General features: G+C 40.1%; 3 protein-coding genes across 3 annotated transcripts in view; all 3 read left to right on the top strand.

Annotated features, from left to right (window-relative positions):
• Positions 1-2,546, top strand: part of LOC148754827 (spermatogenesis-associated protein 31D1-like) — a 5,376-nt gene extending 2,830 nt beyond the window's left edge. Inside the window, exons 3-5 of the mRNA XM_088794361.1 lie at positions 1-1,225; positions 1,661-1,764; positions 2,270-2,546. The exon at positions 1-1,225 is cut by the window's left edge and continues 1,202 nt beyond it. Coding sequence (XP_088650487.1) covers positions 1-1,225; positions 1,661-1,764; positions 2,270-2,546 — 1,606 coding nt within the window. The remainder of the gene's footprint in view (positions 1,226-1,660; positions 1,765-2,269) is intronic.
• A 14,285-nt stretch (positions 2,547-16,831) lies between these two features.
• On the top strand, positions 16,832-20,934 carry LOC148754826 (spermatogenesis-associated protein 31D1-like). The gene is made up of 3 exons (XM_088794360.1): positions 16,832-16,896; positions 17,464-17,524; positions 18,460-20,934. Exons 1-3 carry the CDS (start codon positions 16,832-16,834, stop codon positions 20,932-20,934), a joined length of 2,601 nt encoding a protein of 866 aa, XP_088650486.1.
• Positions 20,935-36,493: 15,559 nt separating this feature from the next.
• Positions 36,494-41,871, top strand: LOC148754825 (spermatogenesis-associated protein 31D1-like). Its single transcript, XM_088794359.1, has 4 exons — positions 36,494-36,558; positions 37,126-37,186; positions 38,122-40,570; positions 41,594-41,871. The coding sequence occupies exons 1-4, from the start codon at positions 36,494-36,496 to the stop codon at positions 41,869-41,871; spliced, it is 2,853 nt and encodes a 950-aa protein (XP_088650485.1).
• Positions 41,872-72,089: the final 30,218 nt, after the last annotated feature.

Raw genomic sequence — 72,089 nt, 5'->3', positions numbered from 1 at the left:
GCCGGAGAGCAATTATGGATGGTCATACATCTCTGTTTATAAAGGTCAGAGCAGGAAAACCCTAAATCTAGGATTGAGCCCACCCAGAAGCTTTTGTGAGCGGGGCTCAGAAATGCAACATCTAGCAGAAGATACGGGGAAGGATAAGGGAAACAGCCTAGAGAGTGGCCCCGAAGATCCTGTTCTGGGTGACTCAGACAGCTCTTCAGATGAAGCTCTCATGTATGGCTCTGAGGAGGAACTGGATGGTCCCAGGGTGAGTCTATCAGACAGCTTGACAGACGAAGCCCTCCTGACTCATACTGAGGGTGTCTCCAGTGTGGATGGGGGAGCTTCCCAGGGGCTGCCTGTCCATGTGGAGGACCGAGGAGTCAGGATGGAGCAGCGGCAGGAGCCTCGCGGACTTAGGCGGGTCTTCAGGTGGTATAGGAAGATTTTACAAGCTCAAAAGAGACTGAGTCCTCAAGGCCCCCCATCAGAAGTGCTCGGTGGAGGCGATCCAGGGTTGGGAACGTCCCAAATTCGATGTTTGGGGCGTAATAAGAAGGTTCAGGACGTGGCATTAGAGGAGGTGCTGGGAAGCAAATCATCCCAGACCACGTCACAGAAGGGGCAGTCTGCTCCTGAAATCCCATTCAGGAAGCAAATAAAATGCTTGTTTCCTTGTCTACAACCTAACAGAGAAGGCAAAATGCAAGAAAATCCCCAGGCCACGGGCAGCCCCATATCATGTGCCCAGAGCAGAGGCCCAGATCAAGGTAGATATGTCTTGCCTGGGATGACCAGAGATAAGAAAGTCAGGAGAGGCATCGGGTGGTACCTACGGGAGAAGCTGGGGTGTTGCCATGCAGCAGACATGCCCTGCCCCCAAGAGCCCCTTCCCTCCCCAGCGAAATTTGGGAAAGCTCAGCAGGCGGCAGAGGTAGGGTCCCCGGCATGGTCCCCCCAGGGGCCTCCTCTCAACTCCAGGGCTCCCTGCTGTAAAATGGCAAATAGGAATTCATGCCAGGAAGAAGCTGTCTGTTCAGGCCAGACTTCTCCAAGTATTCAACAGAAAAGACACAAGAACAGACAACCCCAGACATTTGCAGCATTTATGCAGCGGCTATTCCATCAGAAGCACCCCCAATCCGGGCCTCACAGGGAGACTGCATCCCATCCAAACCCCACTTACAGGCGTCAAGCTGGCCTGGAGCCTCCAGCTTCTGTCTCATCACTGCCGAAGGCACAGATTTCGGGGATATGTCCATCATTTTCACACAAAACCAGTTTCTGAATTTCCAGGGGAAACATTTTCCCACCCCCAAGTAATTCCTCCCTTGGGATGAGAGTTGATTCTTCGTAATAAATATCTGTCTAGTAACAGTGATGTTTTTGATGTGTGCTGTGTGGAGGACATGGGTTTTGAGTCACTCAGGGCTTGTGCTTAGGGAAAGGAAGGACTTAGTCCAGCCCTTATCGTTTGCTTCCTTTGGCTTCTGAAAGGTGACCAGTCCCCTGCAGCTCTAGTCTAGAAATAGATAACAAGTCCCCATAAGGCCCTTTCGTCCCTGGTGAAGTGTGAGGAGATGGGCTGTGTCTCCTGCCTCTTAGCTTAGTCTTAGTGACCATGGATAGCAGCCCACACCTTCCCCCTCCTGGAATGCTTTAAATCCTTTAGGGCGGTGGGGAAGGCAGGCCTTCTACATCTGAAGAAGGTCAGGGACAGTTACATTTTCAGAAAGCATCAGTGAAGAAGAAACAGTGGCTTCATCACTATGGAGAGTCAGTGGTGAGGATCCCATGGAGGGTGAATCCTCAGTGGGTGTGTTTGGGGCAGACGTTGTCCAGTAGTTCCTGGGCTGGTTGGGGTCGGGTCCAGGAACAGCGCTGATGCAGCTTACAAGTCTGTCTCATGGCTCTTGTTAATGTGTTGGGGAAACATCCTTTAAATTTGATACTGAAGTTTCCCTCCTATAAAGTCATCTTGGCAATGTGGTTTCCATCCCTGGGTATTTCTTTGGGCTGTCGGATTGATGACATTTTTATTTTTTTTATTTTTTTCTTTTTGCAAACAATAGCATCACTTAACTCTCAGTGGTAGGAATGTTGACCAGGGAGCCACCTACCTTCCAGGGTAAAATAAAGCTGAAAGTAAGGAAAACCTGCCCCAGAGTGAGTGGGAGAATCAGAAGAAAGAGAGAGGGGAAAGAGTGACCTCACGGTGGAACAAAGGTTTATGCCCCATCATCCCCGCACTGTGAGCCTGCCTGGCTCCCCGCTTCCTCAGTCTGCTCCAAGCTCCCCTGCTTGAGGCTGCTCAGCGCACCACACAGCATGCCGATGCCTTAGACCAAACAGGCACGGGGATATTGTTTGAGTGGGAAAACAATATTTGTGGGGAAGTCATCAGTTTTGGCGTCCCTGTGTTTGGGGAAGGTGATCACGGTGCCTTCCCTTCAGCCATGCTACAGGGAAATACACAAGATCTTGTCCTTACCAAGTGCCATTCAGCTCTCAGGGTGGACGTGTCCCCTTTGATCCTCATGGCCCTGGTGGAGCCCTAATCCATCTCTCCAAAAACCCCTATAGCTCATGAACCAGAGGTGAGAGCCAGGGTTACAGATATTTGGGGGCTGACCATGGACCTCCATGGAATGCTTTCATTAGCCAAGACTGCACACATACCCACCTTTAGACCATGGTCTGAAGGGAAGGAAGCTCCAGTTGTACAGACCAGGACTCAAACATGGTATGCGTTGCCAGAGCGCATTTGAGGTCATTTTCCTGTCAAGATATATGAATCCTGTAAGGACAACAGCAAAAACAAACAAACAAAAAAGACTAAACAACAACAACAAAAACCGATGTTCACCACATCCCTCTCTCAATACCACATTGAATCTTCGTGTCCCAAGTTATGCCATTGAGCATGCAATATCCGAAGCGAGGGGGAACAGAAAACAAGTGTCGATTTTGTGGAGGCCCTGGGAAGGCCAAGGTGGGTTGGGGCCCATGGCAGGAGCATGAAGGGTTGAAAGTCAGTGGAGGCTCTGACATCCATGTGGGTGGAGCAGCAATAACTCAGCCTCCCAGACCTTACATCATCCCTTCTTAGGGTCCTTTACTTTCATTCCAGTGCAGTTGCTTCCACACAATAGAGCTTATTACCAGGCAGACCTGTGCCATCTTGACTAATACAGAATACATTCCCTGCTTTGGTCTCAGACCCTATCCTTCCAGCGTATCTGCCCCTTGTTAATTTTTAAACCCCACTTCTTTCATTTTCCCACTTATGCCCTGTCAATACTTGTCAATCTAAGCTCTTGTTTTCCTCCCTGTCTCAGGTAGATTTGATAGTGTCTTGGATAACCAACACTTAAAAAGCGACACTACAAATGGACCCCTTCCATTCCCACATAATCGTCCTGTTTGGCAATATTTCAGCTCTTTCTCCCGAAATGCCTTCCTAAAAGTAACTGATCAATACTGGATTAAATCCCACATTCATATCTAATTATAGCTAAATCAGTTCAGCTTAGAACTATCTGGAGATCATTCATTCCACAAATAATCATCCCATGCTTACTAGCATGTGAAGAAAACAAATGGAGCTTACGTCACATTTTCCTGAGTCCGTTCTCTCTCCATGCTACTCAAACTGTTTTCAAATCTCATTCACTTTACTAAAACTTAGGCCATCTCCACTTGCTCAACAGATGTGCTGGACCACTGTTCACAAGTGAGCTAGAAGCCATGAGATATGAAATTTTCATCAAAACACTTCAAATAAAAAGCACCTTCACATTCTTCCTTCCCTTTTCCCTTCTTTTTATGTGGAAAGAGATTTCCTTCCTAAGCTAAAAAACAAAAACAAGAAGAATACTCTTTCTGAAATCACCTTCCTGAGAAATAGATAAACTCTAGCCTTGATGGATTCATGTACCTGCACAGGAATCCTTTTGCACCCCAGTCCTCAGGAGGTACCCAACATCATTTCTTTTTAATATCTTGTTATTACAGAAATGTATAAACATGCACGAGAGCAGATAGATCAATATATTGTCCCACGTACCCTCACCCAACTTTCCTAATTATCAACTACATGTGTGATACGTCCCCTTTTTCACTAGAATAAAGAGAAAAAAGTCCATCGAAGCATTTTGCCATTCCCTCAATCAAATGCTCGGTGCCCATGTCAAAGTTCTTACATTTCTTTGATACTTGTCACCTGTGGTATACACTATACACCACAGATGTAAACTGGTGACGAAAAAGCATGGAGCTCCTAGATGCTTTGGCAATCGGTCCTGTTCTGCCTTATATTGAACCCCAAGTAATCATTTGAGTGAATTTTCCCTCAAGGTCCCCCAATAAGTAGTCTCATGGAGCAAACCCAGTGCACAATATTGCTGTCCGTTAATCACACAGTAACTACACTAACATGAAAAAGTATAGAAGAAGAAATCTATACAAGTTGATAGGACTTGCTATTTCTATATGTGTTTCCAAATATTTAGAAGAAAAGTTTTTTCCTGTCACACATTGCAACTATTGTATTAAACAGAGTAGATCGGACACACTTATCTCTTCTACTTCCAAAAATGCCACAAAGTAATAGATTAGATGAGAGATGCTCAACATCATTAGCCATCAGGGGAATGCAAGTCAAAATCACTATGAGATAGCACTACGCACACACACACGCACGCAAATGGCTAGAATCAAAAAGTCCAATCATAAGCGTCACTGAGAAAGTGGAACGCTCAGACACTGCTGGTGGAATGACAAATGGTGCAGCCAGTCGGCAAAAACGTGTGGTGCTTCCTCACAATGTTCGACATAGACTTGTTATATGACCCAGCAATTGCACTTCTAAGTACATGTTCAAGAGAAATGAAAAGATGTCCACATAAAACTTACAAACCGATATTCTTAGCCGTGCTATTCCTAGAGTCAAAAGGTGGAAATAGCCCAAATGTGCATCAACTCATGAATGGGTAAATAAGTATGGTGTATCCACACGATGTAACATGTTTTGGCAAAAAAAAGTACTAGTACATGCTACACAATGGATGAAACTGGAAAACGTTATGCTGGGGGAATGCAGCCAGTCACACATGAGCACGCATGATCCCATTCATATGAAATGTCCACATAAGGAAATCTACAGAGACAAAGTAGGTTAGTAATTGCTTAGGCCAGGGGAGAGGAGGGAAGAGGTGGATGGTAGCTAAGGGTCATGAGGTTTCTTTTTGAAGCCATGGATATTTTAACATGGACTGTGATGATTCCCATGTCTGTGAATGTAAAACATACATAGAATTTACACTTTAGATGGGTGAATTGTGTGGTATGTGTAGTATAATTTCATTCAAGCTGTTAAAACAAGTAAAGGATTTAAAAAGAGTAAGTGCCTGAGAATGATAAGAAAGGGTGAGGACAAAAGACATCAACGTGTTTTGGAAAGATGGAAATCCCTGGAGGAGTGGTAAGTGACCCGCAGAGCGGAGGAAGTGCTGACAAAGCAATTCACACCGCAGAACCCCAGAAGATGGACAACCTTCTTGCACCAGGTAAGAAAGAAATCAGGGGTTCCATGCTATATACATCTTCGATTTAGGGTTTCTTTTATATTGTGCACAATTAAAAGAAAAAAAAAAAAAAAAACACAAACAGTTTTGGAGGTGAGGACTGCTCTCCAGTATTTTGTAAACTCCTGTGGCGATGTCAGAATGCTTCAGTTTGCAGAGGTCCTAGGTTTCGTGCTGGGACAGAATCCGAGACAACTGTTTTCTAGTTGCATTGCACACTTCTGGCGTCTGTGTGTGGTGGAGAGGGAAGCTGTGAATTTCAAAGGCAGAAATCTCAAAGATCAGGTAAAATTCAAAACAAAGAAAGTGAATGATATATTTATAAAATGTATTCATTTCACAATAAGTAAACTTGTGGAAAACTTGTGGATGGTAAAACCATAAACTGTATATCCAGGTTTGTCTGCTAATATTTTGACTCATTTGCCATCTCTCAGCTGTCTCTTTTTGCCTTCTTCCCTCCCTCCCATGACTCTCTGTATATAAACACACACATACGTGTACGAAAACTAAGCATACATTCCTGAATATTTGAGAATATGTTTCATGCATCATGCAGTTTCTCTTGGAATAGTTTTTGTATATTTCTTAGGACAAGGCACAGTGTCCTGTATACAGGACACTTATTCCCTTTAGTCAATTTAAAGTTTAGCATAAACTTTTAACTAATCTCCTTTTCATACACAATTTTTGGCACTTTATTCAGTAATGTCCATTGTAACCTTTTTATAAACCTCTATTACAAGAGTCTGTCTAGAATCACAAATTGCATTTAGCAGTTCTGGGTTTTTTAGTCTCCTTTAAACAAGATCAGTTTCTCAGCCTTTCCTTTTCATAACAAGCCCGTTTTTGGAAAATACATTCACTGTGCCATTTTTACACCCATCTCACCGGGAAATGTCTTGGTGGAGCTTATCATACTTAGACTTTCAATGATGTTTTCACCGTTATGAGTCCTAGGGACCTTAGGGACAGTGAGGACCAGACTTGGCTGAAAAATGACCAGAGATGCAGAGCTATGTGGAGGGATTGTTCTGAGCAGACACACCTCTGGCTGTCCCAGGATGGCACGGAGAGGGGCTGGCCTTGAGGTGCACCTTCCTACTGAGGGGACAACAGTGTAGCTGGGGAGGCCGCAGGAGAAGGCAAAGGAGGAGCTGTCATTATGGAAAACCTTCCTCATAGGGGAGGGAAAGGAGTAGGTGTCTGGGGCCAAGACTGAGTCATCAGACTCAGAGAGGGAACGCAGGCAAAGACAGGAGAAAATGACCCAGGGCTTCACCTAGGCAGTGTCTAATCTAAATAATGAAGCTGCAGGGGTTGTAAGTGTTAAGTGACCAGCTGGCACAGGGAGAAAAAACAAATACATATTCAATCCACAAATTACAAAAAGGTATGCAGGTCCAATAGAAATTTTGGTGAAATGTTAGAAAGTGAATAGGAAAAAAAACAAAACAAAAAACTTTTCATGGCAGAGTAACCAAAAGTGTGATACAAAATGCCAAAATGTATTGCTAAATATAATTACAATTGTGCTCATTAGAATTTATGCTAAAGAGAAGCCCCCTGCATGAAACACCACGATGAGTTTGGTCCTGTGGGGTGTGGGCCAGCACAGCTATAATGGAACTATTTTCATGGAAAGACATGTTTCCTGACAGAGAAGAAAGGGCAAATAGCAGGGCGGGACACTGAATGTGTAGAAGGGGCTGAAGTGCCTGAAAGGGATGTTGGGAGAGAAAAGATGACTAAAGATTTCAAAGTTATTGGCCGTGGGTCCATGGGGTTGCCAGGTCCCCATCTCCCTCCGTGTCATGCTTTCTGTTCCTCACTGCAGGCCACTCTGCTCTCACGCTCTTTGGTGAATGTGGATTCTTTGTGGGGGATGTGGGGATGGGGCTGTTGCTGAGTATATTCCTGGGTTCATACAGGTAAACACCCATCATGGAGAAGTGGAAGCTATTGTTGAGGACAGAGTAGAATTTGGGAGTACAAATCCACGGGCACAGCAGCCTTTCAAAGAGGATGTGGGGTCCAAATGGAGCTCACCAGGCAGTAAAAGGGTCTCAGGTATTATCTGGGTAACAGGCTGAATAAATAGAAAACTCCACTGAGATAAATACAATATGTGGCATGGCGAATGGGTGGAGATGGACTTTGGCTGGAGCGAGCTAAAGAGACCTGGAGGGATGGACCGATCTGCTGGGCTGGAGGATGGGCGGAAGGGATGGGGGTTCATATCCCTTGAGGCGTCCCCTTCCCAACCCTCAAGAACCTTTGGTGTCTGTGCCACAGCTCTGTGATGTGGGCCTGGGACTCTAGTCCAGAATGTGCAGTCAGTGCACAGCTGCCTGAGGCAGCAATCCCTTCCCATGATGCACACCACGTCCTCTGTCTGAGGAGCCTCACTGCACCGTGGCCGAGCTCCAGCTCACTTCCCAGGTGTCCCCATCCTTGTCTTCCTGTGAGGGTGGGGCTCCTCCTTCTGTCTCTGAGCTGCCTAAACAGAAATCCACGTTTGCCAGGACTTTGGAAACACAGATATCAATCAGGTAAGTAAACCAGAGTCCCTAGAGATCATAAATCTTTCTTTCCCAATAGATGAATTCAGTGCTATCAGTTTTTCTCTAAGTACTGCTTTGACTACATGTCACAAATTTTACGTTGTATTTTTGTTTTAATGATGACATCTTAGAACTGGTAGAATATTACATTTTACTTTTTTTGACATTTGGGTAGTTTCTAATTTTTTTTAAACTTCAATATTTTGCTTACCATATTTGCCAAACACCATAAAGCTTTTCCTAGATGTCTACTGAAGTCAGGATTTTGTCGTGGGCTGAATATACTCCTCTCTCTCCAGTCCTCCTTAGACAAGTTATCCACCCTGTGTTTAGCTATTTAAGGCCTAGTCCTGAGTTTCAAGCCAACAAAACCAAATACTTTCTAAACATTCTCAACACACAATCTCCCAAATGTAACCAATTATCTGTTCTGCCCTCAACCGTCTCTTCCTCTTATCTCCCCAGTATCAGTAGCAGCTCCTGGACACAAGAGCCATTCTGTGCTCCTCCCTCTTCACTTCCCACGTAGCCTGTCATCTTCTCCATAATGAGATGGACAGATATGCTGGGCAGAGCAATCGTAAAGTTCTCACCATCCACTACACCCCACAAAATGGATTGTGAGACCTTTAAGATCAGGAGGTGTATCTCTGGGTGATGAACACACAATGGGATTTATAGATGATGTAATACAGAATTGTACACCTGAAATCTATGTAATTTTACTAACAATTGTCACCCCAATAAATTTAATAAAAAAAAAAAAAAGATCAGGAGGTGTAGTTTTAAATGTAATTTTTAATTATATTAAATCATATAAGTTCACATGATCTAAGTCAAAATTCAAACATCCCCATTAAGATTAAATATCCCAGACATACTGATAACTAACAGACATATGAAAAGACGTTCAATGTTACTAATCATCAGGGAAATGCAAGTCGAAACAACAATGAGATATGACCTCACACCTGTGAGAATGGCTATTATCAAAAAGTCAACAAATAAGTGTTGGCAACCATGTGGAGAAGAGGGAACCCTTGTGAAATGTTGGTGGAATGTAGATTGGGGCTTTCACTACAGACCACAGTGTGGAGATTCCACTAAAAGTTAGAAATAAAACTACCATATGACCCAGCCATTCTAATTCTGGGTATTTATCCATGGAAAATACAAACATTAATTCAAAAATAAATACGCAGCACTATGTTCATTGCAGCATTATTTACAATAGCTAAGATATAAAAGTAACCCACGCATCGATGGCTAGATGAATGGATAAGGGAAAAGTGGTGCAGATATATAATGGAATATTCCTCACCCCTAAAATAGAATGAAATCTTTCCATTTGTGACAACATGGATGGACCTAGAGAGTATTACGCTAAGTGAAATAAGTCAGACAGTGAAAGACAAATGCCATACGATTTCATATAGATGTGAAATCTAAACCAAATAAATGGACAAACAAAACAGAGACAAACTCAGATACAGAGAACAAATTTTTGGTTGCCAGATGGGAGGGGATTGGGGATGGGGTTGGTGAAACAGCTGAAAGGGATTAAGAAGAATGAATTGTCCTTTATAAAACTAGTCGTGGGGATGTAAGGCACAGCGTAGCGAATATAGTCACTAATATTGTAATAACTATGAACGGTGTCAGATGGGTACTAGCCTTATCAGGGTGATCACTTCCTAAGGTATCTAGATGTCTAATCACTATGTTATACACCTGAAGCTTATATAATACTCTATGTCAACTGTAATTGAAACATTAAAACAATTACAAAATAAAGGTAAAAATAAAGACTCCCACTGATCACGCCTTCCTAGGAAGTAAACACTATGATCACTATACCTGTTTGGGATACATCCTGTGCTGTGCATTGACCTGGACTATGTATGGTTCATTTATTGATGTTACATAAAAAGGTATGTTGTACACATTGTCTGCAGCATTCTTCTCGTGTTCCACAGGTATCCTGTCCACCTACATATAGCAGCACATATAGATGCCTCTGATGCCTTTTAACCGCTGTATGGTATTTCTGTAAATGGATAGTCAGCCCGCTCAGATTGCTGCATGTCTCTGTCCTACTTTTCATCATTACAGACAGTGCTGCTGTGAACATCTTTCTACCTGCCTCCCTGTGCTTACGTTCAAGTGCTTCTCTAGAGTATGTACTGAGAAATGGAACACACTTTTCTGGGTCAGACTGTCCACATTTTTAAAAGCATGTATTTACTTATGTAAAATATTCAATGAATGCATTGTTTGAATAGGAAATATATGCACGTGTTGAAAAAAACCATTAAAATGTTGAGTAGCAAAAGGTAGTGTCTTTTAGTCTGGACCAGTTCCTCAGTTGATACTTGATTTTCATAAGTGTTAAATAGTATAAGCTAGCTATTTGTGGTATGTCTTTAAATTTGGGTTTGTTTGTTGTTTCCTCATGCTTAGTTTTAGGTTATATGTCTTTGGTAGGATTAGCACACAAGTGAGCTGACTTTTTATTTTATCCTTCATGATTTTCATTCACCCCATTATTAACGATGTTCAATTTAAGCATTTGATTAAAGTGTTGTCTGCCAGAACTTTATACTGTAAAGTTGTCTTGTTTTCTTTGTTATTACTATTTGTGGAACTTTGAGAGAACACACACACACACACACACACACACACACACACACACACGAGGTCACACAATTAAGCTCACGATCTCATCATAGAAAATGTGCCACAGCCCTCATTGCTGAATATCGTCATTATGATGACCTTCGAAGTACTCCCCTTAGGAAGCTATGCACTGATGCCAGTGTCTAGTCCACCCTTCAAAGCAATTTTGGAACTCTTTTTCTGGAATCGCCATCAGAGCTGTCATCGTATTATCCATGATATCCTGAATGTCATCAAAATGTCTTCCTTTCAACATTTTCTTTATCTTTGGGTAAAGAAAACAGTCATTGGGGGCCAGACCAGGTGAGTAGGGAGCTCTTCCAATACACTTATTTGTTTACTGGCTAAAACCTCCCTCACAGACAGTGCCGTGTGAGCTGGTGAATTATCGTGATGCAAGAGGCATGGATTGTTGGAAAAAAGTTCAGGTCATCTAAATTTTCCAGGCAGCCTTTTCAGCATTTCCAAACAGTATAGTTGGTTAACTGTTTGTCTAGTGTGTATAAATTCTTAATAAATAATCCCTCTGATATCCAAAAAGGTTAGCAACACTGTTGCAACAAGTTCGCGAACTTAATTGTCACACCATGTGTGCGTGTCTGTGTGTGTGTGTGTGTGTGTGTGTGTGTGTGTTTTTATTCATGAAAGCTTTCAATCATTCATTCATTTTTATTCCGGTCAGCACATGGTATTATATTTTATTTTGTTAATTATAGTCTGTAATCAATATTTATTTTTATGTTCATATTGTCACAGGTCTAGACAGTGGGAGTCTGTTTAAACTTCTTTCTGGGTCCTTTTAGATGTCTCCATCATTTTTTATTTTTTTTTTTATAAAAATGTCTTTCATTAAAATTTATTGGGTTGACAATGATTAGTAACATTACATACGTTTCAGGTGTACAACTCTGTAACACATAATCTATATATCATATTGTGTATTTACCACCCAGAGTCAGTTCTCTTTCCATCACCCTATATTTTATCCCCTTTATCCTCATCTACCACCCCTGCCCACCTTACCCTCTGGTAACCACTAAACTATTGCCTGTGTCTATGAGTTCTTGTTTCTTCATTTGTTTGTCTTCTTCTTTTTTTGTTTTCAGTTTTATATTCCACATATCAGTGAAGTCATATGGTTCTCGACTATTTCTGTCTGACTTTTTTCACTTAGCATAATAATCTCAAGATCCATCCATGTTGTCGGAAATGGTCCTATTTCATCTTTTCTAACTGCCGAATAGTATTCCATTGTGTATATATACCACATCTTCTTTATCCAATCATCTATCAAAGGACACTTTGATTGTTTCCATGTGTTGGCCATTGTAAATAAAGCTGCAATGAACATTGGAGCACATAAATCTTTACTGATAAATGTTTTGAGATTTTTTGTGTAGATACCCAGGAGAGGGATGGCTGGGTCACACGGTAATTGTAGTCTTAATTTTTTGAGGAACCTCCACACTGCCTTCCATAGCAGCTGCACCAATCTGCATTCCCACCAACAGTGTGTGAGGGTTCCTTTTTCTCCACAGCCTCTCCAACACTTGTTACTATTTGTCTTGTTGAAGATCGCCATTCTGACTGGGGTGAGGTGATATCTCATTGTGGTTTTTATTTGCATATCTCTGATGAATAGTGATGTTGAGCAATTTTTCATATGTCTATTGGCCATTTGCATGTCCTCTTTGGTGAATGTCTATTCAGGTCCTCTGCCCATTTTTTAATTGGATTGTTTTTTACTTGTTGCATTGTATGAGTTCCTTATATGTTTTGGATATTAGTCACTTATCGGAGGCGTTGTTTGCAATATCCTCTCCCATTCGGTTGGTTGCCTCCATATTTTGTCGATGGTTTCTTTTGCTGTGCAGAGCTTTTTAGTTTGATATAGTCCCATTCATTCATTTTAGCTTTTACTTCCCTTGCCTTTGCCGTCAAATGCATAAAATCCTCTTTGAACCCAAGGTCTGTAAGTTTAGTACCTGTTTTCTTCTATGCAGTTTCTTGTTTCAGGTCTTATGTTTAGGTGTTTGATTTATTTTGAGTTAATTTTGGTGCCTGGTGACTGATAGTAGTCTATTTTATTCTTTTGCACGTGGCTATCCAATTCTCCCAGCATTGTTTATTGAAGAGGCTGTCTTTTCTCCATTGTATGCTTTTGTGTCCTAGTCAAAAATTATCTGCTCATATTCATGTGGGTTTATCTCTGCACACTCAGTTTTATTCCATTTGTCTGTGTGTCTGTTTTTCTGCCAATACCATACTGTTTTGATTATTGTTACCCTTTAGCATACGCTGAAGTCAGGGAGTGTGATACCGCCAGCATCGTTCTTTTTTCTTAGCATTGTTTTGGCTATTCAGGGTCTTTTGTGGAGGAATGTATACTTTTGAAGGAGTGATTCTCAAACTCAGATTCTGACCCATTAGTGAATTATGAAATAATTGTGGTGCTTGCAGCAAACACCTGTAAGAAAATGAAACAAAATGGAATAGATAACATTAGAGTGTATTGTAGGTAATACAGGTTTGTAATATTCCATAAAACTTTTATACTACTTTTGTGCATGTGGGCGTATTCTGGTCTATGATAAAATTATTGTTATTTTTAAATTAAAAAATGCTAAGGATTCTGGACAAAGCATACGGTTTCCCTAAGAATTGAGATAATTTCATCATGATTTTAGACGGCAAATGTCAGAAAATGTAGCAACGAGGACCTGTCTTCACAAAGATGTCAGAGGAGATGGTACTTTAACGGTCTATGCAGACGGGTCAGTGTGGGCGGCGTGAGCCTGAGGCTCGGGGCTCCATTTGTGATCTGACATAGGATCACTGCTTCTTTAGCTTTTATTTTCAGCATTTTTATTTCCAGATTTGTTTGGGTGAATCATTTTTATCATATGTTATTCTAAGTTCTATACACTTACGGCTGATTTCATTGGCCTGAGGTTAATATTTTTCTCCTTGAGGAACATAACTCCGTTTTCATCAAGAGACTCTGGGGAAATTTTACTTTATGGCCAGTTTTAAGTAATTTCAGGATTCTATATTTCAATTATAGTTATATCTGCCAGAATTTAGAAACTGAAATATACAATACGCATGGGCTGAATACTTTCCATTGGCCAATCCCAAAGAGCGTCTCAGCTGTCTCTGTCCTGCTCAGTTCCAGCTGTGTACCAGGTGCACCAGCTGGGCACCCTGCTTGGACACCCTGCCTGCTGATGTCCAAGGCACCAGCAGGTCCACAAGAAGCTCAGCTCTGTCTCTCTGGACTTGGGCGATCCCTCCCTCCCATTCCCCGTTCAGGCCTAGGGATGCTGAGGTCTCCCTATTGTTGCTGGTTCTGCTGCTTTGCGTCTTTGATCAGTTGGGTACATCTCACCCCAGCCCACATCTGAGTAAACTCTTCCTTTGCTCTCTGAACATTGAGGTTTTCCTTCAGGAATCAACTGATGCTTATTTAGGTACGTTCACTGAAAGCATATTAAAGATACGTATATGATGCTTTGCATTCACACAGTATATTTATTACATGAACTGATCAGTGAGGGTACAACCAGAAAACGGCCACATATTGTATGATTCCATTGTATGAAATGTTCAGAATTCACCAAAGTACAGAGAAAGTAGGTGAGTGGTCACCTAGGGCGGGTGGGAAATAAGAAGTTTGAAGGGCGAAGGCTAAAGGGAACAGAGTGTCTTTCTGATCTGAAACGTGTTCTAAAATTGATTGTGGTGATGGATGCACACCATTGTGATTATACTAAAAGCCATTGAATTGTATAGTTTTAAAATGTAAATTGTATAATATGTGAATTATATCTCACTAAGTATTTTTATGTTTTTTTAATAAATAAAATTTATAAGAGATTCATTCATAGTTGCCCAAACTGGGAAGCAACCAAAATGTCCAGGGTGAATGGATAAAGCAACTGTGATACAACCAGATAATGGAATATTATTCAGCAATAAAAAGAAATGAGCTATTAAGCCATGAAAAGATATGGAGGAAACTGAAATGTGTATCACTAAGAGAAAAAAGCCAATTTGAAAAGGCTATGATCTGTGTGAAAACAGCTACATGGCATTCTAGAAAACCAAAACTCTAGAGACTGTAAAGACATCACTGTTTTCCCTAGAATAAGGAGGGTGGGGGTATGAATAGGCATAAAACAGAAAATTTTCTGGGCAGTGAACTTTCTCTGTTTGAGATTATAAGGGGAAACACGTGTCATTATACATTTGTCTAAACCCATAAATGTGCAACACCAAGAGCGAACCCTCATGTGACCTATGGACTATGAATGATACCGATGTGTCCATGTAGGTCCTCGCATTCTAAACCTGTCCTGTGTGGTCCTGTATGGTGATAGTGGGGAGTGTGTGTGTGTGTGTGTGTGTGTGTGTGTGTGTGTGTATGTGTGTAGCATGTCCAGAAAGTGTTTGGGCAGTTTAACCTTCATTAATTACCCCCAAGATCATTGGAAGGTCTAATTCTTTACATTTATCTTGTACTGAGTCAGTTTTGTGAATGTTGAACAATGAATGATACATTTTAATTATTTGAGGCAGCCCCTCTGATTGAAAAGGCTAACTGAAATAAACTAAAATTTGCTATTGAACATTCAGAGAACTAAGTATAACAAAATTTGAAGTTATATACCTGGGTTCACGAACGGCAAAACATTGTATAGGAAAGATGGATTTGAGGACATACATGTGACCCTGAGTGTAAATGTCTGGGTACAAGCATACATTCCAGGCAGTATTTCAGACTTCCACGGTAGTGGACATGGTTAGGCCCACGTCAAGCTCTCCACACGGTAAAGGGGGACCCAGGTCATATCTGGGTTACAGGTGAAACAAGGAGAACGTTTCTGTAGGGTAAATATATGATGAAAGATGGATTGGAGAATAGGATGGCAGCTGCGGGCAGAGGGACCTAGAGGCCCAATATGGGTGGAGGGATCTGCTGGTGGGTGGGAGATGGGTTATGTCACAAGCCTTTGTGACTCTTCAATGGTCTGGGAGGCAGGCCTGGCAATAAAGTCAAGAGTCTGCACTGTCACAGCTCAGTTGCCTCAGGCAGCTTGGCGATTCAGATAATGGATTTCCTACAATGGAAAGTGTTTGCATTTCTGAATAGCCTTCTTGAAATTTGTGTGAGCTTCTGCTCTATCCCATTACAGGTTCTCCTCACTTGTCTGTGGGGTTTGTGTTCGCTCCTTCTGTTCCTGTGCTACCTGGTGGAGATTCCACCTTTACCACCCGTCCAGGAAAACAAAAACATCCCAAAGGTAAGGAACCCCGAGGAGGCCCAACAGGTTTTGTTTAGTGTTTTGCCCATTTCTACTCCCACCCTTGAAAATGAGCAGGGCTGGCTGAGAGTAACACCTGCAGTGGGGAGTCTGAGAGAATAGAAGATCCTTCTAGGAAAATAGGCAGGACCGGGCTTAGATTCAGCTGGGACTGTTTCCTTGGTAGCTCACAGACCATGTGCGTGTGGTAGAGGACTGATTCCAGGATCAAACCCCAAACATTGATGTCCTGGCCCTGGCTTGGGTTATTCAGAGGGTTTGGGATCTCTGCAGGAGAAGCGCGTTCACCGGCACTTCATCAGGAGTGATATTCCCATGTCAGGCATCACTCCACAGAGCCTTCCTCTGTGTTGGGCTGATCAGGAGGGCAGCGCTGAGCCTCTGAGAGCCTCTGAGCAGAGGCTGGAGCCTGAGCTCTGCCCACGTTACAGAGTCCTATCTGAGGCAGCAGCGATGCGACTGTTGGCCTCAGATTCTCTGCCCTCCTTGAGCAGAGGACTTCTGACTGAGAATACCAAGTGTGGACCTCATAGACAAAACCTTCCTTGAGTTTTCAAAGAAGGGAAAATTGAAAACATTTTGAACCCATAAAAATGGATCAAAGGAAGGAACGCAAAGTACTAGTAATTAAAATAGAATCATGTGATTCTGGGATCATGAAAGTCTAAGTTTCCTATGGAGAAAGGTGACAGAAATGATTCTCTTCTTCTCAGCACCGGGGCAGAGCCAAGAGAAGAAGGAAAGGTGGGACACGGAAAGGTAAGGTTCTGCCTCTTTCACCTGCGCTCTCCAAGGGTGGCCCTTTCTGTCCTTTCCATGAGGTCCCTGGTTCATGACCTCTGAGGCCATTAGTTGCTAGATACAGTCCCTGTCTGAAAACAGAGCCATCAGAGGAGAGGCTCCTGGGAAGGCAGTGAGACCTAGTCACTTCTCTGATCCCCTGTTCTGCCCTCCCTGGGCATGCGCAGTGATGGACCTGAGCAGGGGACATTGTGCAATAGATATGGACACTCAGAACTTCTGTCTCTGGGCTTTAAGTGCTTTGACCTCTGGGGTGATGAGATTCCTCTTTGATGTAACCACTGACCACTGTGCTTCACAGACTGGTTTTGAGCATCAAATGAGATAATGTTTTTGAATGTAATTTACAAATGAAGCAACAGACACATGGAAAGCTTGTTCATATTGACACGGACCATTTCACTTCATCAGCTGATTCTTGGGGCATCACAGTCTAATATCACAATGGTTTCCCATAGAGGGACTCCTGTATATTACCTGTGCTTCTACCTTCATCCCACATAACTCACTCTCCTGTCTTCCCAGGTTGGAGACTTTACCAGTGGACAGGAGAGGAGAAAACACGGCTGATTTCAACCCACAAAAGGTGAGTAGTCTTCCCTCCCCTTCGGTGATCCCTCTTTAGCATGTTCTGTGCAATTCCAGGGACTCAGTGCAGCCTTCCATAGTCTTGGGATGGAGTAGCCATAGGAACGGGGGTGGGCATAAAGGCCCGGGGTGAGTGCTATTGGGTGTATTGTGAAGTCAGGGATGTGGAGCAATGTGAAGGGCAGCAGGCTTCTTTCAGGTGGCCCCACCCCCACAGGGCCATTAGGGCCTCCTCTCTGTTCTGGTCCTGGCTGTAGCTCTGTACCTCCTGTCTCTTGCAGCCCCCTGCACCGGCGTCATGATACCACCTGCTTTCATCAGTGTTTACGTCCATACCCATTCTGTCAGGTGAGCAATAATGCAACCACTGAGGTCAATTGTCTACCATTCCCTGAGGCCCAGGACGATGCTATTGCCTCAGTGTCCACTTTGGCTTCCACAGATTATGTGATTGAGTCATCCTTCCCTTTGTCCGCCGCCTTCTCAGGAGTCCTGCCAGGAAAATAATACCAGCCCCTCTGCCTGAGCCTTTTCCCACCGTCACCCCCAAATCTGTCTCCTAATCCAACGACCCCCTTGTCTGACATTCCTTCACCTTCAACACTGAGTCACTCTTTTCCACCACAGCCTTTTCCTCCTTGGAATCTGCATTCCCAGTGTCCCATTCCCCACCCCAACCCCTTGTCGCCCCACCACATGGCACTCTAAGAGCTGCTCCTCTTCTCCAACCAGATGCCCCTCTGACTCTGAACACCACCTTTCTGAATGACCCCCGCACCCCAAGATACCAACCCCTTACCAGATTTGTCCCAGACAAGGAATCCCACTGGTTCATTGGCTTGTCATCAGGTACTACGAGGGCTGTGTACTTCACCACCAACAGGCTACAATTTCACTGTGATTCACTCTAAGTGAATTTCCATCCCATGGAAGCCTGATGCAGAGACCGCATCTCCAGATAGCCCTGGTGCATTGTGCACTTTTGTCCCAACATTCACAGGCATTGACCATTCCAGCCTGTCTCTTGCAAATTTCTCCTGGTGTAGACTAGTTCATGCCAGGGACCCATTCCCTTCCCGCTTGGCACAATGTGATTGCAAGCAAGAGTTTCTTGCCCTCTATTCTTTACAGGCCTCTTTTGCGGGAGATCCCGCATCCAACCTCATGGGATGTGGTCAACTGATGTTTCTCAGCCCAGAAACCATGGCTTTATCTGAGAGACAAGTCCAAAAGAGGAGTCCTTTCCTGAGGTGGAAGGGAAAGGGGAAGCAAAGTATATCGTTCCTCAAACAACATAGGCCAGACTACCACCTAAATACTTCACGCAAAGTGTCACACTTAGTTTCTGCTAAGCGTGACTCATTAGTTGCCCTTCTGTTTTGGAGAAACAAAGTCACAGCAGTGGAATGGCATGTCTATCAGCAGACCTCACGTCCTAGGACCTGGCAGGATCATTGGGTGGAGAAACGTATCCGTTTTTTCTGGGTTTTTCCATCTTTGCCCAGTGAGATCTTGCATTTTTCTGTGCATGTCTTGGGTGACTATTCATCAAACTTTACCTTCAGAAGAATCACAAATGTTCCCACATGCCAGCTATACCCAGGACTTTCCAATGCCTTCCTTCCATCCTTGCCTGGGGTGCAGCCTCACCCCTTCCCTCAATCCCTGCCCCAATCCCAGCTCCTACATCTCAGTCAGATCCGACATCTCGTCCATCTTCAATGCACAATCCCAAATGTACCATCTGGTCCTATACCCCAGATTGGCATCTGTGGAGGGTACTTCCATCACCTCAACAACGAATCAGATGATCCCACGTCATCTATAATGCAACACCTGGGATGGCGTCTGTTGTGCCACCAACTAGAGCATCTGTGGGGTTTACCCTCTGTGGCCCAAGGTTCTCAGGAGGACTTTTGTTCTTTCATTCCCAACTCTGCTTACCACCGGCCCTCCCAGGCCCAGGTTTCAAACTCCATTCTTCATGGAGCGTTTCCTCTGAGCAATGAGCTTTCCCAAACTGTAGAACATCACCATAGACTGGAGCTCATCCAACACCAGTGGGGCCTGCCCCGCAGAATCCATGAGTCTCGGGCGCTCATGAGGCCTCTGAGTGATTTGTCAGAGTTATCTGAGCCGGAGAGCAATTATGGATGGTCATACATCTCTGTTTATAAAGGTCAGAGCAGGAAAACCCTAAATCTAGGATGGAGCCCACCCAGAAGCTTTTGTGAGAGGGGCTCAAAAATGCAACATCTAGCAGAAGATACGGGGAAGGATAAGGGAAACAGCCTAGAGAATGGCCCCGAAGATCCTGTTCTGGGTGACTCAGACAGCTCTTCAGATGAAGATCTCATGTATGGCTCTGAGGAGGAACTGGATGGTCCCGGGGTGAGTCTATCAGACAGCTTGACAGACGAAGCCCTCCTGACTCATTCTGAGGGTGTCTCCAGTGTGGATGGGGGAGCTTCCCAGGGGCTGCCTGTCCATGTGGAGGACCGAGGAGTCAGGATGGAGCAGCGGCAGGAGCCTCGCGGACTTAGGCGGGTCTTCAGGTGGTATAGGAAGATTTTACAAGCTCAAAAGAGACTGAGTCCTCAAGGCCCCCCATCAGAAGTGCTCGGTGGAGGCGATCCAGGGTTGGGAACGTCCCAAATTCGATGTTTGGGGCGTAGTAAGAAGGTTCAGGACGTGGCATTAGAGGAGGTGCTGGGAAGCAAATCATCCCAGACCACGTCACAGAAGGGGCAGTCTGCTCCTGAAATCCCATTCAGGAAGCAAATAAAATGCTTGTTTCCTTGTCTACAACCTAACAGAGAAGGCAAAATGCAAGAAAATCCCCAGGCCACGGGCAGCCCCATATGTGCACAGAGCAGAGGCCCAGATCAAGGTAGATATGTCTTGCCTGGGATGACCAGAGATAAGAAAGTCAGGAGAGGCATCGGGTGGTACCTACGGGAGAAGCTGGGGTGTTGCCATGCAGCAGACATGCCCTGCCCCCAAGAGCCCCTTCCCTCCCCAGCGAAATTTGGGAAAGCTCAGCAGGCGGCAGAAGTAGGGGCCCCGGCATGGTCCCCCCAGGGGCCTCCTCTCAACTCCAGGGCTCCCTGCTGTAAAGTGGCAAATAAGAATTCATGCCAGGAAGAAGCTGTCTGTTCGGGCCAGACTTCTCCAAGTATTCAACAGAAAAGACACAAGAACAGACAACCCCAGACATTTGCAGCATTTATGCAGCGGCTATTCCATCAGAAGCACCCCCAATCCGGGCCTCACAGGGAGACTGCATCCCATCCAAACCCCACTTACAGGCGTCAAGCTGGCCTGGAGCCTCCAGCTTCTGTCTCATCACTGCCGAAGGCACAGATTTCGGGGATATGTCCATCATTTTCACACAAAACCAGTTTCTGAATTTCCAGGGGAAACATTTTCCCACCCCCAAGTAATTCCTCCCTTGGGATGAGAGTTGATTCTTCGTAATAAATATCTGTCTAGTAACAGTGATGTTTTTGATGTGTGCTGTGTGGAGGACATGGGTTTTGGGTCACTCAGGGCTTGTGCTTAGGGAAAGGAAGGACTTAGTTCAGCCCTTATCGTTTGCTTCCTTTGGCTTCTGAAAGGTGACCAGTCCCCTGCAGCTCTAGTCTAGAAATAGATAACAAGTCCCCATAAGCCCCTTTCGTCCCTGGTGAAGTGTGAGGAGATGGGCTGTGTCTCCTGCCTCTTAGCTTAGTGTTAGTGACCATGGATAGCAGCCCACACCTTCCCCTTCCTGGAATGCTTTATATCCTTTAGAACGGTGGGGAAGACAGGCCTTCTATATCTGAAGAAGGTCAGGGACAGTTACATTTTCAGAAAGCATCAGTGAAGAAGAAACAGTGGCTTCATCACTATGGAGAGTCAGTGGTGAGGATCCCATGGAGGGTGAATCCTCAGTGGGTGTGTTTGGGGCGGACGTTGTCCAGTGGTTCCTGGGCTGGTTGGGGTCGGGTCCAGGAACAGCATCGATGCTGCTTACAAGTCTGTCTCGTGGCTCGTGTTAATGTGTTGGGGAAACATCCTTTAAATTTGATACTGAAGTTTCCCTCCTATAAAGTCATCTTGGCAATGTGGTTTCCATCCCTGGGTATTTCTTTGGGCTGTCGGATTGATGACATTTTTATTTTTTTTATTTTTTTCTTTTTGCAAACAATAGCATCACTTAACTCTCAGTGGTAGGAATGTTGACCAGGGAGCCACCTACCTTCCAGGGTAAAATAAAGCTGAAAGTAAGGAAAACCTGCCCCAGAGTGAGTGGGAGAATCAGAAGAAAGAAAGAGGGGAAAGAGTGACCTCACGGTGGAACAAAGGTTTATGCCCCATCATCCCCGCACTGTGAGCCTGCCTGGCTCCCCGCTTCCTCAGTCTGCTCCAAGCTCCCCTGCTTGAGGCTGCTCAGAGCACCACACAGCATGCCGATGCCTTAGACCAAACAGGCACGGGGATATTGTTTGAGTGGGAAAACAATATTTGTGGGGAAGTCATCAGTTTTGGCGTCCCTGTGTTTGGGGAAGGTGATCACGGTGCCTTCCCTTCAGCCATGCTTCAGGGAAATACACAAGATCTTGTCCTTACCAAGTGCCATTCAGCTCTCAGGGTGGACGTGTCCCCTTTGATCCTCATGGCCCTGGTGGAGCCCTAATCCATCTCTCCAAAAACTTCTATACCTCATGAACCAGAGGTGAGAGCCAGGGTTACAGATATTTGGGGGCTGACCATGGACCTCCATGGAATGCTTTCATTAGCCAAGACTGCACACATACCCACCCTTAGACCATGGTCTGAAGGGAAGGAAGCTCCAGTTGTACAGACCAGGATTCAAACATGGTATGCGTTGCCAGAGTGCATTTGAGGTCATTTTCCTGTCAAGATATATGAATCCTATAAGGACAACAGCAAAAACAAACAAACAAAAAAGACAAAACAACAACAACAAAAACCGATGTTCACCACATCCCTCTCTCATTACCACATTTGAATCTTCGTATCTCAAGTTATGCCATTGAGCATGCAATATCCGAAGCGAGGGGAACAGAAAACAAGTGCCAATTTTGTGGAGGCCCTGGGAAGGCCAAGGTGGGTTGGGGCCCATGGCAGGAGCATGAAGGGTTGAAAATCAGTGGAGGCTCTGACATCCATGTGGGTGGAGCAGCAATAACTCAGCCTCCCAGACCTTACATCATCCCTTCTTAGGGTCCTTTACTTTCATTCCAGTGCAGTTGCTTCCACACAATAGAGCTTATTACCAGGCAGACCTCTGCCATCTTGCATAATACAGAATACATTCCCTGCTTTGGTCTCAGACCCTATCCTTCCAGCGTATCTGCCCCTTGTTAATTTTTAAACTCCACTTCTTTCATTTTCCCACTTACGCCCTGTCAATACTTGTCAATCTAAGCTCTTGTTTTCCTCCCTGTCTCAGGTAGATTTGATAGTCTCTTGGATAACCAACACTTAAAAAGCGACACTACAAATGGACCCCTTCCATTCCCACATAATCGTCCTGTTTGGCAATATTTCAGCTCTTTCTCCCGAAATGCCTTCCTAAAAGTAACTGATCAATACTGGATTAAATCCCACATTCATATCTAATTATAGCTAAATCAGTTCAGCTTAGAACTATCTGGAGATCATTCATTCCACAAATAATCATCCCATGCTTACTAGCATGTGAAGAAAACAAATGGAGCTTACGTCACATTTTCCTGAGTCCGTTCTCTCTCCATGCTACTCAAACTGTTTTCAAATCTCATTCACTTTACTAAAACTTAGGCCATCTCCACTTGCTCAACAGATGTGCTGGACCACTGTTCACAAGTAAGCTAGAAGCCATGAGATATGAAATTTTCATCAAAACACTTCAAATAAAAAGCACCTTCACATTCTTCCTTCCCTTTTCCCTTATTTTATGTGGAAAGAGATTTCCTTCCTAAGCTAAAAAACAAAAACAAGAAGAATACTCTTTCTGAAATCACCTTCCTGAGAAATAGATAAACTCTAGCCTTGATGGATTCATGTACCTGCACAGGAATCCTTTTGCACCCCAGTCCTCAGGAGGTACCCAACATCATTTCTTTTTAATATCTTGTTATTACAGAAATGTATAAACATGCACGAGAGCAGATAGATCAATATATTGTCCCACGTACCCTCATCCAACTTTCCTAATTATCAACTACATGTGTGATACGTCCCCTTTTTCACTAGAATAAAGAGAAAAAAGTCCATCGAAGCATTTTGCCATTCCCTCAATCAAATGCTCGGTGCCCATGTCAAAGTTCTTACATTTCTTTGATACTTGTCACCTGTGGTATACACTATACACCACAGATGTAAACCGCACTGGTGACGAAAAAGCATGGAGCTCCTAGATGCTTTGGCAATCGGTCCTGTTCTGCCTTATATTGAACCCCAAGTAATCATTTGAGTGAATTTTCCCTCAAGGTCCCCCAATAAGTAGTCTCATGGAGCAAACCCAGTGCACAATATTGCTGTCCGTTAATCACACAGTAACTACACTAACATGAAAAAGTATAGAAGAAGAAATCTATACAAGTTGATAGGACTTGCTATTTCTATATGTGTTTCCAAATATTTAGAAGAAAAGTTTTTTCCTGTCACACATTGCAACTATTGTATTAAACAGAGTAGATCGGACACACTTATCTCTTCTACTTCCAAAAATGCCACAAAGTAATAGATTAGATGAGAGATGCTCAACATCATTAGCCATCAGGGAAATGCAAGTCAAAATCACTATGAGATAGCACTACGCACACACACACGCACACAAATGGCTAGAATCAAAAAGTCCAATCATAAGCGTCACTGAGAAAGTGGAACGCTCAGACACTGCTGGTGGAATGACAAATGGTGCAGCCAGTCGGCAAAAACGTGTGGTGCTTCCTCACAATGTTCGACATAGACTTGTTATATGACCCAGCAATTGCACTTCTAAGTACATGTTCAAGAGAAATGAAAAGATGTCCACATAAAACTTACAAACCGATATTCTTAGCCGTGCTATTCCTAGAGTCAAAAGGTGGAAATAGCCCAAATGTGCATCAACTCATGAACGGGTAAATAAATATGGTGTATCCACACGATGTAACATGTTTTGGCAAAAAAAGAGTACTAGTACATGCTACACAATGGATGAAACTGGAAAACGTTATGCTGAGGGAATGCAGCCAGTCACACATGAGCACGCATGATCCCATTCATATGAAATGTCCACATAAGGAAATCTACAGAGACAAAGTAGGTTAGTAATTGCTTAGGCCAGGGGAGAGGAGGGAAGAGGTGGATGGTAGCTAAGGGTCATGAGGTTTCTTTTTGAAGCCATGAATATTTTAACATGGACTGTGATGATTCCCATGTCTGTGAATGTAAAGCATACATAGAATTATACACTTTAGATGGGTGAATTGTGTGGTATGTGTAGTATAATTTCATTCAAGCTGTTAAAACAAGTAAAGGATTTAAAAAGAGTAAGTGCCTGAGAATGATAAGAAAGGGTGAGGACAAAAGACATCAACGTGTTTTGGAAAGATGGAAATCCCTGGAGGAGTGGTAAGTGACCCGCAGAGCGGAGGAAGTGCTGACAAAGCAATTCACACCGCAGAACCCCAGAAGATGGACAACCTTCTTGCACCAGGTAAGAAAGAAATCAGGGGTTCCATGCTATATACATCTTCGATTTAGGGTTTCTTTTATATTGTGCACAATTAAAAGAAAAAAAAAAAACACAAACAGTTTTGGAGGTGAGGACTGCTCTCCAGCATTTTGTAAACTCCTGTGGCGATGTCAGAATGCTTCAGTTTGCAGAGGTCCTAGGTTTCGTGCTGGGACAGAAGCCGAGACAACTGTTTTCTAGTTGCATTGCACACTTCTGGCGTCTGTGTGTGGTGGAGAGGGAAGCTGTGAATTTCAAAGGCAGAAATCTCAAAGATCAGGTAAAATTCAAAACAAAGAAAGTGAATGATATATTTATAAAATGTATTCATTTCACAATAAGTAAACTTGTGGAAAACTTGGATGGATGGTAAAACCATAAACTGTATATCCAGGTTTGTCTGCTAATATTTTGACTCATTTGCCATCTCTCAGCTGTCTCTTTTTGCCTTCTTCCCTCCCTCCCATGACTCTCTGTATATAAACACACACATACATGTACAAAAACTAAGCATACATTCCTGAATATTTGAGAATATGTTTCATGCATCATGCAGTTTCTCTTGGAATAGTTTTTGTATATTTCTTAGGACAAGGCACAGTGTCCTGTATACAGGACACTTATTCCCTTTAGTCAATTTAATGTTTAGCATAAACTTTTAACTAATCTCCTTTTCATACACAATTTTTGGCACTTTATTCAGTAAGGTCCATTGTAACCTTTTTATAAACCTCTATTACAAGAGTCTGTCTAGAATCACAAATTGCATTTAGCAGTTCTGGGTTTTTTAGTCTCCTTTAAACAAGATCAGTTTCTCAGCCTTTCCTTTTCATAACAAGCCCGTTTTTGGAAAATACATTCACTGTGCCATTTTTACACCCATCTCACCGGGAAATGTCTTGGTGGAGCTTATCATACTTAGACTTTCAATGATGTTTTCACCGTTATGAGTCCTAGGGACCTTAGGGACAGTGAGGACCAGACTTGGCTGAAAAAAGACCAGAGATGCAGAGCTATGTGGAGGGATTGTTCTGAGCAGACACACCTCTGACTGTCCCAGGATGGCACGGAGAGGGGCTGGCCTTGAGGTGCACCTTCCTACTGAGGGGACAACAGTGTAGCTGGGGAGGCCGCAGGAGAAGGCAAAGGAGGAGCTGTCATTATGGAAAACCTTCCTCATAGGGGAGGGAAAGGAGTAGGTGTCTGGGGCCAAGACTGAGTCATCAGACTCAGAGAGGGAACGCAGGCAAAGACAGGAGAAAATGACCCAGGGCTTCACCTAGGCAGTGTCTTATCTAAATAACGAAGCTGCAGGGGTTGTAAGTGTTAAGTGACCAGCTGGCACAGGGAGATGAAACAAATACATACACAATCCACAAATTACAAAAAGGTATGCAGGTCCAATAGAAATTTTGGTGAAATGTTAGAAAGTGAATAGGAAAAAAAAACAAAACAAAAAACTTTTCATGGCAGAGTAACCAAAAGTGTGATACAAAATGCCAAAATGTATTGTTAAATATAATTACAATTGTGCTCATTTGAATTTATGCTAAAGAGAAACCCACTGCATAAAACACCAAGATGAGTTTGGTCCTGTGGAGTGAGGGCCAGCACAGCTATAATGGAACTATTTTCATGGAAAGACATGTTTCCTGACAGAGAATTAAAGGCGAATAGCAGGGCGGGACACTGAACGTGTGGAAGGGGCTGAAGTGCCTGAAAGGGATGTTGGGAGAGAAAAGATGACTAAAGATTTCAAAGTTATTGGCCGTGGGACCATGGGGTTGCCAGGTCCCCATCTCCCTCCTTGTCATGCTTTCTGTTCCTCACTGCAGGCCACTCTGCTCTCACGCTCTTTGGTGAATATGGATTTTTTGGGGGGGATGTGGGGATGGGGCTGTTGCTGAGTATATTCCTGGGTTCATACAGGTAAACACCCATCATGGAGAAGTGGAAGCTATTGTTGAGGACAGAGTAGAATTTGGGAGTACAAATCCACGGGCACAGCAGCCTTTCAAAGAGGATGTGGGGTCCAAATGGAGCTCACCAGGCAGTAAAAGGGTCTCAGGTATTATCTGGGTAACAGGCTGAATAAATAGAAAACTCCACTGAGATAAATACAATATGTGGCATGGCGAATGGGCGGATATGGACATTGGCTGGAGCGAGCTAAAGAGACCTGGAGGGATGGACCGATCTGCTGGGCTGGAGGATGGGCAGAAGGGACACAGGTTCATATCCCTTAAGGCGTCCCCTTCCCAACCCTCAAGAACCTTTGGTGTCTGTGCCTCAGGTCTGTGATGTGGGCCTGGGACTCTAGTCCAGAATGTGCAGTCAGTGCACAGCTGCCTGAGGCAGCAATCCCTTCCCATGGTGCACACCACGTCCTCTGTCTGAGGAGCCTCACTGCACCGTGGCCGAGCTCCAGCTCACTTCCCAGGTGTCCCCATCCTTGTCTTCCTGTGGGGGTGGGGCTCCTCCTTCTGTCTCTGAGCTGCCTAAACAGAAATCCATGTTTGCCAGGACTTTGGAAACACAGATATCAATCAGGTAAGTAAACCAGAGTCCCTAGAGATCATAAATCTTTCTTTCCCAATAGATGAATTCAGTGCTATCAGTTTTTCTCTAAGTACTGCTTTGACTACATGTCACAAATTTTACGTTGTATTTTTGTTTTAATGATGACATCTTAGAACTGGTAGAATATTACATTTTACTTTTTTTGACATTTGGGTAGTTTCTAATTTTTTTTAAACTTCAATATTTTGCTTACCATATTTGCCAAACACCATAAAGCTTTTCCTAGATGTCTACTGAAGTCAGGATTTTGTCGTGGGCTGAATATACTCCTCTCTCTCCAGTCCTCCTTAGACAAGTTATCCACCCTGTGTTTAGCTATTTAAGGCCTAGTCCTGAGTTTCAAGCCAACAAAACCAAATACTTTCTAAACATTCTCAACACACAATCTCCCAAATGTAACCAATTATCTGTTCTGCCCTCAACCGTCTCTTCCTCTTATCTCCCCAGTATCAGTAGCAGCTCCTGGACACAAGAGCCATTCTGTGCTCCTCCCTCTTCACTTCCCACGTAGCCTGTCATCTTCTCCATAATGAGATGGACAGATATGCTGGGCAGAGCAATTGTAAAGTTCTCACCGTCCACTACACCCCACAAAATGGATTGTGAGACCTTTAAGATCAGGAGGTGTATCTCTGGGTGATGAACACACAATGGGATTTATAGATGATGTAATACAGAATTGTACACCTGAAATCTATGTAATTTTACTAACAATTGTCACCCCAATAAATTTAATAAAAAAAAAAAGATCAGGAGGTGTAGTTTTAAATGTAATTTTTAATTATATTAAATCATATAAGTTCACATGATCTAAGTCAAAATTCAAACATCCCCATTAAGATTAAATATCCCAGACATACTGATAACTAACAGACATATGAAAAGACGTTCAATGTTACTAATCATCAGGGAAATGCAAGTCGAAACAACAATGAGATATGACCTCACACCTGTGAGAATGGCTATTATCAAAAAGTCAACAAGTAAGTGTTGGCAACCATGTGGAGAAGAGGGAACCCTTGTGAAATGTTGGTGGAATGTAGATTGGGGCTTTCACTACAGACCACAGTGTGGAGATTCCACTAAAAGTTAGAAATAAAACTACCATATGACCCAGCCATTCTAATTCTGGGTATTTATCCATGGAAAATACAAACATTAATTCAAAAATAAATACGCAGCACTATGTTCATTGCAGCATTATTTACAATAGCTAAGATATAAAAGTAACCCACGCATCGATGGCTAGATGAATGGATAAGGGAAAAGTGGTGCAGATATATAATGGAATATTCCTCACCCCTAAAATAGAATGAAATCTTTCCATTTGTGACAACATGGATGGACCTAGAGGGTATTACGCTAAGTGAAATAAGTCAGACAGTGAAAGACAAATGCCATACGATTTCACATAGATGTGAAATCTAAACCAAATAAATGGACAAACAAAACAGAGACAAACTCAGATACAGAGAACAAATTTTTGGTTGCCAGATGGGAGGGGATTGGGGATGGGGTTGGTGAAAAAGCTGAAAGGGATTAAGAAGAATGAATTGTCCTTTATAAAACTAGTCGTGGGGATGTAAGGCACAGCGTAGCGAATATAGTCACTAATATTGTAATAACTATGAACGGTGTCAGATGGGTACTAGCCCTATCAGGGTGATCACTTCCTAAGGTATCTAGATGTCTAATCACTATGTTATACACCTGAAGCTTATATAATACTCTATGTCAACTGTAATTGAAACATTAAAACAATTACAAAATAAAGGTAAAAATAAAGACTCCCACTGATCACGCCTTCCTAGGAAGTAAACACTATGATCACTATACCTGTTTGGGATACATCCTGTGCTGTGCATTGACCTGGACTATGTATGGTTCATTTATTGATGTTACATAAAACGGTATGTTGTACACATTGTCTGCAGCATTCTTCTCGTGTTCCACAGATATCCTGTCCACCTACATATAGCAGCACATATAGATGCCTCTGATGCCTTTTAACCGCTGTATGGTATTTCTGTAAATGGATAGTCAGCCCGCTCAGATTGCTGCATGTCTCTGTCCTACTTCTCATTATTACAGACAGTGCTGCTGTGAACATCTTTCTACCTGCCTCCCTGTGCTTACGTTCAAGTGCTTCTCTAGAGTATGTACTGAGAAATGGAACACACTTTTCTGGGTCAGACAGTCCACATTTTTAAAAGCATGTATTTACTTATGTAAAATATCAATGAATACATTGTTTGAATAGGAAATATATGCACGTGGTGAAAAAAACCATTAAAAAGTTGAGTAGCAAAAGGTAGTGTCTTTTAGTCTGGACCAGTTCCTCAGTTGATACTTGATTTTCATAAGTGTTAAATAGTATAAGCTAGCTATTTGTGGTATGTCTTTAAATTTGGGTTTGTTTGTTGTTTCCTCATGCTTAGTTTTAGGTTATATGTCTTTGGTAGGATTAGCACACAAGTGAGCTGACTTTTTATTTTATCCTTCATGATTTTCATTCACCCCATTATTAACGATGTTCAATTTAAGCATTTGATTAAAGTGTTGTCTGCCAGAACTTTATACTGTAAAGTTGTCTTGTTTTCTTTGTTATTACTATTTGTGGAACTTTGAGAGAACACACACACACACACACACACACACACACACACACACACGAGGTCACACAATTAAGCTCACGATCTCATCATAGAAAATGTGCCACAGCCCTCATTGCTGAATATCGTCATTATGATGACCTTCGAAGTACTCCCCTTAGGAAGCTATGCACTGATGCCAGTGTCTAGTCCACCCTTCAAAGCAATTTTGGAACTCTTTTTCTGGAATCGCCATCAGAGCTGTCATCGTATTATCCATGATATCCTGAATGTCATCAAAATGTCTTCCTTTCAACATTTTCTTTATCTTTGGGTAAAGAAAACAGTCATTGGGGGCCAGACCAGGTGAGTAGGGAGCTCTTCCAATACACTTATTTGTTTACTGGCTAAAACCTCCCTCACAGACAGTGCCGTGTGAGCTGGTGAATTATCGTGATGCAAGAGGCATGGATTGTTGGAAAAAAGTTCAGGTCATCTAAATTTTCCAGGCAGCCTTTTCAGCATTTCCAAACAGTATAGTTGGTTAACTGTTTGTCTAGTGTGTATAAATTCTTAATAAATAATCCCTCTGATATCCAAAAAGGTTAGCAACACTGTTGCAACAAGTTCGCGAACTTAATTGTCACACCATGTGTGCGTCTCTGTGTGTGTGTGTGTGTGTGTGTGTGTGTGTGTGTGTTTTTATTCATGAAAGCTTTCAATCATTCATTCATTTTTATTCCGGTCAGCACATGGTATTATATTTTATTTTGTTAATTATAGTCTGTAATCAATATTTATTTTTATGTTCATATTGTCACAGGTCTAGACAGTGGGAGTCTGTTTAAACTTCTTTCTGGGTCCTTTTAGATGTCTCCATCATTTTTTATTTTTATTTTTATAAAAATGTCTTTCATTAAAATTTATTGGGTTGACAATGATTAGTAACATTACATACGTTTCAGGTGTACAACTCTGTAACACATAATCTATATATCATATTGTGTATTTACCACCCAGAGTCAGTTCTCTTTCCATCACCCTATATTTTATCCCCTTTATCCTCATCTACCACCCCTGCCCACCTTACCCTCTGGTAACCACTAAACTATTGCCTGTGTCTATGAGTTCTTGTTTCTTCATTTGTTTGTCTTCTTCTTTTTTTGTTTTCAGTTTTATATTCCACATATCAGTGAAGTCATATGGTTCTCGACTATTTCTGGCTGACTTTCTTCACTTAGCATAATAATCTCAAGATCCATCCATGTTGTCGGAAATGGTCCTATTTCATCTTTTCTAACTGCCGAATAATATTCCATTGTGTATATATACCACATCTTCTTTATCCAATCATCTATCAAAGGACACTTTGATTGTTTCCATGTGTTGGCCATTGTAAATAAAGCTGCAATGAACATTGGAGCACATAAATCTTTACTGATAAATGTTTTGAGATTTTTTGTGTAGATACCCAGGAGAGGGATGGCTGGGTCACATGGTAATTGTAGTCTTAATTTTTTGAGGAACCTCCACACTGCCTTCCATAGCAGCTGCACCAATCTGCATTCCCACCAACAGTGTGTGAGGGTTCCTTTTTCTCCACAGCCTCTCCAACACTTGTTACTATTTGTCTTGTTGAAGATCGCCATTCTTACTGGGGTGAGGTGATATCTCATTGTGGTTTTTATTTGCATATCTCTGATGAATAGTGATGTTGAGCAATTTTTCATATGTCTATTGGCCATTTGTATGTCCTCTTTGGTGAATGTCTATTCAGGTCCTCTGCCCATTTTTTAATTGGATTGTTTTTTACTTGTTGCATTGTATGAATTCCTTATATGTTTTGGATATTAGTCACTTATCGGAGGCGTTGTTTGCAACATCCTCTCCCATTCGGTTGGTTGCCTCTTTATTCTGTGGATGGTTTCTTTTGCTGTGCAGAGCTTTTCAGTTTGATATAGTCCCATTCATTCATTTTAGCTTTCACTTCCTTTGCCTTTGCCGTCAAATGCATAAAATACTCTTTGAACCCAAGGTCCGTAAGTTTAGTACCTGTTTTCTTCTATGCAGTTTCTTGTTTCAGGTCTTCTGTTTAGGTCTTTGATTTATTTTGAGTTAATTTTGGTGCATGGTGACTGATAGTAGTCTATTTTATTCTTTTGCACGTGGCTATCCAATTCTCCCAGCATTGTTTATTGAAGAGGCTGTCTTTTCTCCATTGTATGCTTTTGTGTCCTAGTCAAAAATTATCTGCTCATATTCATGTGGGTTTATCTCTACATACTCAGTTTTATTCCATTTGTCTGTGTGTCTGATTTTCTGCCAATACCGTACTGTTTTTATTATTGTTACCCTTTAGCATACGCTGAAGTCAGGGAGTGTGATACCGCCAGCATCGTTCTTTTTTCTTAGCATTGTTTTGGCTATTCAGGGTCTTTTGTGGAGGAATGTATACTTTTGAAAGAGTGATTCTCAAACTCAGATTCTGACCCATTAGTGAATTATGAAATAATTGTGGTGCTTGCAGCAAACACCTGTAAGAAAATGAAACAAAATGGAATAGATAACATTAGAGTGTATTGTAGGTAATACAGGCTTGTAATATTCCATAAAACTTTTATACTACTTTTGTGCATGTGGGCGTATTCTGGTCTCTGATAAAATTATTGTTATTTTTAAATTAAAAAATGCTAAGGATTCTGGACAAAGCATACGGTTTCCCTAAGAATTGAGATAATTTCATCATGATTTTAGACGGCAAATGTCAGAAAATGTAGCAACGAGGACCTGTCTCCACAAAGATGTCAGAGGAGATGGTACTTTAACGGTCTATGCAGACGGGTCAGTGTGGGCGGCGTGAGCCTGAGGCTCGGGGCTCCATTTGTGATCTGACATAGGATCACTGCTTCTTTAGCTTTTATTTTCAGCACTTTTATTTCCAGATTTGTTTGGGTGAATCATTTTTATCAAATGTTATTCTATGTTCTATACACTTACGGCTGATTTCATTGGCCTGAGGTTAATATTTTCTCCTTGAGGAACATAATTCCGTTTTCATCAAGAGACTCTGGGGAAATTTTACTTTATTGCCAGTTTTAAGTAATTTCAGGATTCTATATTTCAATTATACTTACATCTGCCAGAATTTAGAAACTGAAATATACAATACGCATGGGCTGAATACTTTCCGTTGGCCTATCCCAGGGAGCATCTCAGCTGTCTCTGTCCTGCTCAGTTCCAGCTGTGTACCAGGTGCACCAGCTGGGCACCCTGCTTGGACACCCTGCCTGCTGATGTCCAAGGCACCAGCAGGTCCACAAGAAGCTCAGCTCCATCTCTCTCTGGACTTGGGCGATCCCTCCCTCCCATTCCCCGTTCAGGCCTAGGGATGCTGAGGTCTCCCTATTGTTGCTGGTTCTGCTGCTTTGCATCTTTGATCAGTTGGGTACATCTCACCCCAGCCCACATCTGAGTAAACTCTTCCTTTCCTCTCTGAACATTGAGGTTTTCCTGCAAAAATCAACTGATGCTTATTTAGGTACGTTCACCGAAAGCATATTAAACATACGTATATGATGCTCTGCCTTCACACAGTATGTTTATTACATGAACTGATCAGTGAGGGTACAACTAGCAAACGGCCACATATTGTATGATTCCATTGTATGAAATGTTCAGAATTCACCAAAGTACAGAGAAAGTAGGTGAGTGGTCATTAGGGTGGGGGGGAAGTAAGAAGTTTGAAGGGCGAAGGCTAAAGGGAGCAGAGTGTCTTTCTGAGTCTGGAACGTGTTCTAAAATTGATTGTGGTGATGGATGCACACCATTGTGATTATACTAAAAGCCATTGAATTGTATAGTTTTAAAATGTAAATTGTATAATATGTGAATTATATCTCACTAAGTTTTTTTTATGTTTTTTTAATAAATAAAATTTATAAGATATTCATTCATAGTTGCCCAAACTGGGAAGCAACCAAAATGTCCAGGGTGAATGGATAAAGCAACTGTGATACAACCAGATAATGGAATATTATTCAGCAATAAAAAGAAATGAGCTATTAAGCCATGAAAAGATATGGAGGAAACTGAAATGTGTATCACTAAGAGAAAAAAGCCAATTTGAAAAGGCTATGATCTGTGTGAAAACAGCTACATGGCATTCTAGAAAACCAAAACTCTAGAGACTGTAAAGACATCACTGTTTTCCCTAGAATAAGGAGGGTGGGGGTATGAATAGGCATAAAACAGAAAATTTTCTGGGCAGTGAACTTTCTCTGTTTGAGATTATAAGGGGAAACACGTGTCATTATACATTTGTCTAAACCCATAAATGTGCAACACCAAGAGCGAACCCTCATGTGACCTATGGACTATGAATGATACCGATGTGTCCATGTAGGTCCTCGCATTCTAAACCTGTCCTGTGTGGTCCTGTATGGTGATAGTGGGGAGTGTGTGTGTGTGTGTGTGTGTGTGTGTGTGTGTGTGTGTGTGTAGCATGTCCAGAAAGTGTTTGGGCAGTTTAACCTTCATTAATTACCCCCAAGATCATTGGAAGGTCTAATTCTTTACATTTATCTTGTACTGAGTCAGTTTTGTGAATGTTGAACAATGAATGATACATTTTAATTATTTGAGGCAGCCCCTCTGATTGAAAAGGCTAACTGAAATAAACTAAAATTTGCTATTGAACATTCAGAGAACTAAGTATAACAAAATTTGAAGTTATATACCTGGGTTCACGAACGGCAAAACATTGTATAGGAAAGATGGATTTGAGGACATACATGTGACCCTGAGTGTAAATGTCTGGGTACAAGCAAACATTCCAGGCAGTATTTCAGACTTCCACGGTAGTGGACATGGTTAGGCCCACGTCAAGCTCTCCACACGGTAAAGGGGGACCCAGGTCATATCTGGGTTACAGGTGAAACAAGGAGAACGTTTCTGTAGGGTAAATATATGATGAAAGATGGATTGGAGAATAGGATGGCAGCTGCGGGCAGAGGGACCTAGAGGCCCAATATGGGTGGAGGGATCTGCTGGTGGGTGGGAGATGGGTTATGTCACAAGCCTTTGTGACTCTTCAATGGTCTGGGAGGCAGGCTTGGCAATAAAGTCAAGAGTCTGCACTGTCACAGCTCAGTTGCCTCAGGCAGCTTGGCGATTCAGATAATGGATTTCCTACAATGGAAAGTGTTTGCATTTCTGAATAGCCTTCTTGAAATTTGTGTGAGCTTCTGCTCTATCCCATTACAGGTTCTCCTCACTTGTCTGTGGGGTTTGTGTTCCCTCCTTCTGTTCCTGTGCTACCTGGTGGAGATTCCACCTTTACCACCCGTCCAGGAAAACAAAAACATCCCAAAGGTAAGGAACCCCGAGGAGGCCCAACAGGTTTTGTTTAGTGTTTTGCCCATTTCTACTCCCACCCTTGAAAATGAGCAGGGCTGGCTGAGAGTAACACCTGCAGTGGGGAGTCTGAGAGAATAGAAGATCCTTCTAGGAAAATAGGCAGGACCGGGCTTAGATTCAGCTGGGACTGTTTCCTTGGTAGCTCACAGACCATGTGCGTGTGGTAGAGGACTGATTCCAGGATCAAACCCCAAACATCGATGTCCTGGCCCTGGCTTGGGTTATTCAGAGGGTTTGGGATCTCTGCAGGAGAAGCGCGTTCACCGGCACTTCATCAGGAGTGATATTCCCATGTCAGGCATTACTCCACAGAGCCTTCCTCTGTGTTGGGCTGATCAGGAGGGCAGCGCTGAGCCTCTGAGAGCCTCTGAGCAGAGGCTGGAGCCTGAGCTCTGCCCACGTTACAGAGTCCTATCTGAGGCAGCAGCGATGCGACTGTTGGCCTCAGATTCTCTGCCCTCCTTGAGCAGAGGACTTCTGACTGAGAATACCAAGTGTGGACCTCATAGACAAAACCTTCCTTGAGTTTTCAAAGAAGGGAAAATTGAAAACATTTTGAACCCATAAAAATGGATCAAAGGAAGGAACGCAAAGTACTAGTAATTAAAATAGAATCATGTGATTCTGGGATCATGAAAGTCTAAGTTTCCTATGGAGAAAGGTGACAGAAATGATTCTCTTCTTCTCAGCACCGGGGCAGAGCCAAGAGAAGAAGGAAAGGTGGGACACGGAAAGGTAAGGTTCTGCCTCTTTCACCTGCGCTCTCCAAGGGTGGCCCTTTCTGTCCTTTCCATGAGGTCCCTGGTTCATGACCTCTGAGGCCATTAGTTGCTAGATACAGTCCCTGTCTGAAAACAGAGCCATCAGAGGAGAGGCTCCTGGGAAGGCAGTGAGACCTAGTCACTTCTCTGATCCCCTGTTCTGCCCTCTCTGGGCATGCGCAGTGATGGACCTGAGCAGGGGACATTGTGCAATAGATATGGACACTCAGAACTTCTGTCTCTGGGCTTTAAGTGCTTTGACCTCTGGGGTGATGAGATTCCTCTTTGATGTAACCACTGACCACTGTGCTTCACAGACTGGTTTTGAGCATCAAATGAGATAATGTTTTTGAATGTAATTTACAAATGAAGCAACAGACACATGGAAAGCTTGTTCATATTGACACGGACCATTTCACTTCATCAGCTGATTCTTGGGGCATCACAGTCTAATATCACAATGGTTTCCCATAGAGGGACTCCTGTATATTACCTGTGCTTCTACCTTCATCCCACATAACTCACTCTCCTGTCTTCCCAGGTTGGAGACTTTACCAGCGGACAGGAGAGGAGAAAACACGGCTGATTTCAACCCACAAAAGGTGAGTAGTCTTCCCTCCCCTTCGGTGATCCCTCTTTAGCATGTTCTGTGCAATTCCAGGGACTCAGTGCAGCCTTCCATAGTCTTGGGATGGAGTAGCCATAGGAACGGGGGTGGGCATAAAGGCCTGGGGTGAGTGCTATTGGGTGTATTGTGAAGTCAGGGATGTGGAGCAATGTGAAGGGCAGCAGGCTTCTTTCAGGTGGCCCCACCCCCACAGGGCCATTAGGGCCTCCTCTCTGTTCTGGTCCTGGCTGTAGCTCTGTACCTCCTGTCTCTTGCAGCCCCCTGCACCGGCGTCATGATACCACCTGCTTTCATCAGTGTTTACGTCCATACCCATTCTGTCAGGTGAGCAATAATGCAACCACTGAGGTCAATTGTCTACCATTCCCTGAGGCCCAGGACGATGCTATTGCCTCAGTGTCCACTTTGGCTTCCACAGATTATGTGATTGAGTCATCCTTTCCTTTGTCCGCCGCCTTCTCAGGAGTCCTGCCAGGAAAATAATACCAGCCCCTCTGCCTGAGCCTTTTCCCACCGTCACCCCCAAATCTGTCTCCTAATCCAACGACCCCCTTGTCTGACATTCCTTCACCTTCAACACTGAGTCACTCTTTTCCACCACAGCCTTTTCCTCCTTGGAATCTGCATTCCCAGTGTCCCATTCCCCACCCCAACCCCTTGTCGCCCCACCACATGGCACTCTAAGAGCTGCTCCTCTTCTCCAACCAGATGCCCCTCTGACTCTGAACACCACCTTTCTGAATGACCCCCGCACCCCAAGATACCAACCCCTTACCAGATTTGTCCCAGACAAGGAATCCCACTGGTTCATTGGCTTGTCATCAGGTACTACAAGGGCTGTGTACTTCACCACCAACAGGCTACAATTTCACTGTGATTCACTCTAAGTGAATTTCCATCCCATGGAAGCCTGATGCAGAGACCGCATCTCCAGATAGCCCTGGTGCATTGTGCACTTTTGTCCCAACATTCACAGGCATTGACCATTCCAGCCTGTCTCTTGCAAATTTCTCCTGGTGTAGACTAGTTCATGCCAGGGACCCATTCCCTTCCCGCTTGGCACAATGTGATTGCAAGCAAGAGTTTCTTGCCCTCTATTCTTTACAGGCCTCTTTTGCGGGAGATCCCGCAGCCAACCTCATGGGATGTGGTCAACTGATGTTTCTCAGCCCAGAAACCATGGCTTTATCTGAGAGACAAGTCCAAAAGAGGAGTCCTTTCCTGAGGTGGAAGGGAAAGGGGAAGCAAAGTATATCGTTCCTCAAACAACATAGGCCAGACTACCACCTAAATTATTCACGCAAAGTGTCACACTTAGTTTCTGCTAAGCATGACTCATTAGTTGCCCTTCTGTTTTGGAGAAACAAAGGCACAGCAGTGGAATGGCATGTCTATCAGCAGACCTCACGTCCTAGGACCTGGCAGGATCATTGGGTGGAGAAACGTATCCGTTTTTTCTGGGTTTTTCCATCTTTGCCCAGTGAGATCTTGCATTTTTCTGTGCATGTCTTGGGTGACTATTCATCAAACTTTACCTTCAGAAGAATCACAAATGTTCCCACATGCCAGCTATACCCAGGACTTTCCAATGCCTTCCTTCCATCCTTGCCTGGGGTGCAACCTCACCCCTTCCCTCAATCCCTGCCCCAATCCCAGCTCCTACATCTCAGTCAGATCCGACATCTCGTCCATCTTCAATGCACAATCCCAAATGTACCATCTGGTCCTATACCCCAGATTGGCATCTGTGGAGGCTACTTCCATCACCTCAACAACGAATCAGATGATCCCACGTCATCTATAATGCAACATCTGGGATGGCGTCTGTTGTGCCACCAACTAGAGCATCTGTGGGGTTTACCCTCTGTGGCCCAAGGTTCTCAGGAGGACTTTTGTTCTTTCAGTCCCAACTCTGCTTACCACCGGCCCTCCCAGGCCCAGGTTTCAAACTCCATCCTTCATGGAGCATTTCCTCTGAGCAATGAGCTTTCCCAAACTGTAGAACATCACCATAGACTGGAGCTCATCCAACACCAGTGGGGCCTGCCCCGCAGAATCCATGAGTCTCGGGCGCTCATGAGGCCTCTGAGTGATTTGTCAGAGTTATCTGAGCCGGAGAGCAATTATGGATGGTCATACATCTCTGTTTATAAAGGTCAGAGCAGGAAAACCCTAAATCTAGGATGGAGCCCACCCAGAAGCTTTTGTGAGAGGGGCTCAGAAATGCAACATCTAGCAGAAGATACGGGGAAGGATAAGGGAAACAGCCTAGAGAATGGCCCCGAAGATCCTGTTCTGGGTGACTCAGACAGCTCTTCAGATGAAGATCTCATGTATGGCTCTGAGGAGGAACTGGATGGTCCCGGGGTGAGTCTATCAGACAGCTTGACAGACGAAGCCCTCCTGACTCATACTGAGGGTGTCTCCAGTGTGGATGGGGGAGCTTCCCAGGGGCTGCCTGTCCATGTGGAGGACCGAGGAGTCAGGATGGAGCAGCGGCAGGAGCCTCGCGGACTTAGGCGGGTCTTCAGGTGGTATACGAAGAAGATTCTACCTGCTCAAAAGAGACTGAGTCCCCAAGGCCCCCCATCAGAAGTGCTCGGTGGAGGCGATCCAGGGTTGGGAACGTCCCAAATTCGATGTTTGGGGCGTAGTAAGAAGGTTCAGGACGTGGCATTAGAGGAGGTGCTGGGAAGCAAATCATCCCAGACCACGTCACAGAAGGGGCAGTCTGCTCCTGAAATCCCATTCAGGAAGCAAATAAAATGCTTGTTTCCTTGTCTACAACCTAACAGAGAAGGCAAAATGCAAGAAAATCCCCAGGCCACGGGCAGCCCCATATCATGTGCCCAGAGCAGAGGCCCAGATCAAGGTAGATATGTCTTGCCTGGGATGACCAGAGATAAGAAAGTCAGGAGAGGCATCGGGTGGTACCTACGGGAGAAGCTGGGGTGTTGCCATTCAGCAGACATGCCCTGCCCCCAAGAGCCCCTTCCCTCCCCAGCGAAATTTGGGAAAGCTCAGCAGGCGGCAGAAGTAGGGGCCCCGGCATGGTCCCCTCAGGGGCCTCCTCTCAACTCCAGGGCTCCCTGCTGTAAAGTGGCAAATAAGAATTCATGCCAGGAAGAAGCTGTCTGTTCGGGCCAGACTTCTCCAAGTATTCAACAGAAAAGACACAAGAACAGACAACCCCAGACATTTGCAGCATTTATGCAGCGGCTATTCCATCAGAAGCACCCACAATCCAGGCCTCACAGGGAGACTGCAGCCCATCCAAACCCCACCTGCAGGCGTCGAGCTGGCCTGGAGCCTTCGGCTTCTGTCTCACCAGTGCCGAAGGCACAGCTTTCGGAGACATGTCTATAATTTTCACACCAAACCAGTTCCTCAATTTCCAGGGGAAACATTTTCCCACCCCCAAGTAATTCCTCCCTTGGGATGCGTGTTCATTCTTCGTAATAAATGTCTGTCTAGTAACAGTGATGTTTTTGATGTTTGCTGTGTGGGGGACATGAGTTTGGGGTCACTCAGGGCTTGTGCTTAGGGAAAGGAAGGACTTAGTTCAGCCCTTATCGTTTGCTTCCTTTGGCTTCTGAAAGGTGACCAGTCCCCTGCAGCTCTAGCCTAGAAATAGACAGCAAGTTCCCATAAGCCCCTTTTGTCCCTGGTGCAGTGTGAGGAGATGGGCTGTGTCTCCTGCCTCTTAGCTTAGTCTTAGTGACCATGGATAGCAGCCCACACCTTCCCCTTCCTGGAATGCTTTAAATCCTTTAGGGCGGTGGGGAAGACAGGTCTTCTATATCTGAAGAAGGTCAGGGACAGGTACATTTTCAGAAAGTATCAGTGAAGAAGAAACAGTGGCTTCATCATTATGGAGAGTCAGTGGTGAGGATCCCAAGGAGGGTGAATCCTCAGTGGGTGTGTTTGGGGCGGACGTTGTCCAGTGGTTCCTGGGCTGGTTGGGGTCGGGTCTAGGAACAGCACCGATGCTGCTTACAAGTCTGTCTCATGGCTCATGTTAATGTGTTGGGGAAGCATCCTTTAAATTTTATACTGACATTTCCCTCCTGGAATATCACCGTGGCAGTATGGTTTCCAACCTAGGTATTTCTCTGGGCTGTCAGATTGATGACATTTTTTTTCTTTCTTTTTTTTCTTTTTGCAAACAATAGCATCACTTAACTCTCAGTGGTAGGAATGTTGACCAGGGAGCCACCTACCTTCCAGGGTAAAATAAAGCTGAAAGTAAGGAAAAGATGCCCTAGAGTGAGTGGGAGAATAAGAAGAAAGGGACAGGGGAAAGAGTGACCTCGCGGTGGAACAAAGGTTTATGCCCCATCCTCCCTGCACTGTGACCCTGCCTGGCTCCCCGCTTCTTCAGTCTGCTCCAAACTCCACCTGCTTGAGGCTGCTCAGAGCCCCACACAGCATGCCGATGCCTTAGACCAAACAGGCACGAGGCTCTTGTTTGAGAGGGAAAACGATGTTTGTGGGGAAGTCATCAGTTTTGGCGTCCCTGTGTTTGGGGAAGGTGATCATGGTGCCTTCCCTCCAGCCATGCTTCAGGGAAATATACAAGATCTTGTCCTTAGCAAGTGCCATTCGGCTCTCAGCGTGGACCTATCCCCTTTCATCCTGATGGCCCTGATGGAGCCCTAATCCATCTCTCCAAAAACTTCTATACCTCATGAACCAGAGGTGAGACTCAGGGTTACAGATATTTGGGGGCTGACCATGGACCTCCATGGAATGTTTTCATTAGCCAAGACTGCACGCATACACACCCTTACAACAGGGTCTGAAGGGAAGGAAGCTCCAGTTGTACAGACCAGGACTCAAACATGGTATGAGTTCCCAGAGCGCCCTTGAAGTCATTTTCCGGTCAAGATATATGAATCCTGTAAGGACAACAGCAAAAACAAACAAAAAAGACAAAACAACAACAACAAAAACCGATGTTCACCACATCCCTCTATCAATACCACATTTGAATGTTCATGTCACAAGTTATGCCATTGAGCATGCAATATCCGAAGCGTGGGGGAACAGAAAACAAGTGTCGATTTTGTGGAGGCCCTGGGAAGGCCAAGGTGGGTTGGGGCCCATGGCAGGAGCATGAAGGGTTGAAAGTCAGTGGAGGCTCTGACATCCATGTGGACGGAGCAGCAATAACTCAGCCTCCCAGATCTTACATCTTCCCCTCTTAGGGTCCTTTACTTTCATTCCAGCGCAGTTGCTTCCACACAATAGAGCTTGTTACCAGGAAGACCTCTGCCATCTGGAATAGTACAGAATACATTCCTGCTTTGGTCTCATCCCCCTATCCTTCCAGCGTATCTGGCCCTTGTTAATTTTTAAACTCTACTTCTTTCATTTTCCCACTTATGCCCTGTCAATACCTGTCAATGCAAGGTCTTGTTTTCCTCCCTGTCACAGGTAGATTAGATAGTCTCTTGGATAACCAACACTTTAAAAGCGACACTCTAAATGGACCCCTTCCATTTCCACATGATTGTCCTGTTTGGCAATATTTCAGCTGTTTTATTCCTGAAATACCTTCCTAAAAGTAACTGATCAATACTGGATTAAATCCCACATTCAATTCTAATTGTAGCTAAATCAGTTCAGCTTAGAACTATCTGGAGAGCATTCATTCCACAAATAATCATCCTATGCTTGCTTGCATGTGAAGAAAACAAATGGAGCTTATGTTTAAACATGCACGAGAGCAGATAGATCAATATATTGTCCCACATACCCTCACCCAACTTTCCTAATTATCACCTGCATGTGTGATATGTCCCCTTTTTCACACTAGAGTAAAGGGAAAAAAGTCCATCAAAGCATCTTGCCATTCACTCAATCAAATGCTCGGTGCCCATGTCAAAGTTCTTACATTCCTTTGATATTTGTCACCTGTGGAATACACTGTACACCACAGATATAAACAGCACTGGTGACGGAAAAGCATGGAGCTCCTAGATGCTTTGGCAATCGGTCCTGTTCTGCCTTATATTGAACCCCAAGTGGTCATTTCAGTGAATTTTCCCTCAGGGCCCCCCAATAAGTAGTCTTATGGAGCAAACCCAGTGCAACAATATTGCTGTCCCTTAATCACACAGTAACTACACTAACATGGAAAAGTATAGAAGAAGAAATCTATACAAGTAGATAGGACTTGTTATTTCTATATGTGTATCCAAATATTTAGAAGAAAAGTCTTTCCTGTCACACATTACAATGAACTATTGTATTAAACGGAGTAGATCAGACACACTTATCTCTTCTACTTCAAAAATGCCACAAAGTAATAGATTAGAAGAGAGATGCTCAACATCATTAGCCATCAGGGAAATGAAAGTCAAAATCACTGCGAGATAGCACTACACACACACGCACGCAAATGTCTAGAATCAAAAAGTCCAATCATAAGTGTCACTGAGAAAGTGGAATGCTCAGACACTGCTGGTGGAGTGACAAATGGTGCAGCCAATTGGCAAAAACGCCTGGTGCTTCCTCACAATGTTCAACATAGACTTGTTATATGACCCAGCAATTTCACTTCTAAGTATATATTCAAGAGAAATGAAAAGATGTCCACATAAAGCTTATAAACTGATATTCTTAGCCGTGCTATTCCTAGAGTCAAAAGATGGAAAAAGCCCAAATGCACTTCAACTCATGAACGGGTAAATAAATATGGTATATCCACATGATGTAACATGTTTTGGCAATAAAAAAGTACTAGTACATGCTACACAATGGATGAACCTTGAAAACATTATGCTAAGGGAATGCAGCCAGTCACACATGAGCACGTATGATCCCATTCATATGAAATGTCCACATAAGGAAATCTACAGAGACAAAGTAGGTTAGTGATTGCTTAGGCCTGGGGAGAGGAGGGAAGAGGTGGATGGTAGCTAAAGGTCATGAGGTTCCTTTTTGAAGCCATGAATATTTTAACTTGGACTGTGATGATTCCCATGTCTGTGAATGTAAAACATACATGGAATTATGCACTTTAGATGGGTGAATTGTGTGGTGTGTGTAGTATAATTTCAATCAAGCTGTTAAAACAAGTAAAGGATTTAAAAGAGTAAGTGCTTAAGAATGATAAGAAAGGGTGAGGATAGGACAAAAGACATCAACGTGTTTTGGAAAGATGGAAATCCCTGGAGGAGTGGTAAGTGACCCGCAGAGCAGAGAAACTGCTGACAAAGCATTTCACACCGCAGAACCCCAGAAGATGGACAACCGTCTTGCACCAGGTAAGAAAGAAATCAGGGTTCCATGCTGTAAACATCTTCGATTTAGAGTTTCTTTTATATTGTGCACAATTAAAAAAAAAACACAAAAAAACCTTTTTGGAGGTGAGGACTGCTCTCCAGCATTTTGAAATTGCTGTGGCAATGTCAGAATGCTTAATTAATCTTCTATTCATACAGTATTTTTGGCAATTTATTGAGTAATGTCCATTGTAACCTTTTTATAAACCTCTATTACAAGAGTCTGTCTAGAATCACATATTGCATTTAGCGGTTCTGGGTTTTTTAATCTCCTTTAAACAAAATCATTTTCTCAACTTTCCTTTTCATATCGAGGCCATTTTGGAAAATATATTCAATGTGTCATTTTTACACCCATCTCACCTGGAAATGTCTTGGTGGAGCTTATCATACTTAGACTTTCAATGATGTTTTCACCATTATGAGTCCTAGGGACCTTAGGGACAGTGAGGACCAGACTTGGCTGAAAAAAGACCAGAGATGCAGAGCTATGTGGAGGGATTGTTCTGAGCAGACACACCTCTGGCTGTCCCAGGATGGCACGGAGAGGGGCTGGCCTTGAGGTGCACCTTCCTACTGAGGGGACAACAGTGTAGCTGGGGAGGCCGCAGGAGAAGGCAAAGGAGGAGCTGTCATTATGGAAAACCTTCCTCATAGGGGAGGGAAAGGAGTGGGTGTCTGGGGCCAAGACTGAGTCATCAGACTCAGAGAGGGAACGCAGGCAAAGACAGGAGAAAATGACCCAGGGCTTCACCTAGGCAGTGTCTAATCTAAATAATGAAGCTGCAGGGGTTATAAGTGTTAAGTGACCAGCTGGCACGGGGAGATGAAACAAATACATACACAATCCACAAATTACAAAAAGGTATGCAGGTCCAATAGAAATTTTGGTGAAATGCTACAAAGTGAATAGGAAAAAAAAACCCAAAAATCTTTTCATGGCAGAGTAACCAAAAGTGTGATACAAAAAAGCCAAAATGTATTGCTAAATATAATTACAATTGTGCTCATTTGAATTTATGCTAAAGAGAAGCCCCCTGCATGAAACACCACGATGAGTTTGATCCTGTGGAGTGAGGGCCAGCACAGCTATAATGGAACTATTTTCATGGAAAGACAGGTTTCCGGACAGAGAAGAAAAGGCGAATAGCAGGGTGGGACACTCAATGTGAAGAAGGGGCTGAAGTGCCTGAAAGGGATGTTGGGAGAGAAAAGATGACTAAAGATTTCAAAGTTATTGGCCGTGGGACCATGGGGTTGCCAGGTCCCCATCTCCCTCCGTGTCATGCTTTCTGTTCCTCACTGCAGGCCACTCTGCTCTCACGCTCTTTGGTGAATGTGGATTCTTGTGGGGGATGTGGGGATGGGGCTGTTGCTGAGTATATTCCTGGGTTCATACAGGTAAACACACATCATGGAGAAGTGGAAGCTATCATTGAGGACAGAGTAGAATTTGGGAGTAAAAATCCACGGGCACAGCAGGCTTTCAAAGAGGATGTGGGGTCCAAATGGAGTTCACCAGGCAGTAAAAGGGTCTCAGGTATTATCTGGGTAACAGGCTGAATAAATAGAAAATTTCACTGGGATAAATACAATATGTGGCATGGCGAATGGGCGGATATGGACATTGGCTGGAGAGAGCTAAAGAGACCTGGAGGGATGGACCCGGCTGCTGGGCTGGAGGATGGCGGAAGGGATGGGGGTTCATATCCCTTGAGGCGTCCCCTTCCCAACCCTCAAGAACCTTTGGTGTCTGTGCCTCAGGTCTGTGATGTGGGCCTGGGACTCTAGCCTAGAATGTGCAGTCAGTGCACAGCTGCCTGAGGCAGCAATCCCTTCCCATGATGCACACCATGTCCTCTGTCTGAGGAGCCTCTCTGCACTGTGACCAAGCTCCAGCTCACTTCCCAGGTGTCCCCATCCTTGTCTTCCTGTGGGGGTGGGGCTCCTCCTTCTGTCACTGAGCTGCCTAAACAGAACTTCACATTTGCCAGGACTTTGGAAACACAGATATCAATCAGGTAAGTAAACCAGAGTCCCTAGAGATCATAAATCTTTCTTTCCCAATAGATGAATTCAGTGCTATCAATTTTTCTCTAAGTACCGCTTTGACTACCTGTCACAAATTTTACGTTGTATTTTTGTTATAATGATGACATCCTAGAACTGGTAGAATATTACATTCTACTTTTTTTGACATTTGGTTAGTTTCTAATTTTTTTTTTAATTAAATTTATTGGGGTGACAATTGTTAGTAAAATTATATAGATTTCAGGTGTACAATTCTGTATTACATCATCTATAAATCCCATTGTGTGTTCATTACCCAGAGTCAGTTCTCCTTCCATCACCATATATTCGATCCCCTTTACCCTCATCTCCCACCCCCCACCCCCCACCCCTCTTACCCTCTGGCAACCACTAAACTATTGTCTGTGTCTATGAGTTTCTGTTTCTCATTTGTTTGTCTTGTTCTTTTGTAGTTTTTGGTTTATATACCACATATCAGTGAAATCACATGGTTCTCTGCTTTTTCTGTCTGACTTGTTTCGCTCAGCATTACTCTCTCAAGATCCATCCATGTTGTCACAAATGTTCCTATATCATCTTTTCTTACCGCCGAATAGTATTCCATTGTGTATATATACCACAACTTCTTTATCCATTCATCTATCGAAGGACATTTTGGTTGTTTCCATGTCTTGGCCACAGTAAACAAAGCTGCAATGAACATTGGAGCACACGTGTCTTTATCTCTAAATGTTTTCAGATTTTTTGGGTAGATACCCAGGAGAGGGATTGCTGGGTCATATGGCAATTCTATTCATAATTCTTTGAGGAACCTCCACACTGCCTTCCATAACGGCTGCAGCAGTCTGCATTCCCACCAACAGTGTATGAGGGTTCCTTTTTCTCCACAGCCTCTCCAACATTTGTTACTATTTGCCTTGTTGATGATAGCCATTCTGACTGGGGTGAGGCAATATACAGATTCAATGCAATCCCCATCAAAATCCCAATGGCATATTTTAAAGAAATAGAACAAAAAATCATCAGATTTGTTTGGAACCACAAAAGACCCCGAATAGCCAAAGCAATCTTAAGAAAAAAGAACTATAATGGAGGTATCATACTTCCTGACTTTGGTTTGTACTACAGGGCCACAATAATCAAAACAGCATGGTATTGGCAGAAAAACAGACACATAGACCAATGGAATAGAATTGAGAACCCAGAAATAAAACCACATAAATATGGACAGATAATTTTTGACAAAGAAGCTAAAAACATACAATGGAGCAAAGACAGCCTCTTCAATAAATGGCGCTGGGAGAATTGGATAGTCACATGCAAAAGAATGAAACTGGACTGCTATTTGTCACCATGTACCAAAGTTAATTCAAAATGGATCAAAGACTTAAGCATAAGACCTGACACAATAAACTGCATAGAAGAAAACATAGGTACTAAACTTATGGACCTTGGGTTCAAAGAGCATTTTATGAACTTGACTCCAAAGGCAATGGAAGTAAAAGCTAAAATAAACGAATGGGACTATATGAAACTTAAAAGCTTCTGCACAGCAAAAGAAACCATTGACAAAATAAAGAGGCCACCAACTGAATGGGAGAAGATATTTGCAAACAGTGCCTCCGATAAGGGGCTAGTATCCAGAATATACAAGGAACTCATGCAACTCAACAACAAAAAAACAAACAACCCAATTGAAAAATGGGCAGAGGACTTGAAGAGACATTTCTCCAAAGAGAACATACAAATGGCAAATAGACATATGAAAAAATGCTCAACATCACTAATCATCAGAGAAATGCAAATCAAAACCACAATGAGATATCTAATTTTTTTTAAAATTTCAATATTTTGCTTACCATATTTGCCAAACACCATAAAGCTTTTCCTAGATGTCTACTGAAGTCAGGATTTTGTCGTGGGCTGAATATACTCCTCTCTCTCCAGTCCTCCTTAGACAAGTTATCCACCCTGTGTTTAGCTATTTAAGGCCTAGTCCTGAGTTTCAAGCCAACAAAACCAAATACTTTCTAAACATTCTCAACACACAATCTCCCAAATGTAACCAATTATCTGTTCTGCCCTCAACCGTCTCTTCCTCTTATCTCCCCAGTATCAGTAGCAGCACCTGGACACAAGAGCCATTCTGTGCTCCTCCCTCTTCACTTCCCGCATAGCCTGTCATCTTCTCCATAATGAGATGGACAGATATGCTGGGCAGAGCAATCGTAAAGTTCTCATCGTTCACTACATGCCCGCAAAATAAATTGTAAGATCTTTTAGATCAGGAGACCTATTTTTGAGTATAATTTTTAATTATGCTAAATAATATGTGTTCACATTATCTGAGTCAAAATTAAAACTTTTCCATTAAGATTAAATATACCAGACATATATAGATGACTAACAGACATATGAAAAGATGTTCGCCATTACTGATCATCAGGGAAATGCAAATTGATACCATAATGAGATATCAACTCACATCTGTTAGAATGGCTATTATGAAAAAGTCAACAAATTAAGTGTTGGCAGCAATGTGGAGAAAGGGGAACATTTGTGAAAAGTTGGTGGGATATAAATTCGGGTATCCACTATGGAAAACAGTATGGAGATTCCTCAAAAAGTTAAAAATAGAACTACCATATGACTCAGATATTCCACTTCTGGGTGTTTATCCATAGAAAATATGGATAAACACTAATATGGAAAATACAAACACTAATTCAAAAATAAATATGCTGCCCTATGTTTATTGCAGAATTATTTACAATTGCTAAGATATGAAAGCAACCTAAGTGTCCATGGATAGAGGAATAGATAAGGAAGATATATATATATATATATATATATATATATATATATAATAGAATATTATACCCCCTAAAATAGAATAAAATCTTTCCATTTGCAACAACATGGATGAACCTACAGGATATGATAAGTCAGACAGATAAAGACAAATATCGTATGATTTCACATAGATATGAAATCAAAACCAAATAAATAAACAAACAAAACAGAAACAACTCAGATACAGAGAACAAATTATTGGTTGCTAGATGGGAGGGGCTTGGGAGTGGGGTGAGTGAAAAAAGGGAAAGGGATTAAGAAGTACGAATTGGAAGTTATAAAACTAATCACAGGGATGTAAAGTACAGCGTAGCGAATATAGTCAATACTATTGTAATAACTACGAATGGTGTCAAGTAGGTACTAGACTTATCAGGGTGATCACTTCCTAAGGTATATAGATGTCTAACCACTATGTTATACACCTGGAGCTAATATAATACTGTATGTCAACTGTAATTGAAAAATTAAAACAATTACAAAATAAAGGTAAAAATAAAGGTGATCATGCCTTTCTAGGAGGTAAACACTATGATCACTATATCTGTTTGGGATATATTCTGTGCTGTGCATTGACCTGGACTATGTATGGTTCATGTATTGATTTTACATAAAACGGTATCATATTGTGCACATTGTCTGCAGCATGTTTCTCGTGTTCCACAGATATCCTGTCCACCTACCTATAGCAGCACATATAGATGCCTCTGATGCCTTTTAACCGCTGTATAGTATTTCTGTAAATGGATAGTCAGCCCGCTCAGATTGCTGCATGTCTGTGTCCTACTTCTCATTATTACAGACAATGCTGCTGTGAACATCTTTCTACCTGCCTCCCTGTGCATACGTTCAAGTGCTTCTCTAGAGTATGTTCTAAGAAATGGATCACACTCTTGCAGGTCAGAAGGTTCACATTTTTAAGACACCTATTTACTTATTTAGTTTTCAATGAATAAACTTTTTGAATAGGAAATAAACGCACGTGGTAAAAAAAGTCATGGAAAAGTTGTGTAGCAAAAGGTAGTATCTTTTAGTCTTTAACAGTACCTCAGTTGATGCTTGATTTTCCTAAATGTTAAATATAATAACCTAGCTATGTGTGGCATGTCTTTAAATGTGGGTTTGTTTGACATTTCCTCATGTCTAGTTTTAGGTTATATGAGTTTGGTAGGATTAGCACACACGTGAGGCTCACGTTTTATTTCATCCTGCAGGATTTTCTTGAATCTCATTACTAATGATGTTCAATTGAAGCATTTGATTAAGGTGTTGTCTGCCAGACTTTTATACCATAAAGTTCTCTCTTTTTTCTTTGTTATTACTATTTTGTACAGTGGTACTTTGAGACAACACACACACACACACACACACACACACACACACACACACGAGATCACACAATAAGTTTGCGAACTCATCCTAGAAACAGGGCTCATACCTCACTGCTGAATATTACTATGGTCACCTTTGAAGTACTCCCCTTGGGAAGCTATGCACCAATGACAGCAGCTAGTCCACCCTTCAAAGCAATTTTGGAACTCTTTTTCTGGAATGGCCATCACAACAGTTGTCGTATTAATCTTGATGTCCTGAATGTCACAAAAATATCTTCCTTTCCATATTTCCTTTATCTTCAGGTAAAGAAAGAAGTCATTGGGGGCCAGGTCAGGTGAGTAGGGAGAGTGTTCCAGTACAGTGATTTGTTTACTGGCTAAAAACTCCCTCAGAGACAGTGCCGTGTGAGCGGGTGCATTGTTGTGATGCAAGAGCCATGAATTGTTTACAAAAAGTTCAAGTTATCTAACTTTTTCACACAGCCTTTTCAACAGTTCCAAATAGCAAACTTGGTTTACTGTTTGTCCAATTGGTACAAATTCCTGATGAATAATCTCTCTGATATCAAAAAAGGTTAGTAACATCGTTGCAACAAGTTCGCGAACTTAATTGTCACACCTTGTACCTCTTTTTAAAAGTTTGAGCACATGAAGAAAACACAAATGCAGACATAAAAAACAACAACACTCTGCAGGTTCAAATATTATAAATAATTGATAATAAATACTGCACTGTTAATATGGGCCAGGTATTGTTTTAAGTATCTATTGAGTAATTTATTCATTTTCAAAAAAATATTCGTTAACTAAGTTATTTTGATGAATTCATATTTGTCTGGTTTTTAGTCACACATATAGATATGGGTACATATGAAGAGATGTAGACAGAGTTATACATATAAACATATTTTGCAAGCAAGCACTATTTAAAAAGAAATTGATGCTAAACATAACTTTTGGATAAACCATATTTAAATGTTAATTTAAAAAAGAAATTAATATAATTATAGAAAATATGAGTAAATCCCCACCCCCAAAAAAAGAACAATTAATCGAGGTCATGGAAATAGACAAACAAAAAATACTTGAGGCAGATGTCTGTCTTACAGATGAAAACAATCAATGCAAAGGAGGTTATATAAATTGCCTATAGTCCCAGGGCAGAAAGAGCATTCATACCCAAACAATTTGTCTCCATATGAAACCATTATATACAAAGATTCGGGATAAAAATAAAACACACAAAACTGTAGATTCAAGAAAAATAACCCCAAACATCAAAACAGCAAAATAGTTGCTATAGTAAACTATAAAGTAATACAAAGAATGTTTTAAATCATGTTTGTATTATCAGTGAAATTTTAAAGGCCATTTAATCATTGAAAAAGTAGCAGTCTGGATACCAGAAAGAATTCTTAGAGATTAAAAATGTAATGTTTGAAGTATGCTATCACAATAGCAATAATAGCAAACTACATACAGTTTATAAAAGTAGGATTTTGAAAACAATTTAGAAAAGATGAGGAACTAGTAGGATAGAAATGGTATATTAATGAGGAAAATAAAACGGTAGTCTGAGGAGTATGAATATTCAACTTCTATTTAATATTTATTTTTAATCAATAGTAAAATTTCAACTGAAATATATCAACTAACGAAAGCCTCAATACTTCAAGATAAGGGTCTACACAGTTACAATCAGCTCTAACAAGAATAAACAAACAAATAAATGGCTATGTATAGAAAGGCTGTGACAAATTATTGTATCTTGTAAGTTAAAGAAAAGTTAGACAATTTTCAAAAGTAAAAATCTAGTTGCATTATGTATTTTATATATTTTGGTGCTCTCTGACTGGGAGCACATATATTCATAAGTGTTATGGCTTGAAGTTGTAGCATCCCCTTTATCATTATGAAATGTCTGTATTGGTCTCTTGTTGCCTTTTTTTATCCTAAAGTCTGTTTCATCAGCTATAAGTATGGTTACCCCTGTTTTTTCTCTGGATTCCATTTGCTTGGAGCATGATTTTACACCCTTCCACTTTAAGTCTATATTTTTTTTTGCAGCTAAGTGTCTCTTGAAGGCAACATATGATTAGGTTTTGTTTTTTAATCTAATTTGCTACTCTGTGTTTTTTATTGGTGAGCTCAGTCCATTTACATTTAGGATGGTTATTGATATATGAGAATTTCCTGTAGCCATTTTATCTTTTGTTTCCTGGTAGCTCAAAATCTCCATTATTTCTTTGCCTTTATGTTTCTGTCTGTCATTTTCATTTGGTGGTATTCCTTATTTTTTCCCTCTATTTCCTCTTTTTTTCATGTTATGTATTTCAGTTCTGGATTTTTGTTTGTTTGTTTGTTTTTTGTTTTTGAGTGGTTATCATTAAGTTTATGTAAAAGAAATCTTCATATGCATAGAGTAGTCCTTTTTCTTCTGTGTACATCTTATCTCCATCCCCCTTTGCATATTCAGACCTTTAGCTTCCTTCTATATTTATGTTATCACAAATTTATTCTATGAGTTAATTTCTGAGTTGCAGTAGCAAATTGTCTTCTTCTTTTACTTTCTGTTTTATGTTTTGTCTCCTTTACCCTTTATGATATGTCTAAGTGTATAGTGCCCTATTCTGTGTAGGGGTTGCCATTTGCTGCTTCTGTCTGCCAGTTAGTAATCTTATTCATTGTTTTTATCCTTTTGTCTTTTTGTTTCAGGTAAAATAACCCCTTTCAGTATTTCCTATAATGCAAGCCTTGTGGTGGAAAATTTCCTCAGCTTTTGTATATCTGGAAAGGTATTTATTTCTCATTCATAGCTAAAGGATAACTTGGCTGGACATGTTATTATTGGCTGGTAATTTAGCTCTTTTAATATTGGCTGGTAATTTAGCTCTTTTAATAGTTTGAATATTTGATTCCACTCCCTCCTGGCTTAAGAGTTTCTGCTGAAAAATCTGATGATAATCTACTTGGATTTCCTTTATACGTTACTGTCTTCTTTTCCCTGGTTGCCTTGATAATTCTTTCTTTGTCATTAATTTTTGACAATTTCAATATACTGTGAGAATTTTTGACAGAAACCACAGATATAAAAATGATCATACAAAAACAAACAAACAAACAAAAAAAAAAAACTGTGAAGGACTGTCTACCACAAATACAATAACCTAGAAGAAATGGACAAGTTCTTAGAAATATACAACTTTCCTAGCCTGAATCACTGAGAACTGGAAAGTCTAAATACAACAATAAGGAAATTGAAACACTCATCCAAAACCTCCCCAAAAGCAAAAGTCTAGATCCAGATGTCTTCACTAGTGAATTCTACCATACATTCAAAGATGTTTAATGCCTGTTTTCCTCAACCTGTTACAAAAAATTGAAGAGGCAATACTGCCTAACTCAATAAATGAGACCAATAATACTCTGATACAAAAATCTGGTAAGGATAACACAAAAAAGAAAACTACAGGCCAATATCTCTGATGAATACAGACAAAAAAAAAAAAATTCTAAACAAAATACTAGCAAATTGCGTAGAACAATACATTAAAAAGATTATACAACAAAATCAAATTGAGTTTGCTCCAGGGGCACAAGGTTGGTTCAACATACACAAATCAATTAATGTGATAAACCATGTAAACAAAATAACAGACAAAAATCAATGATCATATCAACAGTTGCAGAAAAAGCATTTGGCAAGATACAATATCCATTTATGATTAAAACACTTAATAAAATGGGTATAGAAGGAAAGTATCTCAACATAATAAAGGCCGAACCCTCAGAAAATAGCATACTTAATGTTGAAAAAAAAAAGGAACTTTGCCTTTAAAACCAGGAACAAGACAAGGATGTCCCCTCACAACACATAGTATTGGAAATCCTATCCCGAACAATCAGGCAAGAGAACAACAACAACAACAAAAAAACAACAACAACACACACACACACACACACACACACACAAAACGAAACAAAGCATCCAAATTGGGAATGAAGAAGTCAAATTGTCAGTTTTGGCAGATGACATTATTGTTTATAAAGAAAACCCTAAAGACTCCACCAAAATCTGTTAGAAACAATAACCAAATACAGTGAAGTTGCAGGATACAAAATCCATTGCATTCCTATATACTAAAAATGAAATTTCAGGGAAAAAAATGTAATGAAAAATATTATTTTTGCAATTGCAATAAAAAGGCATATATACTGAAAACTTTGAAATATTATTAAAATTAATTGAAGAAGACAAAAAGAAATTGAAAGATGTTCTGTGTTCATAGATTGGAAGAAGGAACATAGTTAAAATGGCCATATTATCTAAAGCAATATACAGATTTAATGCAATGCTCATTAAAATCCCAGTGGCATTTTTAAAAGAAATAGATACAAAAAATCATCAGATTTGTATGGAAAAACCCCAGATAGCCCTAGTGATGCTAAGAAAAAAGAACAAGAACAGAGGAATTATACACCCTTACTTCAAATTATAATATAAAATGACAGTATTCAAAATAACATGGTATTGGCAGAAAAATGGACACATAGACCAATGGAATACAACTAAGAACACATAAATATACCCTCACATACATGGGCAGTTAATTTTCAACAAAGGAGCCAAAAACATACAACAGAGAAAGAAAGCCTCTTCAATAAATGGTGCTGGGAAAATTTAAAAGCCACATGTGAAACAATGAAACTAGACTGCTAACTGTCACCATACACCAAAATTAACTCAAAATGGATCAAAGACCTAAACATAAGACTTGAAACAATAAATCATATAGAAGAAAGCAGAGGTACTAAATTTATGGACCTTGGGTTCAGAGAGGATTTTATGAATTTGACCTCAAAGGCAAGGGAAGAAAAAGCAAAAATAAATGAATGGGACTATATCAAACTAAAAGCTTCAGCACAGAAAAATAAACCATCAACAAAACAAAAAGGCAACCAACCAATTAGGAGAAGATATTTGTAAACAACACCTCCAATAAACAGCTAATATCTAAAATATATAAATAAGTCATATAACTCAACAAAAACAAAAAGAACAATCCTATATTAAAAATGGGCAGAAACCTGAACAGACACTTCTCCCAAGAAGGCATACAAACCGCCAACAGATTAATGCAAAAATACTCAACTTCACTAGCTATTAGGGAAATCCAATTCAAAGTCCCAATGAGATACCACCTCACACCTGTTAGAATGGCTATTATCAACAAGACAAGGAATAGCAACAGTTGGAGAGGATGTGGAGAAAAAGGAACCCTCATTCACTGATGGTGGGGATGTAAATTGGTACAGCCACAATGGAAAACAGTATGGAGGCTCCTCAAAAAATTAAGAATAGAATTACCATATGACACAGCAATCCCTCTTCTGGGTATTTATCCACAAATATGAAAACATTTATCCATAAAGATATATGTACCTCTATGTTCATTGCAGCATTATTCACAGTGGCCAAGACTTGGAAACAACCACAGTGTCCTTCGACAGATGACTGGATAAAGAAGATAATATATATATATATATATATATATATATATATATATATATATATACACATATTTATATATATACACACACACACTAGAATATTACTTGACCATAAGAAAAGATGAATATAAATATAAATGTTACTCTGTGAGGGGTGTAAATATCTAAGTATTACATTATTTTGTACACCTGCAACTAATAAAATTAAATTAAATTAATTTAAATTAAATTAAAATTAAAATAATTAAATTAAAATGAGAAAAGATGAAAAACTGTCATTTGCAACAGCAAAGATGTATCTTGAGATTGTCATGCTAAATAAAATAAGATAAAAATGTTGAGACCCATATGACTTCACTCATGTGGGATATAAAACTGAAAGGAACAAACAAACAAGAAAAACAAACCACCAAATCATAGACACAGACAACAGTTTAGTTGTTACCAGAGGTAAAGTTGGCAGGACGGTCGTCAAAGAGGGCAAAGGGGGTCAAAAAAATGGCGGAAGGAGAGATGACTCTTGGTGGTGAACACACAATGCAATATATAGATAATGTATTATAGAATTGTATGCTTGACACCTATATATTTTAGTAACTAATGTCACCACAATAAATTTAATAAAAATTTTTAAAAAGTGAAAATCTAGGTTATCACACTTCTATTTTGTAACATAAAATCTAAAAGAAAATAAAGTGGCATACTCATATTTGTAAATAGAAAGGATTTGATTACATAATTACATTTTTTAAACTTAAAACAAAAACTCTTATTTATGTTATGCCAAAGGAAAAAGAAAAACATTTTCTGAATGTACAATTTTGAATGTGTTGCCTTTATAACACTTCTTAAATGTACTTTATCAAAAGAAGTGACAAGGAAAACAAATAGTAAAGATATATACCTCAAGAATAGATATAGAATATATGCACATTTGTAAACAATAATACAACAGAAAGATAATGTAGATGAAGAAAAAATCAAGCATGATAGAATTTCTTGTTGTACATTATGGGGAGATAATAGGGAGTCTCTACTTTCCCTCCTTTGTTTTCCATAGACATGGATATGGCTATTGATACCGGTATACTTAGACACATATGCACAAATATTTTAGTTTGTAGGTGACCAATAGTAACATAGAAAAAAATGTGTCTATATTCTGAATCATGAGATAAAATTTAAAACAAAGAAATATGTGAATAGCAAAGAAAAATATGTAATTATGACAAATGTGAAAAATTACAAAAATAACACTACTCCGGATTACAGAAAAAGATGACCTTTTTAATATGTGTTTGAGATTATTATTACCTTGCTCCAAAACATTCGCTAAGGTATCACAAATAAAATTAAAGATCGATTTCATTTAGAAATAGAAATAATTATAAAATATCTAACATCGTAATAAAATAAGAATATATGAGGTCAAAGTTTACTCTAAGTGTATATATATATGTATATATATATATATATATATATACATATATATATATATATATAATGAAGCATCTTAAGATACATAATTATATGGTTTTCTGAAGTAATAGTCCAAGGGAAGAAAATAAATGTTGATCATATCAATAGATGCTGAAATATCATTTGATATAATTAGGTACGTGTTACAGAGTAAAGCACAAATAAATTGGTGAATTAAGGGGTCTTAATACTTACACTAAATCTATCTGAAATCAGCAGCTTAGAAAACCCACTACACCTGACTTTTCAAATGCAAATACCTACAAGTCAGACAGGAAAATAAAATATATAAACCAGTTAGTTTAAAAATAAGGTTGATAAAGAAACGGAGTCTATATTATACCTGAAGTGTTTTATTTTCATTTTATCTCTCTCTCTCTCTCTCTCTCTCTCTCTCTCTCTCTTTCTCTCTCTCTCTCTCTCTCTCTCTCTCTCTCTCTCTCTATATATATATATATATATATATATATATATATATATATATATATATATATATATATATCATTTCATTTCATTTCACAATCTGCTGGACAAAAGATATCTGTGCAGGGAAAGGGTGTGTTGGGGGATTACTACTATTTATTTCAACCATCCATTGCTCTTGTCTCTAGAATGTCTACTAATCGTGTTATATTTCCTGGATGAATCTTTGCCAAGACTTTTGATTTGTATTCAGTATGTATTTTTCTTTATATTCTGGGAAATTCCCTTAATTGTGTTTTTAGCTCCTCTCTTGATCTTTTATTTCTTTACCTCTAGCAATTAAATTTTAAATTTCCGATAGCCCATTCTTACACACATTTTTCTGTCTCTTTTTTCAATAGCAGTCTGTCATTATCAATGTATGTTTGATCCACAGGGTTAAACTGTCATTTCTAATCTCAAATTTGCAAATGTGATAACCAAGTGAAGCTCCTAATCAAATATAATCTAAGAGGCTCTATCCATCTGTTCCGTGTATGAACTGTTGTTTATCTACCTAACACTGATTTCCAAGCATCATGAAAGGAACTGACTCCTTTTCATTTCCACTGGACAGTCCAGACTCCTCACGAGACTCATAACTGTTCAGTGTTCTCTGCTTCCAACTATGTTTTACCCATGCTTCTCTACTACTATTCCATCCCTACCTAAATGCTTCGAACTATGGCACCTCAATGGCATCCTTACGCTGACATTTCATCATAAGGTAAATAAGCACTGGCATTTCTTTCCAGGAGAGTGAGTTCAAGACTGTACAGTTAGCTTGCTTTTCGTTGTTATTCTTGGTTTTGGTGACATATTGTTAGATACTCTTTCCACCAGATTCATCTAGGACCATATGTTTGGCTTGTATTCAAGTGTTCGCTAAACAAGAGAAATTTGCCAATGATAGATCTCATTTTCATTTTCCAAAGTAGGGATTAGGCAAAAATGAAAGCGGTGGGGAAAAAAGATATCATTAAAAGGCAAGTTATCTTGAACAACATAGATAGGCATTTGGATCTTAAAGGCATTAGAGCTGTGTCTAGTGGAGACTGACATGTAAGAGAGAAAGCAGACACTCAGAGCTATAGGCAACCAGGAGAAATATAATCCCCCAACCCATCAAGACCCTCTAGAGAACAGGAGAGAATTAGGCTTCTTATAGCATGTGAAATGGGGTTTCCATCAATTTTTTGGGAATTTCCGCAGAGTTACACAAGAAATTGACTGTGTTAATAAACGTAACCTCTGTTCTCCCAAAACAAACTTAATCATAAACCTAACCTCCTCGTATCTACAATTCTATGATTCTTCCCTCATGCCATCTTGTTTTTTTCACAACACCAAATCTCACAAACAAAAATTACAAAACAAATATAAGAAAAGTCTTCATGAAGTAAATGGTATATATAGCTGCATAATTTTGTAAAGGAAAGCTGCTAAACAGTGGGCCAAAATTGCTTCCTTCTTTATATGTCACACCTCAATTGACATGGAGTCCTAGCATAACCCTTGGAAAGATAAGTCATGCTGGCCAGTGAAATATACCTCCCAAATAATCAAGGTTACATTACATTTCAATCTCTAAAATGTCATTTCAGATGAGTCAATCTGAATGAAAAGAGGGAATCCTTCAACTGCAAGGCCCACACGTCTTAGCAGTTGCCCTTCTACAACCAGCCTCTGCACTCTTTGTCAGTAACTCACTCATAACTTCTGTTTTTCCCCCCTCTTACATCTGCACTAATCTGCACTAATCTGCGACTTTGCAATCACAAATCCTTGAAACCTGAGGACAAACGTCTTAATTATGCATATTGTGGAGTTTATAATACATGATTACAGAACTTTCTTTAAAGTGTCAATCCTAGTACTACTGCACCAGTGATAATGCCTATGATTCTCCATATTAATAAATGATAATAATCATATACATTTACTGCGTTCTTGCTATATTATCGGCCTTCTTTAAAGCAGATTCCAGAAGTTGTTCTATTAAGTAGTCTTCCTAGTATGTATGGTACTTATCATTTTTCAAATTAAGAATTTGAACTCCAGAAAGTTTAAATAGTTTTTCTAAAAGTCTTAAGCTAATGCATTGGACATCTTATGTTTAAGTTTTCTTCTATTTGTCTCTAAAAACTGGCTGTTAGTCACTAAGGAAACCTACTTGCTTATCTTTACTCAAGAAGGCATGTGCAATATTTTATTCAACAGAAAGCTGGAAAGTACTGTATTGGCTATTTCTTATTGGAGTACCCATCTCTCTAACACCATACAAACCTGATTATCAATGGACTCTAGTTAAAATATCAAATCACTTTACGTCTTCAGGATGAAAGTAATGTATTTCTTAATAGTGTTCTCAGGATCCAGGAAGATCTTGCTCTGGGCATGACTGTGTATTCCATCATTACCCTTCACTTCTATGTCTTTGTGCTGTATATCTTTCATGTCTTAATCTTGGTTGTAAACCCATATTTAATGCCATCGCTCTATGGTATCCCTTTTCTGCAATGATCTGTAGCTATGTCAGCATTGTCATTTTGGGTCCTGTGATTCTTTAGCAATTGAATGCTGTGTAACTGCCACCATCAATGAAAATATGTAAACATTTCTCTAATGTCTATAGAAGGGAAATTGCTGCATCACAGGATATGGCATATTTATATTTGGTGAATATTTCTTAACTGATCGCCAATTATCTCTAACTTTCTCAAGCAGTGTATGAGAGTTCTCATTTCTCTGAACATTGTCAAACTAAGACATTTGCCAAGCTAATGTATAAAATGATACCTAATTGTTGCTAAATTTGCACTTCCTTGATTACTATTGTGTCTGCACATCAGTTCACATATTTATAGTCTATTTGTTTTCTATGCTTTGCATTGGCTGAAATGTTTTTCCAAGTTTCTGCATGTTCTGCTCATTCTTATCTCTCAGTTCTTAGTACAAATAGCATTGCTTTAGAGACTCCATCAAAGATCATCATATATATATGTGTGTGTGTGTGTGTGTGTGTGTGTGTGTGTGTGTATATACACATATATATGTATATAATTAGAAAAAGCCATATATATGTATCTATCTATCTATCTATCTATACAAATATACATATACATATACATATACATATACATATACATATACATATACATATACTTGTGTATGTATGTGTATATATATATACACATATATATATAGATATGGCTTTTTCTAATTACTTTCTCCTTTCTCTGAAAATGGAATATAACATTGATCACAACCTATACTGTCTAGCTTAATTGCTCTTCATTTACTGCCTGTTTTCCAAATCCCAAGTCAATGTGCTCCACGTGGACATGTGTTACCTCTTTTCACACTGTATCCCAGTGTATGCAGTGTCAAAAAGGACCTCACACAGAGTATATGTTAAATAAGTCCTTGTGGAACTTAATTAATTGATTGATTGATTAACCAGTTAATTAGTTAATTAATCATAAAACAATTATTTGTTAATGGCAAAAAATTTCCAGAATGTGATTTCCCAAAAAGGAGAGATGTGTTCCATTCATTGCTGGACTGAAACAGTGCCTTGTGGATAACAGTATTCAATACATACTGGGGTGTCAAAAAAATGTATATATATGACCTGCATTCATCTTTCGTTATTGGCATATATTGAGCATTTCAGTTTTAATACAGTTTTTTTTTCCCTTTCTTAAAATGTGTATACATTTTTGGCATCCTCTGTGTTTGTGGAATTGAGTTATTTTGATTTCTAAAATAATTTTATTTTGGTTAGCTGCTCTTTTTTATCCATATAATAGAGTTAAAATTGCTAAAGAAAATATAAATATAAACAGTCTTACTATCTGCAGTTAAAATAAGTATCTGGTGTTAGTTATATCAGACACACTCTATTTTAGCAAGCTATAATTTGAAGGCTAACCTAAATCACAGTAAAAATTGTCTTTTAAACAAGAAAAAAATAGGAGAAAAGGGCAAAGTCAATATGAATATACTAAGCCTATTTTAGTGGACAGTTAAACAGGAATATGAAGAATCATCTCTGGATCGTTCCTAAGCACTATAAAATAACCGTAATTTAGGCAAGCACATACAAATCTTCATAAATGAGTTGACACTTTGCAGGTAGCAATTATTGCCTTAGGTAGGAATTTTAAATTATTTTTTATGTATTGTGAAGGGTAAAAGGCCTTCCCATAAGTAAAAAAGATAATGATGTTTACACTAAGATTATAAAGAGCCTCATTTCTTTGAAAAACTGCCTGAAATCCTAGCTAAAGATCAAAACACTCACCTACAAAGCACATCTGAAAATGTGTGTTCTGAAGGTGGAGGGAGTCAGACTGCCTAATGTTGGCTGCGAGTATCGCCTTTCCAAATATTAATTATTGTTCTTTTTATTTATTTTTTGAGCAGTTACTTTAGAACAAAGAAAGCTGATTATATTCCTTCCTGTAGGCAAAGAGAGGAGGAGATCAAACTGTTGAACATAATTTGTTTATATTGGCTTGCACATATAAACACCAGTTTCTTATTGTTTAACTAGCTCCATATGTGTCACAGTTGTACACTTTTGAATAAACCAACAACTTGGCTACAGCAGCCTCAGGTCCAAGCATTACTACAGAGGAACCATTTTGTAATTCGGTAAATAAACTTCATGGGAAAAGTTAAGTTATTTTGCTTAGCTGACCTATACTGAGAAGCTGGCTAAACTCAGTTCTTCCTTATGCGTCTCACATCTCTTCCCAGGACAGCAGAGGAGCCTAAGCATATCCTCCAGGTAATGCCAGGAACACAAAGTCGTAATGAAACCCAACACACACACACACACACACACACACACACACACACACACACACACACACACAAATATCTCTGGAAGCTTAGGCTTAGCATTTTTGTCTCTGTTTCAGATTTTTGAGCAAAGCACACATATGTCCAAATCCAGAGTTAAGGAATGAAGAAATTCACTCTACACACAGGGGATGATACCAGTCAATTACAAGGCAAAAAGTTGGGCTACAAAACAGAGACATATGAAAAAAATTGGGTTCATCAGTTCTTTGATCATTCCTTTCTATAATTTTCTCCGGCATGTTATCTTAATTTATAAAACTAACACAGGTTATGTCAGAGAGCATACTACTAAGAATTAAGGTCTCTTACTGTCAGATGCATAGGTCTTGATACCTACATTAGAGTTACACCTACCTCTATGGTCTGAGTGTGTCTCCCCAGATTTATATGTTGAAATACTAATACCTAATGTGATGGTATTAAGAGGAAGGGCCATTGAGAGGTACTTAGGTCATGAGGGTGGAGCCCACATAAATGGTATTAGAAACCTTAATAAAGGAGCTCCACAGAGCTCCCTAGCCCCTTCCACCATGTGAAGACATAATGCTTCCTGGAAGAGAGTCCTCACCTCACCAGGCTGGCACCTTGATATCAAATTTCGGCCTCCAGAACTGTGAGACATACATTTCTTTTATTTATAAGGCACCCAAAGAGTAAGGCACCTATATTAGCATTATAATAGATTATTTTAGAGACATTTTTTTCAATTTTAAGTGCCCTAAATATTACTGGTTATAAATCCTTTATTCAGAGTCATATGATTAAGTTATTTAGGCTATTAAGTGGCTGACAAACTATATATTTCTTTTACTAATGATTATATATATATATATATATATATATATATATATATATATATATATATATAAAATCATTAGTAAAAAGAAGTCACAGATTAAAGATTAAGTCATTATATAATTGTTTTAATAAGCTGCTTTGTAGAAAAATATGATGACAGTCCTCACTTTATGGAAGTTTAATAACTATGTATGGTTTTGTAATCTTGTTTATTTCTAGGAAAACGTGTGGCACAAGATTGTCAGACATGCGCAGTTTTCTGTATCTCTACTTTTATATAGTAATGTCTAAATGGTTAAATAATTCTCACTGAGCTGAAATTGTCTGACACACACTCCAGAACTAAGACCTATGCTTAAAGGAGCATAGCATATGTTAATTCCTATATAATGTAGCCATCAATATTGACTAATCAGTCTGAAACCTCAGTACACAACTTTAAAAAACTGTCTAATTTTAAGTAATATATTCTTTAAAGTGTTTGCAGAAAATTTTTTTTTTCCAAATAATTTTTCTAAATAATAGTTAGGCCAGAAATTTTAGTCATCAAATCGGATACATTGTTTCTGAAATCATAAAAGCAAAGCGACAAAAATATTCAATAAAAGTATGTAAAGAGTATTAATCCAGAAATGTGTACACTATAGTACTCTTTTGTAGAGAAAAACTGAATTCTTCCATTGCTTCACAGAGTTTCACTAAAGTTTGACACCAAAAGTAAAGGTAGCAAAAGAAATGTAAGCAAGTGGGATTACATCAAACTGAAATGCTTCTGTACACTAACGTAGAGACCAGTTATTCCTTCTTTTGTCCAGTGCAGAAGATGAGACAGGGAAGTAAGCTAAATAAATGAGGTTAGGTATCAGTGTAAAACACATTATTTTGCATCTGAGATGAGTTTTCTTTTAGCTTTCATAAAATGTACCGCACATATGAAATAAGCCTAGTAAAATTGTAATGAGTCAGCCTATGTCTAATTGGAGCCCAACAATTATAAACATGCTTTCTTTTGAAATTATACATGGGGATTGAAAAATTAATATTAAAATGTTCATGTTACCCAAAGCAATCAAAATATCAATCCAACATCTATCAAAATTCCAATAGCATGTTTCACAGGAATAGAACAAACAATTGTAAAATTTGTATGGAACTGCAAAAGAAACTGGAATTGCCAAAGGAATCTTGAGAAAGAACAAAGATGGAGGCATCACACTTCCTGATTTCAAACTATCACAAAGCTATGGTAAGCAGAATTAGGGTACTGGCAAGAAAATAGACACAAAGATGGGTGGAACAAAACAGAGAGTCTGGGAATACACATATAAATACATGGTTAATTAATTTATGAGAAAGGAGTCATGATATTCAGTGGGAAAATGATAATCTCTTCAATAAATGCTGTTCAGAAATCTGGAGAGACATGCAAAATAATAAAACTGGACCACTAATTTACACCATACACAAAAATCAACTTAAGATGGACCAAAGGCTTCAATGTAAGACCTGAAACCATAAAACTCCTAGAAGAAAACATAGAGGGTAAACTTCTTGATATCGGTCTTGGCAATGATTTCTTTTGGATTTGACACCAAAAGCAAAGGTAGCAAAAGAAATGTAAGCAAGTGGGATAACATCAAACTGAAATGCTTCTGTACAGCACAGGAAATCACCAACAAAATGAAAAGGCAACATACAGAATGGGAGAAAATATTTGCAAATTATTTATGAAATATAGTATTAATATTTAAAATATATAAAGAATTCATACAACTTAACAGCAAAAAACCCAAAAAAACAAAAAAACAAACAATCCAATTAAAAACGGGCAGAGAATCTAAAATGACATTTTCCCAAAGAAGATATACAAATGGTCAACAGGCACTTGAAAAGGTGCTCAGCATTATTAATGAATAGGGAAATGCAAATCAGAACCACAATGAAATATCACCTTGCACCTATTAGAATGACTATCATCAAACACACAAAAGATAATAAGTGTTGGTGAGGTTGTGGAGAAAGGTGAACCCATGTGCCCTGTTGGTGAATATGTAAATTGGTGGAGCCACTATGAAAAACATTAGGGGAGGTCCACAAAATATTAAAAGTAGACCTATTATTTGATCCATTAATTCCATTTCTCGGTGTTTATCCAAAGGAAATGAAATCACTATCTCAAAAAGATATCTGCACCTGATATTCATTGCTGCATTATTTGCAATAGCTAATGCATGAAAATAACCTACGTGTCATTCAACAGATGAATGTGTAAGAAAATGTGAAATATATATAAATGGAATATTCTCCAGCCTTAAAAAGGAAATCCTGGCATTTGTGACAACATGAGTAGACCTTGAGGGCATTACACTAAGAGAAATAAGTCAGAGAAACACAAATGCTGTATAATATCGTTTATATGTGGATCCGTGGGGGGAAAAAAAAAAAAAGAACAAAAGCTCATAGATACAGAGAACAGATTGGTGCTTATCCGAGGCAGAGGATGTGGAATAGGTGAAATGGCTGAACATGGTCTAAAGGTATAAACTTCCTTCTCTAAGCATAGGGGGTGTGATATACAGCGTGGGGAGTATAGTTAACAATACTGTATTGTATATTTGAAAATTGCTAAAAGATTAGATGTTAAAAGTTTTCATCATAAGAAAAAATGTAACTATGGGTAGTGATGGATGGTAACTAAATGTATTATAGTAAGTTTCACAGCATATATCTATTAAATCATTGTTATACAACTAAAACAAACACAATGTTATACGTCAATTATAGCTCAATTTAAAAAATACATTTGAAATACTGAACAGAGGATAAGAAAACTAACTTTCTTGGTAAAAATATTATTAACCCGGTTAAGCTAATATTTTCTTATCTCATTTAATAATTATGAAAATGGAAAAAATAAAAAAATGAATGCGTAAGTTTACATACATAGGTGTATGCCGGAAGACTATATGAACTGTAGAACTCCTATTTAAATGTTTCAAAAGTGAAAATTTAGTACTCTAAAAAAAGAAGTAAAAAACATGTTAAGTTGATTTTTAAAAGCATGAAAATATTATCAAGTCATAGTGAAAAAATGATTCAAATTTACAGAAAAATTGGTCTATCTATCTAGCTAGCTAGCTAGCTAGCTATCTACACACACGCACACACATACACACACACATTTGTCAAAGAAAAGATTAAGGAATAAATGTTTTCAGTTACAATAGCATGTACACCAATTATATTAAGCAGGTTTCTCCAGAAGAAAAACAGAACTGATTGCACGTGTGTGTGTGTGTGTGGCGGGGGGGGGGGGGGGGGGTGTAGAGAGAGAGAGAAAGAGACAGAGAGACAGAGAGACAGAGAGAGAAACCTAGTATAAGGAATTGGTTCATGAAATTATGGTAGCTGACAAGTCCCAAGATCGGTAGTTGCCAAGCTGGACAGACACCCAAGGGTTCTAAATGTTCCAGTCCAAAGGCCAGCAGACACAAAACCCAGAAAAAGCTGATGTTTCAGTAAGTATGAAGACATTAAAGGACAAGTGTCTAAGCTCAGAGCAGTCAGGCAAGATTTGCTTCTTATTTGGAGGAGAGTCCGCTATTCAGTCCTTCGACTGACTGGATGAAGCCAATCCATAGGGAAGACAGCCTTTCAATTTACTCTTTTGATTTAAATACTACCCTCTCCTTCCATCACCAAATATTTGATCTCTTTTACGCTCATCTACCACCCTCCTCCCCCCACTAATATCTGCTAACCACTGAACTATTGTCTGTGTCTAGTTACCCCAATAAACTTGAATTAAAAAAAAAATAATGAAATAAATAAATATTACCCTCAGTCAAAACATATCACAAAAATACTCAGAATAATGTTTGACCAAATACCTGGGACCCTGTGGCTCAGCCAAGTTTACACATAAAATTAACCATCACATCAACTACCCAAATTTTGTCATTTTGTCATACCGTATTTGCGTCCTAATTATGCTACCCATGGCAGCTACTTTACGCCTTAATTTTTTAGGCTTTCAATGTATACTTCTTCAGAGTTCTTATAACTCTACATTTATGGTAAGATTTAACAATGTTTATTGTAATCCTACTATTGTTGGTGCTATCCTAAGGATGTTTCATTTTGTCATCTTATGTAACCTGAGTAACACCCCCGTTTCTCTCTTTTTAACACAGGAACAACCTGGAGTCTTCATTGTTCTTTTATGCACAGTATTCAACAAGTAATGGGGCATTACTAAAGAAGAAAGGAAGCAAGACCGACTGTATGATAGCCAAGAGGAAAAATAAAACAAAAGAGGCTTTTGTTGCATTGTTTGACACAAATTTTATCCAGGAATCCTCGATTGCCTATCTACTAAGCATGCAAGAATTGAATCCTCCAATTGATTTTTTTCCCCCAAAATAGATTGTCCTAAGGATATAAAGCAAGGAAATTTATTATTGTCATGGTCTTAGACATTCCATTTAGAAAAGTTGTTCTCAACATTGACTGCACGTTAGAATCATGTCGGGAGGGTTTTTTTTTGTTTTGTTTTGTTTGTTTTTTTGTGTGTTTTTTTAATGCTGATATTGGGTAACATCCCCAGATATTCTGATTTAACTACTTTTGTTTACAGTATGGGCATAGAGATTTTTAAAAGCTTTTCAGATGTTTCTAATGCACATCCAAGATTAAGAAACACTGAAGTGAAGTGATAAAACTTCTCAAAATACTAAATGAGAGAAGAAAAGCTCAGCTTTTCCAATACTTGCAGTATGAATTTTCCTAAACTTTTATCATCAGCTCTTTAATTCACAAACCTGATAAAGTATTTTCGCTCCTTTCTGAATTACAGGCACATGTTTCTGTTTCTATGTTTGCAGCAGTGAGAGAATAGCTCAAAATTAACATCGTGCTTTCAGATTATATTTATCTTTGTTATGACAATATCATTTCTGTCCAAAAGTCTCAATAAAGAAATACAGACCAAATTTCTGTAAGAGAATATTTGAAAGTGGTGAACTAAGTATCTGTAAATTCATTATTCAAATTTTTCTTGACACATACTATTTCATGCTTATTAAGAGGTATTTAGACCTGTTAAATGGTTAAATGGTTAAAATTATATAAATTTTCACTTAAAGCTCACACCTTAATAGGAAAATCATCTACACATATTCATCAAAATAGCCACACATTGAGAGACATTTATACCTGAGACTTTTACAAGCATTCTCTTTTTTCACAATTTGCCTAAATTCACAAGCAAATTATCCTAAGCCATAAGAATATGATGGCACCACGCTCATTTCTTCAGAGTTTTCAGTAACACTCTAGCCATCACAATTCTGTTTCCTATATTTATATTAGGATTCTCCAGATAAAATCAGTAGGGGTGTGTATGTGTGTGTGTGTGTGTGTGTGTGTGTAGAGAGAGACAGAGAGACAGAGACACACACAGAGAAAGAGATAGAGAGAGAGAAATTCCTTAAATTTAGAGAGAAATTCCTTAAATGTATTTTAAGGAATATGTTCATATGACTGTAGAGACTCACAAGTCCAAAATTTGTAGGGTTGGCCGGCAGTCTGGAAACACAGAGAAAATTCAATGCTATAGCTCAAGTCTGAAGGTAGTCTGCTGGCAGAATTCCCTTTTCCTTGAGATATTGGTCTTGTGATGAACATAGGAGTTTATATATCTTTTTGAATGAATGTTTTTGTTTTCTTTGGGTAAATACACAAAAATGGAATTGCTGAGTTGTATGGTAGTTCTATTTTTAATTTTTTTAATGAAACTCTATATTACTTCCCATAGTGATTGTGCCAATTTACAATCCCACCAGCAAGGATGGGATTGTAAGAGTTCTCTTTTCTCCATTTCCTCACCAATACTTGTTATTTGCTGACTTTTTCATTATTTACAGTAGCCAAGATATGGAAGCAACCTAGTTGCCCATCGGTAGATGAACGGATAGAGAAGATGTGGTAATATGTATGAGGTGTGATCAGAAAATAAGGTGAATGTTTAAATAAAACAAAATGTATTACACTAAAAGACACATTGCCACTAATTGCGCTCAAAATACTCCCCCTTGCTTTGAGCACAATTATCCCCTTGTTCTTGCCATTTTCTGAAGCAGTTCTGGAAGTCCTCTTTCATGAGTGTCTTTAGTTGCACTGTTGGGGCTGCCTCCATGTCCTGAATGAGTCGAAACACTTACCTTTCATGGTCATTTTGACTTTGGGGAAGAGCCAGAAGTCACATGGTGCCAGATCCTGTGAATAAGGTGGATGAGGACACACCATAATGTTTTCATTTGACAGAAATTGTTGTACACCAGAAGTGATGTGTGACACAGAATACTGTCATGATGGAGGATGATTTATGGCACACTTTAAAACACACCTTCTCTGAACCTTAGCTCACACCTGACTGACTACACCGAACAAGTTGAAACTTGTCACACACTGCTATTAAGGTTGGACATGCCGCTTCCCATATGAAAGATTCCTGCCTTTCCATTGGATGGCACTTGGCAGCAGCAGTCACTGTATTTTGTGATCACAAAAGAAAGGCTCCAGGTCACACATTCCTTCTGGTATATGGCAATTTCTGTCAAATAAAAACATTACGGTGTGTCCTCATCCACCTTATACACCGGATCTGGTATCATGTGACTTCTGGCTCTTCCCCAAAGTCAAAATGACCATGAAAGGTAAATGTTTTGAATTGATTCAAGACATCAAGGCAGCCACGACAGCACAACTAAAGACACTCATGGAAGAGGACTTCAAGAACTGCTTCAGAATGTTGCAAGAATGATGGGATAAGTGTGTTCGAAGAGAGAGCAGTATTTTGAGGTAGATTAATGGCAATTTGTCTTTTACTGTAATAAATTTCGTTTTATTTAAACATTCACCATATTGTTTGATCACACCTGTACACAATGAAATATTACTCAGCCATAAAATGAATGAGATCTTTTCAATTGCAACAACATGGATTGTCCCAGAGGGTATTATGCTAAGTGAAATAAGTCAGACAGAGAAAGACAAATATGTACGTTTCCATTTATATGTGGAATCTAAAAGAACAACACAAATGAACAAACAAAAGAGACTCATAGAGACAGAAAATTTATGATTGATAGAAGGAAGAGATGTAGAGGGATAGTTAAAAAAGGTGAAAGGGAATAAGAGGTACAGACTTCCACTTATAAAATAAATAAGGCATGAGGATGTAGTGTACAGCATAGGGAATACAGTCAATAATGTTGTAATTTTGCATGGTGATAGATGGTTACTAAATCTATGGTGGTGACTACATTGTAAGGCATATATTAGGTTGATGCAAAAGTAATTACGGTTTTAAAGGATAAAAATAATTGCAAAAACTGCAATTACTTTTGTACCAACTTAACACATGCAAAATCACTATGTTATATACCTGAGACTAATATAATATTGTATGCCAACTATTCTTTAGTAAAAATTTTTAAAAAGAGAGAGACATCAGTCTTTTTTCCCTTAATGCCTTTGACTGACAGGATGCCGTCCACCCACATTATGGAGGGTAATCTGCTTTAATCAGTCTACTAATTTAAATGTTAATGTCATTTATAAATACTTCAGAGCTACAGATGAATTAGTGTTTGACTAAATATCTGGGTACTATGGTTTACCCCAGGCTACCCGTAAAAATTAACCAGTGCGATACTACTAAAATACTGAGGTTTGAAGGTAGTTTGAATTAATTTTGCTCTTTTTGTTAGCATCTTGACCAATTATTTGCATTCATTCTTTTCAAAACACAAGCAATAAGTAGATTGAGTTTGGAGAAATGAAATACCGAGAATGAATCCCTTTGTCCCCAGCCCCTACTGGCAAATCAGTGGTGAATTTTATTGTTGTTAATTTGAGTAATTCTTTGCTATATTTTTCTAGTTTAACCACAGACTTTCAAGTGATGTAATTAACTGCTTCCTAAATCCTTATATTCCAAATGTTTGAATCTAACTAAAAAATTTTATTAGTAAAGCAAGCCTAATAAAATATTCAGTGAACTCTCATGAGCGCCAAGACAATCCTCAAAAATCAACAGAAAAGCAAATGAAAATTAATCATTATAATTGTAAGTTTGATGAATATAAAAATAAAAGGTGCTTACAAAACACTTGCACCAACACATTGAAGAAATAAGCTCCCAATAAATAATACTGTTATTTTAATTACTAATTTACCTTTCTGT

The sequence above is a fragment of the Rhinolophus sinicus genome, chromosome 17, assembly GCF_057876585.1.
Source record: "Rhinolophus sinicus isolate RSI-liver-muscle chromosome 17, RSI-T2T, whole genome shotgun sequence".
NCBI lineage: Eukaryota > Metazoa > Chordata > Mammalia > Chiroptera > Rhinolophidae > Rhinolophus > Rhinolophus sinicus.
The sequence above is the reverse complement of the archived record's forward strand: the minus strand, read 5'-3'. Positions and strand labels throughout refer to the sequence as shown.

Bases quoted from the DNA above. Each gene is read 5' to 3' on its own strand.
- LOC148754826 (XM_088794360.1), top strand. From the start codon at position 16,832: ATGATTCTCTTCTTCTCAGCACCGGGGCAGAGCCAAGAGAAGAAGGAA. The intron at 16,897-17,463 runs GTAAGGTTCTGC...CTGTCTTCCCAG, and splicing joins GAAAGGTGGGACACGGAAAG to GTTGGAGACTTTACCAGTGG. The intron at 17,525-18,459 runs GTGAGTAGTCTT...ATCCCATGGAAG, and splicing joins CTGATTTCAACCCACAAAAG to CCTGATGCAGAGACCGCATC.
- LOC148754825 (XM_088794359.1), top strand. From the start codon at position 36,494: ATGATTCTCTTCTTCTCAGCACCGGGGCAGAGCCAAGAGAAGAAGGAA. The intron at 36,559-37,125 runs GTAAGGTTCTGC...CTGTCTTCCCAG, and splicing joins GAAAGGTGGGACACGGAAAG to GTTGGAGACTTTACCAGCGG. The intron at 40,571-41,593 runs GTCTATAATTTT...CCGCTTCTTCAG, and splicing joins GGCACAGCTTTCGGAGACAT to TCTGCTCCAAACTCCACCTG.